General features: G+C 38.3%; 1 protein-coding gene across 1 annotated transcript; it reads right to left on the bottom strand.

Moving 5' to 3' along the window:
* Positions 1-12,046: 12,046 nt before the first annotated feature.
* Positions 12,047-50,114, bottom strand: ZNF33B (zinc finger protein 33B). The gene is given in 7 exon segments (XM_074337337.1): positions 12,047-15,424; positions 15,426-17,497; positions 38,850-38,945; positions 39,220-39,364; positions 48,804-48,861; positions 49,329-49,469; positions 50,022-50,114. Coding segments are annotated over 6 exon segments (2,586 nt in total). The 5' UTR covers positions 49,430-49,469; positions 50,022-50,114; the 3' UTR covers positions 12,047-15,310.
* Positions 50,115-72,089: the final 21,975 nt, after the last annotated feature.

Here is a 72,089-nt window from a genome sequence, read left to right as displayed (position 1 = left end):
CCCCAGCTTCACCCAGACTGCACCGTGACCCTACCCACACCAAGCTGGCCGGGTGACCCAGGAGCACGATAACCCCGCCCCACGCCAGGAGGAGCAGGGGTCCTGCACCCGGTTCTGGCCAGTTGATGTAGCAACCCCACCCCCTGGGTGGCCCGGGGGTCCCAGCTGCAGCTGGCCCGCACTGTGTTTTCGCCCCTCGGGCAGGAGGACTTGGGGTCCAGTCCCTGGCTTCAGCAGACCAGTGTGGCTACGCTGACCGCTGGGCGGTTCCGGTGTTCTCCGGACACCTGCCAGCTGGCGCCATGATCCCGTCCCCTGCTGTGAGGGCCGGTAGTCTCAGCTCCAGAGGGCTGGCTTGTGAACCCCCTTCCCGCCGGGAGCGCACATGATCCCGCGCCGGGTTATGGCCAGCCACGGCGACACCACCCCACACTGGGAAAATGCAATGTCCTGGCTTTGGTCAGACGGCGCAACAATCCCGCCCCCCACTAGGAGGGCCCAGGTTTCTGGTTTTCGCGGTGACTCCGCCCCCCGCCAGAAGGACCCGAGGGTTACACCCTCGCCCGCACAACACCCACCCATCGTCAGGGCCGGGATCCCGACCCCCACTAGTGCCGCTCGGCGACTCCGCCAGCATCTAGGAGGGACCTTGCTGGCATGGCGACCCCTACCCGCACCAAGAAAGCCGGGGATCCCACCCTCGACTCTAGCCGGCAGGTGAGGCAATCCCGCACCTCGCTGGGAGGTCCTGAGTCCTGGTTTTGGTCGGGATTGGCGACTCCGCCCACACCGGAAGGGCCTGGGGATTCACCCCTGGCTCTGGCGGACAGATGTGGTGAATCCCGCCCTGCCGGTAGGGCCCCTAGCTCTGGCCTGCCGGCGCCGCGACCCCGCTCCCCGCTGGGGAGCCGGGGGTCTCGCCTCTGGTTCCCGCCACTTGACGCAGCATCACTGCCACCCATGGGAGGGCCCTGGGCCAGGTCCCCGGCTCCCGCGGCCTGGCGCGGCAACTTTGCCCTTCCGGCAAGGGGTCCCACCTCCGGCTACGAACGGCCAGCGAGGTGTCCCCGCACCCCGCTAGGAGGACCTGGGGTCCTGTCCCCAGCTTAGGCCGGCAGACATGGTAATCCCACCCAACGCCAAGAGGGCCCGGGTCTCACGCACGTCTCTGGCCGGCAGGCGCGGTATCTTGCCCCACTGAGAGGGCTGGGGGTCCCGCCCTTGGCCCCGGTGTACCGGCACGATGACCCCACCCTCCACCGGAAGGGCCTGGGGTTTCACCCGCTGGCTCTGGCAGACCCGCGCGTCAATCGCGGCCCCGCTGGGAGGGCCCAGGCTTCCGGCTCCAGCCAGCCGGTGCAGCTACCCTGCCCCCCACCAGGAGGGCTAGGGGACTGATCCCTGGCTCTACCCGGCTGGCGTGGCATGCCCATTTCATGCTGGTAGAGCCCGGGATCCCACCACCTGTGCCAGCCGACTGGCGCAGCGATCCTGCACCCCGCCGGGAAAGCCCAGGTACCTGCCCCCGGCTCCTGTCAGTTGGCGCGGCGACACCGTCCTGCACCAAAAATTCCATTGCCTGGCCAGGAAGATCCGGGGTCCCGCAGCTGGCTCGGGCCAGCCAGCACGGTGTCCCCACCACCCACCACGATGGCCCACGGTCTCGCCCCAGCCCGGGTGGACCGGAGCAGGAACACCGTCCCCCCATAGAAAGGGTCTGGTGTCCCATCCCCAGTTCAGAGCAGCTGGCGCCGGGGACACACCCCACACTCGGTGGGCCCGTGGTCTAGCCCAGGACACAGGATGGCTGGCGCGGGTTCTCCGGCCCTTGCTGTGAGGACCCCAGGTTCCATCCCCAGTTCCGGCTGGACAGCGTGGCGACATCACGCCCCATTGGGTGGGCCCTGTGTCCTGCCTCCAGGTCTGCCATTGGGCGCAGCGACCCTGCCTCCTCCCAGGAGGGGAGCGCTTGGTGTCCACTCTTTCTGCCAAATGCACCCAGGGCCCGGACCTTCCATGCCAAGGCAGGCGTGGGGGTCCTATCCCTTTGCCAGACGGGCCCGGGGCACTGTCTTTCCTAGATGGGGTGGTCGCGTGGGCCCCTACCATCACCAGGAGGTCCCGGGACAGTTGCGATGTCCCCTCCATTTACTACGAGGGCCTGGGGCCCTGTCCTTCCCTGCTGGGGTGGGCTCCGTGTCCCCTACAGCCCCCAGGAGGGTTCGGAGCCCCATCCCTTCCCCCAGGTGCTGGCGCGGGTTCACCTGTCTCAGCCAGGAGGTCCCTCCCCTCCGAGGTCAGTTTGGAGTCTCCACCCTTCTCCAGTGGGGTCTGGGGCCGTCTCTCCTTGTTTGGGCCAGCGCAGGTCCTCTTCCTCCTCCAGGAGGGCCCAAAGCACTTCCCTAAAGGCAGGGGCTGGCCAGGGTACCTTCCTTCTGCCATGAGATCCCAGAGTCCCCACCCTCCACGCTGGTGTGAGTGCGGGGTTTCCTCTTACTGCCAGGTGGGCCGGGGCCCAGTACCTCCCCACTATGGTGGATACAGGTTCCTTTTCCTTTGATAGGAGGGCACGAGGTGGCACACATGGTATTCCCTCCCTCCACCAAGAGGGCCCCCAGGCCCACTCACTCATCTCCAAATGTGCGCGTGGTCCATTCCTCACCGTGAGGGTTCGGATTCACGTCCCTCCTAGCCGGGGCGGGTACGGGGTACCCTCTTTTTGCCAGAAGGGCACGGGGCTTCGTTGCTCCCCAATGGAGTGGGCAAAGGGTCCCCTCCAGTCAGGAGGGCCCGTGTCCTTCCCTCCATGCCAGGGAGAGTGGGTGCTGGGTTCAGTTCTGCCAGCTGTAGGGACCAGGTCCCGCCCCTCCTCGCCGAGGTTAGTGCTGGGTCACCTCCATCAGCCAGGAGTGCTCAGGAAACCATACCTCCCAGGGCGGAGGGGGGGGAGGGGGCGGGTACAGGCTCCACTTCCTTTGCCAAGAGGGCCCAGGGGGCCCTTACTTCCCTGCTGGGGCAGGCACAGGATCCCCTCCCTGGATCTTGTCCCTCCCGGAAATAGTGGGAATGGGGTGCTCTCCCTCCACCAGGAGCGCCCCAGCTGTGGTGGTGGTTCCCGCCATTGATCTGGGCCACCTCTCACAACTCACTCAGCTCCTGGCCCCACCTATCTGGGCAGATCCCTGCAGGAGTAAACAGAACTGCTGAAACATACCGGCTCTAAATCTGGTGCAAGAAGAGCTTTGGAACTTCAAAAGCTCTCTGCACACCCACAGGGGACACTGTGCCCTGTGACCTAGGCGAACTATTAACAGAGGAGAAGCCCATCTCCCAGGGAATCCCCCCATTGTGTGAGAAGCTGGAATAGTTCAGAGAAAACATAGCACTACCGTGTGAGAGGAAAAAAAAAAAGGCTGCAGTCAGAGAAAAAAAATAAAACATTCTACCAACAAGTACTGGAAAACAAAAAAGACCTCTTCCTATCAACCTGTTGCAGAAGCCATTCCTGTAGATGTCTAGGAAGAGAAATAATAAATCAGTAATTGCCATGAATAACCAAGGCAACAAGAAAGCTCAGAAAGAAAACGTCTCCAGAAAAGGAACTTAAAGATATGGAAACTTGTGACTTAAATGACAGAGAATTCAAGATTGCAGTTCTGAAATAACTCAATGAGATGCAAGAAAACACACAAAGGCAGTTTAATGAACTCAGAAACACAACCAAAGAACACCATGAGCATTTTACGAAAGAGACTGAAATTTTAAAAAAGAACCAAATAGAATTTCTGGAGATTAAGAACTCAATAGAAAAAATGAAAAATGAAATGGCCAGCTTAAGTAGTAGAGTTGGCCAGATGGAGGAAAGAATCAGTGACATCGAAGATAGAAACCTGGATATTACACAGATGGAAGAAGAAAGAGACTTGAAACTTTAAAGAAATGAAAGAACCCTACAAGAACGTTCTGACTCCATCAGAAAGAGCAATATAAGAATAATGGGCATACCAGAAGGAGAAGAAAGAGAGAAGGGAACAGAGGATATATTCAAACAAATTGTTGATGAGAACTTCCCAAACTTGTGGACACAACTGGATCCTCAAATCCAAGAAGCAAATAGAACACCTAATTACCTCAATCCCAACAGACCTTCTCCAAGGCACATTGTATTGAAGCTGTCTAAAATCAACAACAAAGAAAGAATCCTCAAGGCAGCCAGGGAAAAGAAGACAGTAACCTACAAAGGAAAGCCCATTAGATTATCATCAGATTTTTCAGCAGAAACTCTACAAGCCAGGAGGGAGCGGAACCAAATATTCAAACTATTGAAAGAGAGAAATTATGAGCCAAGAATAATATATCCAGCAAAGATATCCTTTAGATATGAAGGAGGAATAAAGACCTTTCCAGACATACAGAAGCTGAGGGAATTTTCTAATACACGACCTGCACTATAAGAAATACTAAAGGAGGCTATTCGACCACCATCAACAGGGACAATTTGTGGCACCAAAACATAAGAAGGGGGAGAGTAAAGGCCTGAACTGGAATATGGGAGCAGAGAAAGTAAGTGTGCTGAAGAAAATGGAATACTCTAAATATCAAACTTTCTTTTACATAAACTTAAGGGTAACCACTCAAAATAAATCCAGAACTGAAATATATACTGAAATAAAAGAAGAAACAGAGGGAAACATCATAGAATACTACCACTCAGAAATAACAGACAACAACAAAAAGGCAAAGAAACAATGGAGACACAGCCTTACCAGAAAACTAAAGATAGAATGACAGGAAATCCTCACATATCAATAATCACCCTAAATGTAAATGGACTGAACTCACCAATAAAAAGGCACAGAGTAGCAGATTGGATCAAAAACTAAACCCAACCATATGCTGTCTCCAAGAGACACATCTCAGCTACAAGGACAAGCATAGACTCAAAGTGAAAGGGTGGAAATTGACAATCGAAGCAAATGGTACCCAGATAAAATAGGTGTAGCCATAATGGTATCAGATGAAACGGACTTCAAGGTGAAAAAGATAACAAGAGACAAAGATGGACATTTCGTAATGGTAAAGGGGACTATACAACAAGAAGACATAACAGTCATCAACATTTATGCCCCCAATCAGGGAGCACTGAAATATGCCAAGCAACTCCTAACAGAACTAAAGGGAGATTTTGACCAAGACACAATTATCCTAGGGGATTTAAATACATCATTGACAGCTATGGATAGATCATCCAAACAGAAAATAAATAACGAAATAGCAGCCCTAAATGACACATTAGATGAAATGGACATAATCGACATATATAAGCACTTCATCCTAAAACATCAGACTATACATTCTTTTCTAGTGTACATGGAACATTCTCAAGGATAGACCATATATTGGGACATAAAATCAGCCACAGCAAATTTAATAAGACTGAAATCATACCAAGCATATTCTCTGATCACAAGGCTTTGAAATTGGACATCAACTGAAAAAAGAAAGCAGGAAAAAACACAAATACATGGAGATTAAACAACATACTTTTAAAGAAGGACTGGGTCAAAGAAGAAATTAGAGGAGAGATCAAAAGATACACAGAAACAAATGACAATGAAAATACATCCTACCAAAATTTTTGGGATGCAGCCAAAGCAGTTTTAAGAGGAAAATTTATATCATTACAGGCCTATCTCAAGAAACAAGAAAAATCCAGAATATACAAGGAACTCATGCAACTCAACAACAAAAAAACAAACAACCCAATTGAAAAATGGGCAGAGGACTTGAAGAGACATTTCTCCAAAGAGGACATACAAATGGTAAATAGACATATGAAAAAATGCTCAACATCACTAATCATCAGAGAAATGCAAATCAAAACCACAATGAGATATCACCTCACCCCAGTTAGAATGGCCATCATCCACAAGACAAATAGTAACAAGTGTTGGAGAGGCTGTGGAGAAAAAGGAACCCTCATACACTGTTGGTGGGAATGCAGACTGGTGCAGCCATTATGGAGGGCAGTGTGGAGGTTCCTCAGAAAATTACGAATAGAATTACCATATGACCCAGCAATCCCTCTCCTGGGTATCTACCCAAAAAATCTGAAAACATTTATACATAAAGACACGTGTGCTCCAATGTTCACTGCAGCTTTGTTTACGGTGGCCAAGACATGGAAACAACCAAAATGTCCTTCGATAGATGAATGGATAAAGAAGTTGTGGTATATATACACCATGGAATACTATTTGGCGGTAAGAAAAGATGATATAGGATCATTTGTGACAACATGGATGGATCTTGAGAGTATAATGCTTAGTGAAATAAGTCAGACAGAAAAAGCAGAGAACCATATGATTTCACTGACATGTGGTATATAAACCATAAACAACACAAGAACAAGACAAACAAATGAGAAACAAAATCTCTTACACACAGACAATAGTTTAGTGGTTACCAGAAGGTGAGGGGGATGGGGAGTGGGAGATGAGGGTAAGGGGGATCAAATATATGGTGATGGAAGGAGAACTGACTCTGGGTGGTGAACACACAATGGGATTTATAGATTCTGTAATACAGAATTGTACACCTGAAATCTATGTAATTTTACTAACAATTGTCACCCCAATAAATTTAAAAAAAAATTGTGAAAAATTAATGACAAAGGAAGAATTCTTAAGGAAGCCAGTGAAATGAAGATGGAAACCTATAAAGGAAATGCCATTAGATTGTGATTGGATTTTCAACATAAACCCCAAAAGCTAGGAGGAAGTGGAATCTAATATTCAAATTATTGAGAGAAACGACCAGCCAAGAATAATATGTAAAGCAAAATTACCCTTTACATGTGAAGGAGAAAAAAAGACTTTTCCAGACAGACATACAAAAGCTGAAGGAATTGACCTCCAAAAGATCTGCATTACAGGAAACACTGAAGGGTGTACTTCTACATGAAACCAAAAGACAAAAGGATTAAAAACTATGAGTAAAATGACTGATAGACACAAACATGAAATTGCAATCCTTGTTCAGAATAGAGTATTATACACTTAAATATGACATAAAAGTTAAAGAAGGTAAAAAACATTTTAAAAAAGAGAAAACAGCTACTGTACTATGAGTTCTCACAGTATAAAAAGGGATGATTTCTGACAATAAAAATGTAAAAGGGAAATGGGCTAAGGTCTGGATTTGCACAGATGAAAGGAGATAAGATGCAATCAGAAGAGAAAAGACGATTATACACATGAAAATTTCTTTTACACAAACCTAATGGTAACCACAGAAAAAACTTTAAAACTGAGACACATAACATAAAAGGAAACAGAGGGAAAAAAATCGTAAAATGCCACCAAATTAAAAGACAGAAACACAAGGAAAAAGAAACAATAGACACACAGAGCTACCAGAAAAAAGATAAAACGGCTATAAAAAACCCTCATGTCAATAATCATCCTAAATGTAAATGAACTAAACTCACCAATAAAAAGCACATAGTATGTTGGATCTACAAATAAAACCCAACTATATTCTGCCTTCAGGAGGTGTATCTCAGCTGTAAGGACAACATACTCATAGACTCAAAATGAAGGGGTAGAAAATAATACTCCAAGCAAATGGCATTCAAAGAAAAGCGGGTGTATTTTGTAAAAAGATACTAACAAAGACTGATATTTTATATTGACAAAGGGAACTATATATCCAGAAGACATAACACTTATCAATATAGGTCTGACAAATAAGTTCGCAAACTTGCCACTGTGCACTTACACTGGAAGCACTACACAAACAGCTTGGTAAGGTGTCATAACCTTGGTAGATCAGTGTCTCACAACTGTGTTTGTGTCAACGTGTCTTGGTGAGTGGAGTTCATTATTGTTGTGTGGTTTTGTGTGCCCTCGTGAGAATGTATGAGCTTGAATTAGAGCAACGAACATACATGCAATTTCTTTTTAAACTTGGCAAGAGTGGAAGTGAAATCAGGGACATGTTAGTCCAAGTTTATGGGGATAATGCCATGAAGAAAATGGCAGTGTACAAATGGATTAAACCTTTTTCTGAGGGGAGAGGACACGTCACTGATGAAGAGAGGTCAGGGCGGCCAGTAACGAGCAGAACTGACGAAACCATTGCAAAACTTCATCGAGTTGTGCGTCAAAATCATCAGCTGGCTATGAGAGGCATCATAGACCAAGTAAACATCGATAGAGAAACAGGAAAATCTTAACTGAAGATCTTGGCATGAGAAAGGTGTGTGCAAAAATGGTCCCGAAGGATCTCACTGATGAACAAAAGCAAAGGAGAGTCGAAGTTTGCCAAGACCTTTTACAGAGGCAAGACGGTATTTTGGGCTGTGTTATCACTGGTGGTGAATATGGGTGAACCAATATGACCCTGAAACAAAGCGTCATAGTGCACAACGGAAGTCAGCCAATTCTCCATGACCAGAAACATTCCGTCAGTCCAAATCAAGAGTCAAAACAATGTTGCTAACCATTCTTGATATCACAGGCATTATTCATTATGAATTTGTACCAACTAGACAAACAGTAAACCAAGTTTACTATTTGGAAGTGCTGAAAAGGCTGTGTGAAAAGGTTAGATGAAAATGACCTGAACTTTTCACCTATTCATGGTTCTTGCATCACGACAATGCACCAGCTCACACAGCACTGTCCGTGAGGGAGGTTTTAGTCAGTAGACAAATAACTGTATTGGAACACCCTCCCTATTCACCTGAGTTGGACCCCAACCGGAAGATAAAGGAAATATTGAAAGGAAGACATTTTGATGATATTCAGGAGCTCAAGAGTAATATGACAGCTCTGATGGCCATTCTAGAAGGAGTTCCAAAATTGCTTTGAAGGGTAGACTAGGCGCTGGCGTTGGTGCATAACTTCCCAAGGGGAGTACTTTGAAGCTGATGGTAGTGAGATATTCAGCCATGAGAAATGTAGTACTTTTTCTAGGATGAGTTCTCGAACTTAATTGTCACACCTCGTATACCAAAATTAACTCAAAATATCAAAGACCTAAATATAGGACCTGAAACAATAAATTACGTAGAAGAAAACATTAAGTACTAAACTTATGGACCTTGGTCTTAGAGAAGATTTTACAAATTTGACCCCAAAGTGAAGGAAAAAGCAAAAATGAATGGGACTATCAAACTAAAAAGCTTCTTCATAGCAAAAGAAGCCATCAACAAAAACAAGGAGGCAACCAACCAAATGGCAGAAGAAATTTGCAAATACCTCCTATAAGGGGTTAATATCCAAAATATATAAAGAACTCATTTTTAAAAATATATAAAGAACTCAACAAGAAAAAAACAATCCAATTTAAAAAACTGGGCGGAGGACCTGGACAGACACTTCTCTCAAGAAGATGTACCAATGGCCAACAGATACATGAAAAAATGCTCAACTTCACTAACTATTAGGGAAAATGCACAGCAAAACCACAGTGAGATACTACCTCACACCACTTAGAATGGCTTTCATTAACAAGACAAATAATAACAAGTGTTAGAGAGGCTGTGGAGAAAAAGGAACCCTCATGCACTGCTGGTGACAATGTAAATTGGTACAGCCGCTGTGGAAAACAGTGTGAAGGTTCCTCAAAAAATTAAGAATAGAAATACCATATGATCCTGCAATTCCTTTTCTCGGTATCTACCTATACATTTTGAAAACATTTATTTGTAAAGATATATGTACCCCTATGTTCACTGTAGCATTATTCACAGTGGCCATCACATGGTAACAACCCAAGTGCAGTTTGGTGGATGACTGGATAAAGAGGATGTGGTACATATATACAATGGAATACTACTCAGCCATAAGATAGATGAAATACTGCCATTTGCAACAACATGGATGGATCTTGAGATTATCATGCTAAGCAAAATAAATCAGATGAAAAAACAAGAACCATGTGATCACTCATATGTGGGATATAAAACAGAAAGCAACAAATGAACAAACCAAACAAACACAAACACTCATAGACACAGATAACACTATAGTGGTTAAGAGGGGGAGGGGCAGGGATGTAGAAGAAGGTAAAGAGGGTTAAATATATGGTGTTGGAAGGAGGACTGACTCTGGGTGGTTAACATACAATGCAATATACGGATGATGTATTACGGAATTGTACGCTTGAAACATTTCGTATTAACCAGTGGCACCCCAATAAATTTAATAAAATTTTTAAAAGGCAGACACCTTGTGGAATTATGGCAGGAAGATAATCAAATAAAGACAAGAAGAGGAATAGTGAATTTAATTTTGCATCACACACTGCCTCGTATGTACCAGGAATGGTGGTGGGCTATATAAAGAAACCTAAGTTATCGTCAATATTAAGGCGATCACAGTCTGCTGGGAATGGGGAAAACTCATAATGTTCTTTACCAAAGAACAGATACATATTTCATTTGATTTGGTCCTCAGACTGATTCTGAGAGACTGGTCTTAGAAGATGCACACTGTGTAGGCAAGTTGGTAAAACTGAGCCACACAAATGTTAAGTGACTTATCTACATCAACAGAGGGTAGTCAGACACAAGCCAGAACTTAGCTGTTGTCTTCTGTTTTCTTTTACCTCCTCCTACAAAATGTTGCCTCTCCTGTGAGACAGCAAATGTTCAAAAAGTATCCACACTATATAACCCTGAAGTAACTTGAGGCAGAAGGCACCCAGGGGGGAATCAGCTATGCTAGCTTTAGTGTTAAACTCTGCCAAAACAATGCACGCAGAAAAGGGAACAGACACTTAGTCAGCTCTCTCCACTGAAACCACTACAATGCGCGCTTCAGTGGGTCTGTTTGCAGCGCTGGAGAGAACAGAGGCCCAGGGTCTCCTTGGGAGGCAGAGTGCATAGCTGTAGTTTGCCAGACCTGACACCATTTCCCCAAATCTCCCAGGCAGCCAGGCTCTGGTATGCGAGTTTCATACTCAGGCTCTGCAGTGAGACAACAAATAACCTATTGACAGAGCTTCGGGGAGGATCAACCAGGCTCATCACAAATACTTTACAGTACTCGACACAACTGTATACTGTACACTTCTGGGAGATCTCAATTTCCTCCGTACTTATCTTACATTTCTGGCAGAAAGGACGGAAATAACCTCCTCAGAGCTAATAAAAACGAATGTCCATGAAACCCCCAGAGCTCTGTCAGCACAACAGAAGCCGTAACTGTCTTCAGATAATCCTTCCTCAGAAGAAGATGAGACCCTCGACTAGCTGGGGCTCCCATTTGACTTTATAAGACCAACCCCAGCAAATTAAAATGAGATGTGCTGCCAGGGGTGCTGCGAGAGACCCCAGAGACCTTCTCATTCACTGCGAGTACCTGAAATTCCACTAGGAGACTTGCATTCCAGCTCTAGATGCTGCCTTTCATGAGGCTATTTCTGGACTCAGCCTGGATTCACACCAGAGAGCACAAGGTAAAATGTAAGTCAGCACATTCTGTAACTGTTTCTCAAAGTGTGGTCTTTAGAATACCTGCATTCAAATCAACTTGATCAAAATAAACTTTTTCTGGGCCCCATTCCAGAATGTATGAATCAATATTTCAGGGCATGGGTCCCAGGCACCTTCATTTTAAACACACACTCCTAATTCTTAAGTACAATAAAGCTGGAGAACCACTGTTCTGCACTGTATGTTCCCCTACTGGGGTGCCAGAATATGCTGCAAACACATCATTGGTTCTACCACCACCACACACACACACACACTCGAATGTTCATTAATGATTATATTAATAATTAAAGTGCAGAAACATATGACTGACAAAAACTTTCATACAGAAACCAGATGTTATAAAAAAGATAAAGAGAGGTAAGGAATTTAAGATAATTCCAAAAAAAGATAATAAGGCTTAGGAAAGCAAAAAGGCATAATACACTTTAGTGGTTTTCAATATGACTTCTGAGAATGCATTTCCCCCTCATCATGGGAAAACTGCTACGGGATGATGTGAGTTTTCAATTTTATAAATATACAAGAAAGCACACTGCTATATGCTATATAAGGTTGTTTATTTACTATTTTATTTTTCAGTGTAGTTTTAGGGTTACAAAAAATTGACAAGATAGTACAGAGTTCCTATATATCCCTTTACCTCTAACCCCCTCCACAGTTTCCATTATTGCATTGGGTGGTACATTTGTTATAACTGATGAGCCAATACTGATACATCATTACTAAAGTCCACAGTTTACATCAGTGTTTACTCCATTTTACATTCTGAGTCCTGACAAATGAATGGCATGTATCCACCTCTGCAGTAACCTACAGAATAGCTTCACTGTCCTAAAAACACTCTGTAATCCACCTCCGCATCCCTCACACCCTCTCTCTAAGCCCTGGCAATCACTGATCTTTTAACTGTCCCATAGTTTTGCCTTTATCAGATGCATTATCGTTGGAATCATACAGTATAAACCTCTTCACATGGGCTTCTTTCATTTAGCAATATGCATCTAAGCTTCCTCCATGTCTTTTACTTCATAGCTCATTTCTTTTTTATCACCCACCCAAGCATCACTTCCTATAACCTTGCTATAATTGCTTACTAGTGTCAGGTTTTGTCATTGATTCTTTGAAATTTTCTATGTAGACAATTATGCTATCTGTGAACACAGACAGTTTTCTCTCTTCCTTCCAAATCTGTGTACCTGTAATTTCCTTTACTTGTCTTCCTGCATTATCTAGGACTTCCAACGGATGTTGAAAAGGAGTGGTGAGAGAGTACCTCCTTGCCTTGCTCATTATCTTATTGGGACAGCATCTAGTTTCTTACCATTAAGCATAATGTTAGCTGTACGTTTTTTGTAGGTGTTCTTTACTATGTTAAGGAAGTCCCCTGTAGTCCTAGTTTTTTATCATGAATGGGTGTTAAGATTTTGTGAAATGCTTTACCCCACATCTATTAATATGATTATATGGCATTTCTTTTTTAGCTTGTTGATGTGTTACATTAATTATCGAATGTTGGACCAGCCTTGCATACCTGGAATAAATCCCACCTGGTCATGGTGTATTGGATTCAATTTACTAATATTTTGTTGATGATTTCTTTTTTTTTTTTTTTTTTTTGTTGTTGATGATTTCTACTACGTCTATGTTCATGAGAGATATTGGTCTGTAGCTTTCTTTTAATGTCTTTGCCTGGTTTTGTTAATAGGGTGATGCTGGCCTCACAGAATGAATTAGGAAGTATTCCCTCTGCTTTTTCTTTCTGGAAGAGATTGTAGCAAATTGTTATCATTTCATCCTTAAACGTTTGGTAGAATTTACCAGTGAGCCCACCTGGGCCTGATAATGTCTGAGTTGGAAGATAAAGTATTGATTCAATTTGTTTAATAGATTGTCTGTCTATTCAGATTTATCCTTCTGTGAGTTTTGGCAGATTGTGTCTTTCAAGGAACTGGTCCATTTCATCTCGGTTATCAAATCTGTGGGCATAGAGCGGTCCACATAATCCTTTACAATCCTTTTGATGTCCAGCGGATTAGTAGTTAAGGAACCTCTTTTATTACTGATATTAGCAATTTGTGTCTTCTTTTTCTTAGTTAATCTGGCTATAAATTTATCAATTTTATTGACTTTTTCAAAGAGCCAGCTTTTGGTTTTATTGATTTTCTTGATTGGTTGTTCTCAATTGCACTGATTTTGACTTTAATCGTTATTTCTTTTGTTTTGCCTAATTTAGATTTAATTTGCTTTTCTTTCTCTAGTGTCCTAAAATGGAAGCTTAGACTGTGTAATCTAAGATCACTAGATTGTGTAATCTTAGATTACTTGTGTAACCTAATTATGTAACTTAATCATGTGATTGACTATACCACCTTTACACTGTCAACAAAAGTCCCGTTCTAGCTCTACTCTGGCCCTGCTCCAACCTCAACCCTCCTTTTCATACAGTCAAAAGACTCTAAGGGCCCAGACATCTCTCTGGGTGCATCAGACCACTCAATTTACAGTCTAACTTACACCTTTCAGTATCATCTAATCTGTCTGTGGCTTCTTTCCTGGGCCCTGTCATGGAGGTCAGCTACTTTTATGGATAAAATTTAGACTGAAGGCTAGAGTATTCACATACGTACACTCAAGGCACATCATGGCTTGGGATGAACCACGGGTAAGAAGAGAAAGGAGGCAATGAGAATAGGGCCTAGACCTCTTATGCACAGAATACTTTTTATTATTCTGTTATTTTTATTCACAAATTTTTAAGGGGTTGACATTAGCTTTGTTGTCCTCCTTTTAAACTGTTCCTCCAGGTTCTACACATGTGGGGGATGTTGCAGAACTACTACTACTATTACTACTAAACTAGAAATATTCCTATTTCCTAGTCACAATTATATTGTCCCATTATGCACATGAAACAGTTTATATAACATACCACATATACACACATAAGGCCTGTGAACTTAAGGGATGCTTCACGTATGTATTTAATGCTACGGCCTGATTATTCAATTTATCTCTGCTTTTAGAAAGCTTCATATTCAAATGGTTGCCAGGATTAGGGCTGCAGGAAGGGTATGATTATTAACACAAGGGAACTTCTCGTGGTAAAATCCTGATTTCTTTGTAAACCTGATGAAATACAAATTACAGATTCCTTTTTGATTGTGTAACCTAACTGTGCTGATGGTTATTCAAATCTACAAGTGATAAAATTTCATGTAATTACACCCACAAACAGAATGCATGTAAAATCTGCTGAAATCTGAATATGATCTGTGTCTAACGCAGTAGAAGGGTACCATCAATTTCTTGTACTTGAGAATATATTACAGTTAAGTTTGATATAATCACTAGAGGAAGCCTGGTGAAGGGCACATGAGAATACTATGCACTATCATTGCAACTTCTTGTGATTCTACTTCCTTGTTTTGCTATTCTTTTGCTGTTGTTTTAAAGCTTTACATTACACAATATACATCCATAAGTTACAATTTGTTACATTTCTTAAAGAAAATTATGGCATCAAAACCAAAACACAACTTTTGATGTTACATTATTTCTAAAGGAAATTTTGGAACTATGTTTCAAATAGATTTCTCTTCCGTATAAATTCTGACATAACCTATTTTGTATTTTTGCTGAAAACTTTTACAAAATCAAAAATATCTGTAAGGTTTTATACCAATATTAGTTACCTGACATTCAATGGAATGTTACTTCTTAACAAAACCGTCCAATATTTGTTGCAGATTATGGGTTTGCCCCATATCATTACTTTGGAGTAAAATAAGGCCAGTTTATGGATGGTTACTGAACATTCAGGATGTCAAGAGAGTTTGCTCCACTGTGTGAATTCTCTGACATGCAGTAGGTGCTGAATTTTGGCTCTACATTTCTAATATTCACTTCAATCACAAGATTTTTCTCCTGTGTGCGTTCTCTGATGTACAATGAGGTTTGACTTCTGAGAGAAGGTTTTTCTACATGTGTTACATTCATAGGGCTTCTCCCCTGTGTGTGATCTCTGATGTTTGGCAAGGTCTGATTTACGGTAAAAAATTTTCCCACATTCATTACACTGACAAGATTTCTCTCCTGTGTGAGCCCTATGATGCACTGTGAGGGAGGATTTGTGACTGAAGGATTTCCCACATTCAGTACATTCATAGGGTTTCTCCCCTGTATGTTTTCTCTGATGTAAAATAAGCCCCAACTTCACACAGAAAGACTTTCCACATTCATTACATTTATAGGGCTTTTCTTCTGTATGAGTTCTCTGGTGTACAATGAGAGCTGACTTATGACAGAAAGCCTTTCCACATTCACTACATTCATATGGTTTCTCCCCTATGTGAATTTTCTGGTGCTGAGTGAGTTGTGACTTCTGGCAGAAGGTTTTCCCGCATTCACTGCATTCATAAGGTTTCTCTCCTGTATGTGTTCTATTATGTTTAGTGAGGTATGATTTGTTGTAGAAAATTTTTCCACATTCCTGACATTCATAGGGTTTCTCCCCTGTATGTGTTCTATAATGTTGAGAAAGCGTGGACTTATGGCTGAAGAATTTTCCACATTCAGGACATGCAAAGGGTTTCTCCCCTGTGTGAGTTCGCTGATGTACTGTGAGGTCAGACTCCAAGCAGAAGGTTTTCCCACATTTGTAACATTCATAAGGTTTCAACCCTGTATGAATTATCTGATGTCTGGTAAGTACAGACTTGTGGTAGAAAGTTTTGCCACATGTATTACATTCATAGGGTTTATCCCCTATATGAGTTCTTCGATGTTGTGTAAGATGTGACTTTTGACAGAAAGATTTCCCACACTCAGAACATTCAAAGGGTTTCTCGCCTGTATGAATTCTCTGATGTACTGTAAGGTGTGAATTTATGCAGAAGCACTTCCCACATTCATTACATTCATAGGGTTTCAGTCCTGTGTGTGTTCTCTGATGTTTAGTGAGGTCTGACTTCTGGTAAAAAGTTTTCCCACATGCATTACATCGATAGGGTTTCTCCCCTGTATGTATTCTCTGGTGTAATGTGAGGGCTGACTTGTGGCTGAAGGCTTTCTCACATTCACTGCATTCATAGGGTTTCTCCCCTGTGTGTGATCTCTGATGTTTAGTGAGGTTTGACATCTCCCAATATGTTTTCCCACATTCACTACACTGGAAGTGTTTCTCTCCTGTATGTATCCTCTGATGTCGAGTGAGGTGTGACTTGTCCCAGAAAGCTTTCCCACATTCATTACATTCAAAGTGTTTCTCTCCTTTATGAGATTTCTGAAGTTGTGAGAAATATAACTTCCTCCTGATATTATTCTCACTTCCATTACATTCACAGTGTTTCATATGTGCCCCATGATGCTTCAAAAGGGTAGAATTCACACATAAGGATTTCCCACAAACACTAAATTCATAGTGATTTTCCTTTGAGGGAGTTATCTGATGGAACGAGAAGGAGGAGTTCTCACAGGATGTTGTCTCATATTCATTATATTCACATTCATTCCCTTCTGTGATCTCTCTCTTGTGTGTATTAAATATTGCCTTTTCAAGGAAGGCTTTTCGATCTATGTTATAATCAAAATTTTGCTCTAAAGTTTGAATCTTCTCATGTTGAATAGGATCCTCATTATGATCGCAAGTTTTCTCATTTTTTAAAAATTCACTTTTCTCTCTAATATGAGTTTTCTTATGTAGAGTACTGAGTAGTAATTTTCCACAGACATTAAATTCATCAGTCTTTTTTTCTAAATAGCTTTTCTTACTGATAATCAATTCTGAAATATACTTGAAACTCATTCCACAGGAGTCACACTGACAGAGTATTTTTCTGGAAGGAAAAAATTTTGTCTCCAAATTAAATGGTTTTCCTATTACATTATCTCGTTCTTTAGTCAGCATTTTGTTATTCATGTATACAACTTCCCACACATGTTGAGACTGGTTTTTTTGGCTCCGCTGTTCCGTGTAATCAGTTTTCCAGACTTCTGGAAATAAGCAAAATTAATGTTACTATATAAGTATTAACACATTTCTTATGGAATATGACCTGTATACAAATGCCCCATGTTATAGCTGACCTGATAACTTTTCCAGTCTCCAGGGATGAAAACAATTGTAAGTATGTATTTTTTGTTCTATTTCTTGGGTTTCAGGTGAAGAAAGAAAAACAAAAACAAAAAGCCTAGCATAGTAGAAAAAGGGAGAGAAAACTGGCTATTAGAACACATACATTTGGTTTCTCATGTCTGAAGAATAATAACAACTGCTTAAATCTGAAATCTCCCCATGTATCCTCCAAAAAACTTATAAAAATCAATATAAGGAGAGCAATAAATTACCTATAGTAACCTATTACTTTAGCATAAGTAAGAGATATACAATACTAACTACAAATCACCATTAAGGAAATAAATATTAAAACATAGAAGCAACTGATATAGAGTCCATATCTATGGAAAAATTCAGCTCAAGACTGCAGGAACTACATGTAAAAGAAGAGACAGAGAACTCAGAAATGATTAAATACAAATAAAATTACTCCCAGAAAGGAAAAGTTCCACTGTGGGCAGGAAAATACTGAGATGATGTTTCAGTTCTCATAGATAAGCTCAGATGACTAGGAAATCCAAAAAAGGGTCTTTGTAGTAGATGGGTACTAAGGAGGTACGGGCTGCTCAAAGTGAAGAATAAAAGTGTAAAACCAACAAAATTATCTTAGAAAATAGTATTAAATTACAAGGAGTTTGTTATGGCCTGAACTGTGTCCCCTCCAAATTCAAATGTTGAAGTTCTAATCCCCAATGTGACAGTATTTGAAGACAGGGCCTTTAAGGAGGTAATTAAGGTCAAAAGAGATCGTAAGTGTGGAGCACTAATCCAAAAGGAATGGGGCCCTTATTAGAAGAGGAAAAGACACCAGAGCTTGCCTGCTCTCCATACGAGTACAGACAAATGGTCATGTGTAGACACAGAAAGAAGGAGCTGTCTGCAGGCCGAGAAGAAAAGCCTCACCAGAAACCAACCATACTGGCACCTTCATTTTGGACTTCTAGTCTCTAGCACTGTGTAAAGTAAACTGTGAGAAAATAAACTTCTGTTGTTTAAGCCAGCCAGTCTGCGGTATTTTGGTATAGCAGCCCAAGCAGACCAACAGTGAACCCAGAGAAAATAGATATGACTGAAATTTTAATGAATAACATAAAAAATGTGGGAAAGCACAAAAAACCAACAATAGACTTGAGAGAAGAAATTGGATCAGAAAGTTCTGGATAAAGAAAGTAGCCTGCAAAAAAAATTAAGTAAAAATCAAAAAATAAAACTGTATGTATGCAACATGTTAGATTCAAAGACTCAAATATATTGGACATAAGAATGGGAAAAGATACACAGTGGTAGAATTATTCAAAAGGCTGCAGTGCTATGTCAGTATCAGATGAAATAGATTTCAAAGCCAAGCATACTGATAGTGAAAGATTTTTTTCATATTGATAAATATAAATTTATGAAGAGGACTTAATCCTAAACTGCATATAATTTGATATTACCTTTCTTATTGATCTCACCTCACAATCTTTGACTTTTAAATGGGGTATTTAGATCATTTACATTTTTTGTGATTATCAATATGATTACATCTTTAATAAGTGTATGTGCAAGTCATATTACATGACTTTACATATAGTATAAGAATCTTACAATATTATACTTGCACTTCTCCTGCCCTTAAGGCTGTAACTGTCATATATTTTACTTAGATGTTACAAACCTCACAATACATTTGTTATTATTTTTGTTAAAGTAAATATTTTTTTACAGACTTAAATGAAATGTCTTATATACACATCCATGTAGTCATCATTTCCTGTTCTTCATTCTTTGGGGTAAATGTAGATATTCATCTGATATCAAAACATTTCTTCTAAAGAACATGTGCTGGTAATAAAATCCTTCATCTTTTATGTATCTGAAAACGTCCTTATTTTTCTACTGTTTCTGACAGCTACTTTTGCTGAGTATAGATTTCTATGTCGATATTTTTGCTTTCCAAACTCTAAAATTAATGCTCCACTACATTCTCTCTTGCCTCATTTAAGGAGAAATCTGCTCTCATCTTTATGTTTCGTCACTGTCTGCTTTTAAGATTTCCTCTTTAACAGTGGTTTAGAGCTTTTTTTGGTGTAGTTTTCTTCATGCTTATTATGCTTGGGGTTTGTTGAGCATCTTGGATTGATGGGTTCTCACTACATTTGGAAGTTTTAATCATGAATTCTCCAAATATTGTTTTCTGTTCCCTGTTTCCTTTTGTTCAGGAATTCCAAAAATACATGTTAGGCTACTGTCGCGTCCAGCGCAACATGGGCAGTGAGGGTGCGAGAAAGGGCAGCTTTGAGATAAGTTTTTAAAAAAGAAACAAACAGAGACTTAATGCAGTTAAATCTCAGAAGGCCTGGGGTTTCCAGTCATGAAAGACTGGAGCCCAGAATCAAGCCGACTGGTGGCTTTTATTGATAAGCATACAAGGGAGTGTTATTGTTTCTGACACAGTCTGTGAGACTCATCCATTATATTATAGAAACAACTCAAACCAATTATGTTGGTCTCCAAACAGCCAAAGCAAAAAGTCCTATGATGACTGAGGTGAGGTATGTGACTCCCTAAAGGACATATAGCACATGTCGAGACTGTTTTATAGAGCTGAGCAGAGAGAGCTTGATCTTATTACTCTAAAGACTTTTCTCATAATTAGGTGAGACAGGAAAAACCAGAGTCAGCAGTGGTTTTTCCCAGGCAGCGGGAAGGGGGAGGTAAGGACCCTTCCCAGATCTTTCTAAGGCAGCTCATCGGGGGTTTCCATGGGGTTACGCTTGGCTTGAATTGTCCCCCCCCACCATGGGGAATCTTACTCGTCATTGGCTGCAAACCCTCTTATGGAGACTAGATAGAGAGACATGAAGTGTAAAACATTGAGATAAGTAACGTCCCAAAAAGGCACAGTCTCACACTTTTCTTTCCACGAGGAAAGACATGGGGGGACAGTCTGCTAGGCTGCTGTGTGACAACAGGCCTACATGAAGTTATCCTGGAGCTCACAGGTGCTCTTTCATTTTTTTCTGAAACCCTGCAACTCTCTGCTTCATTTTGTATGGCTTCCACTATTATGTGTTCCATTTCATTAATCTTTTCTTCTGCAATGTCTAATCTTCCATTAATTCCTAGCCTAAATTATTTTTCATCTCAAACATTGTAGTTTTCATTTCTAGAAATTCAATTTCAATCTTTTTTATACTGAATATTCATTTGGGTTGTTGTTGCATCTTCCACATTTCCATTTAAATTTTAAAACACATGGAATTCCATTATACTAACTTTTAATTAATCTGTTGGCTAATTCTAACATCTAGGTCAATTCTGAGTCCATTCTGATTTATTCATTAGTCTCCTCAACAAGGCACAGGTTTTCTCACTTGTCTGTATATCTGATAATTTTTCAATAGACGGAAGCATTTGTAAATTTTACTTTATTAGATGCTGGGTAGTTTTGGATTCCTATAAGTAATTTTGTGCTCTGTTCTACAATGCATTAAGTCACTTGGAAACAGTTTGATACTCTTGGGTCTTTTATGACTTGTTAGGCAAATTTGGTGCAGTATTCAGTCATAAGGTGCATTATTCCTCACGACTGAGGCAAAACTTTTCTGAGTATACTACTCAATACTCTGTGAATGATGAGTTTTCCACTCTGGCTGGGGGGAACATTCCTTTTGCAGGCCCTGTATGAGTGCTGTCCACTGTTCCCTCTAATTATTTTCCAAAGTTCTTTAATTTCCTCACATACATGAGCTGATCAACACTCTGCTCAGTACTCAAAGAGGACCAATATAGCTCTCCAGACTTTTGTCTCTGTGCAGTTATCTCCTATCTGGTCCTCCTGTCCTGTGAACTATAAGCAGCCTTATTCTCTCTGGACTGCCAAGTCCATATCCTCAATTCAGTTGAGAGTAGACGGCTTTACCAGGGTTCACTGCTTTGGTCAGGCTATTATTACAGGTCTCAAGTGTTGTGTTTTCTGGCTCTAAGAAATTTCTGTCCTTTATTGGCTGATGACTAGTCTTGAAATTCATTGTTTCATATATTTTTTTCTGATGGCTTTAGTTGTTTTAGACACAAGGGTAAATCCAGTCCCTTATTATTCCATCTTGGCCGGGTGTGGAAGGTTATTTTTTAATAGAAACTAAAGTGTAATTTTATGTTTAAATCTAATAATAAAAAAGTGAGGCTTATATTTTGTATGTCTTTGCTCTGTACCTTTTATTTTATAAAGGTATTTGTTGATATTTTTAAAATATTTAAGACAATGACATGTTAAATATTTTTAAACAAAAATACCATGTTCCTCATCACAGTTTGAGATATAAAACTGTATCTCAAAGGAATAAGGCATAAAAGTAGATCAAAGGGAATGTATACTCATATGTTCAACTATATAAGATAATAGTTTTCTAAAGTGGTTTGGCCACAGCATTGTATCAAAATATCCATTTTTTGCATTGTAAACAATATTTGGTTTTGTTATATTCCTTAATTCTCTTCATTTAAATAGGTATATGGTAGTTTTTAACTCTAGTCTTATTATGTATTTCTTTATTACCAATGAAGCTTTGTACCTCTGCCTTTTCACCATTTTTAAAACTTGAGCTGTATTTTTTGTATTAATTTATAAGAGACCAATATTTATCACATTTTTTTAGTATTTACTAAGAGGAAAGCATTGTTCTAGAAAGTAGAGATACAGCAGTAAAGAAACCAGGCAAAATCCCTGCTTTCATGGTGCTTACATTCCAAGGGAGACAGTAACAATAAGTGTAAGAACTATGCTTCATACTTTAAGTTCAACTTAGAAAACTCTCCTATCTTTTGCCAGTGATTTGCCGTACTGGATCTATCCAGAGATCAAGTTCCCATGTATAGAAAGGTCATCTTCTAGGCTTTCCTTGAACCAAACCAAGAGACCTAATTACCACAGGCTTACTATATATCTCAATCATTTTCTGGATTCTAACTATTAAGGGGTAATGTCACTTCTCGAAAACAAAAATGAACACAACAAACAATCCCGTATAAATTCTAATTACATTTACTTAGATCTATATGTGAAATTAGGTAGGCATTTATGATATTAGCCCTTCCAATGAATCAGTAAGATACATCTATTCATAGATATAAAACTTTAAGTTTTTCAGTGAAGTTTTATATTTTCTATAGAAAGGTACTGTTTATATCAACCTATCAGAAACATTCAGAGAGAAATACACACATTTCTTACTAATCATAAAGCACAATTATCACTTTGAGAGAAATAGAACACTGTTCCAGCTCCCAGTTCTAGGGCAATGATGTAGAGCTTTTACCTAGAAAATTATCAAGAAAACTCACTTCGTAAGAGTATGGGTAAGTTCAAGGCCACCCTTGGAACCAATGGCATTTCAGTGACAAGGAATTAAGAAGAGGCTAGTAATTCCATGAAAGCAAAAAGCTAAACCACAGACCCACTAAAAGTACACCAGAAGGAACAATGGAAAGAGACAAATAAAAAGAGTTATCCCAAGCTATTAGATTTGTCCCTATCTACCAGAACATTCATAAAAATATACACACAGACACAGATTTTCTACAGTAATAATTTCTTTACATTATGTGTTCTAGGAAATGATTTCTAAAATAGCAGCATGAAGGGCAACCTTACAGACTATCCTCTGAACATGGCTTAAATTTAACTGAACCAATCTATAGAGCAAATATATGGCCAAGATATTGTTGAAAACAATAAAGCAACCAGTCAACAATTTGTAGAGGTCAAAAGCAGGGTGTGATAGCAATAGAAGCAGACAAGTTAACACAGAATCAGAGAAAGAGATTGTATTAGTCAGGTTCTCCAGAGGAACAGAACCAATTAGTTAGATAGATTGATTTTATATATGTATATGTGTGTGTGTGTGTGTGTGTGTGGAGAGAGACAGACAGACAGACAGACAGAGACAAAGACAAAGAGAGGCAGAGAGAGTGAGACTGTTTTATTAAAGAAATTGGCTTATATAGTTATGGAGGCCAAGAAGCCCCACAGTCTGCCATCTGTAAGTTGGAGAACCAGGAAAGCCAGTTGTATTACATAGTTCAGTCTAAGTCAAAAGGTCTGAGAACTAGGGGGTTGCTGTCCTAAGTCCCAAAGTCCCAAGCCCAAGGACCAAGAGCTCCAATGTTTGAGAGCAGGATAAAATGGATGTCCCAGTTCAAGAAGAAAGAGAGAATTTGCCCTCTTTCACCGTTTTGTTTTATTGTGGCCCTAATGGATTGAATGATGCCCTCCCACACTGATGAGGGTAAATCTCTTTACTCAGTCTACTGAATCAAGTGCTAGTATCTTTCAGAAACATCCTAAGACACATTGAGAAATAATGTTTTACCAGTTATCTAGGCATCACTTAGGCCAGTCAAGGTAACACATAAAATTAACCATTACATAGACATTCAAAGAGCACCCTGTTAATATCATTGTCATTCTAGGGACTGTGTGCATGCCTAAGGCAGAACTCTGACAGTAACATCACAGATAACACACTTGTGGGGGGAAAATGACTTCATTCAAATAGTGCATCCAAGTCACTAAACCAATAAATAAGCAAGCAAAACTAACAATCAGTGCTGGCAAGAAAGAAGAGTCCAGAGTAGGTAGAAAATATTATCTAAAGTATCCATTTTCAACAAAAAATTACAAGACATACAAAGAAACAAGAAATTTTTACATATACAGGAAAAACAGCAGGCAATAGAAACTGCCCTTGGGAGGGTCCAGACATTGGACTTAGCAGGCCTCAAAAAAGCTACTATAAATATGTACAAAAGGAAACCATGCTTAAGGAAGTAAAGGGAGTATGATAGTCTCATCACACAGAGAATATCAATAAAGAGAAAAGAAAAATTAAAATTCTAGATTTGAAAATTAAAATAACTGCAATGGAAATTCATTAGAAGGGCTCAGGAGCAGAATGAAGTTTATAGAATGATTTACCAAACTGAAGATAGATCAATACACATCATGCCACCTAAAGAACAGAGAGAAATAATAATGCAGAAAATTGAACAAAGCCTCAAACAAATGGACATCATTAAATGCACCAACATATTAATAATGGGGGTACCAAAGGAGAGGAGAAAGAGCAAGGAGTACAAAAATAGTCAAAAAATGATGGTGAAAATCTCGTAAATAAGATGAAAGACATAATCTGCAAATTCAAGAAGATAAATAAATTCCAAATGAGATAAACCCAGAGACCTACACCAAGATGCATCACAGTAAAACTATTAAAAAACAAAGAGGAAACTTCTTAAGCATGAAGAGAAATATAAGTCTCATATACAAGAGAACTCCAACTCCAGTAAGATTAACACCTGACTTACCATCAGAAACAATAGAGTCCAGGGGGTAAGATAATATACTCTGTGGGGAAAACAAAAATTGTCAACCAAGATATCAGAACTATTTTTCCAAAACTAAAGGTGAAATAAATCCATACATTAAAAAACTAAAAGAAACCAAAAAACCCAAAACTCCACTACTACGAGACCAACCTTAAAGGAAATAAAAGAAATTCTTCAGACTGAAAGCAAGATTGCACAAAATGTGAAAATCCAAACACATGCTGTCTACAAAAGGCACTTTTGATTCAAAGACACAAATAGGCTGAAAATTTTTAAAATAGAAAAAGATACATCATATACTCAGCATCCATAAGAAATGTGGAATGATTTTACTACTCTAAGCCAAAATACACTTTACACACACACACACACACACACACACACACACACACACTACTTGATATAAAGAGGGATATTTTGTCCAGTACAAATACAAAAATCATAGGGAATGCTATGAACAACTATTAGGTAATTGAGGAAATGGAAAATTTACTAGAACAAAAAAAACTACAGAAATTGACTTGAGAAAGAATAGAAAAATCTGAAAATAAACCTGTTAACAAGCAAAAACAATGAACTAGTTTTAAAACTTCCCATTAAAAAAGCCCAGGTCCAGATGGCTTCATTGATTAATTTTACCAAGTATTTTTAAAAGAATTAATACCAATTATTTAGAAACTCCCCCCACCAAAAGAACACTTCCCAGCTCATTTTATAAGTCCAATATTATCCAGGTACCCAAATCAGACATGAGAAAAGAAAACTGAAGATCAATCTCTAAGAAAACTAAGATAAACATTATATGACTGTACACCGCAAATCCTCAAAAACATACTAGCAAACTTTATTCAATAATGTATAAAAATATTATACTCCATGACCAAGTGGAATTTATCCCAATAATATAAGTTTAGTTTAACATTTGAAAATCAATTAATAGTTCATATGAGTAGAAAAAGGACAATACAATAACCATCTCAATACATGCAGAAAAATTATTTAACAAAATCTAACACCCTTATTTACAAAAAATATCAAAAAACTAGAAATAGAAGTAAACTCCATCAATCTGATAAAAGGCATCTATAAAAAGCCCATCACAAACAACATGGTAAATAGTGAAAGATGGAATATTTTTCCCCTAAGATCACAAACAGGAAAGAATGTCCTCTAATCACTTATACAGGAAATACTAGCCAAAAAAAGAAAAATTCAAATTGAAAAACAGTTAAACTACTTGCAGTTGACATGATCTTACATACAAGGAACTTAAAGAATCCACTCAAACACTATTAAAACTAAAAAAGAGTTCAACAAGATTACAGGGTACAGGAACAATACATAAAAATTAACTATATTTCCAAATACTAACAATGAACAATAAACTAATTTAAGAAATTAATTCCACTTACAATAGCAGCAGAAGAATAAAATAGTTATGAGTAACTTTAACCACGTAATTTCAGATCTTATAGTCTGAAAACTACAGAACAATGCTGAAAGAAATTAAAGATGACCTAAATAAATGGAAACATCCAGCACATGCTCAGGAATCAGAAGACTTTATTGTTAACATGGCAATAATTGCCAAATTGATATAAAAATTCAACACGATCCGTAACTAAATCCCAGCTGCCTTTTTTGCAGAAACGAACAAGCTGGTCCAAATATTCATGTGAAAATTCAAGAAACTGAAAATGCTCAAAACAACCTTGAAAAAGAGGTAGAAGTTGGAAAACTGAGACTTCTCAATTTCAAAATCTGCTACAAAGCTGCAGTAATCAAGACAATGTGGTACTGGTATAAGTACAAATGTATGGATCTACAGAATGGAATTGAGAGTCCAGAAATAAATACTAATAAATATGTTCAGTTCATTTTCAATAAGGATGCCAAGATGATTCAATGGTGAAAAAAATAGCTTTTCAACAAATGGTGCAGAGGCAACTGATATCTACATGGTAACAATAAAAAACCTCTTCCTCACACCATAGACAAAAATGGGTCATAGACCTAAATGTCAGAGCTATTTACTTTAAAAAATACATAGGGGTAAATTTCCATGTCCTTGGGATAGACACCACCCCTTTAGATACAATACCAAAAACAAAATAAACTGTGCTTCGTGAAACAAAAAAAGAACTCTCTTACTGCAGAGTACAAAGCCAAGATAGAGAAATAATAAGCCACAAATGAGAGAAAACATCTGCAAATTATATACCTAATTAGGGATTGGTATATAGAATATTTAAAGAACTCTTACAACTCAACAGTAAAGACATAACTAAAACAGTGACAAAACAATTGTTTTTTTTATGTTAAGCTTGTATCCTGCAACCTTGCTATATTTATTATTAGTTCCAGAAATTTCCACTTCTTTAGGATTTTCTAAACAATCATGCCACTGTGAAAAAGTAGTTTAATTTCTTCCTTTGCTATCTGTGTATCTTTTATTTTCCTATCTTACTGCATTACTTAGGATTTCAGGTAAGATCTTAAAAGAGTAGTGAAACAAGGCATCCTTGCCTTGCTCCTGATATTAAGGAGAAAGCATCCAGTTTCTCGCTATTAAGTATGTTAACCAAATGTAGGGTGTTTTTTTTAAATAAATATTTTTTATCAAGTTGAGAAAGTCCTCCTCTATTCCTAGTTTGCTGAGGTGTTTTTTTTTTTTTTTTTTAAATCATGAAAGGGTATTGGATTTTGTCAAATGCTTCTTCTACATAATTGCTATGATCATATTTTTCTCTCTATACTATAGCCTATTGATGGGGTAGATTATATCAATTAATTTTTGAATTTAAACCAGCCTCATATGCCTGTAATGAATCCTAATTGATCTTGATATATAATTCTTTTTATACAGTATTGGATTCTATTTGGGTTTTTGCATTTATGTTCATGAGAGATATTGGTTTATAGTTTTTATTTCTTATGTCACCTCCGCTTTTGAGATTAGGGAAATAATGGCCTTAAAGAAAGAATATGAAAGATTCTCTCTAAACACAGAACATCCTAAGGAATCTATAAGAAAGCTACTATAACTAATATACAAGTTCAGAAAAATTGCAGGGTACAAAATCAGTACTCCCAAATCAGTTGTGTTTCTATACGCCTGCAATGAACAATCTGAAAGGAAATGAAGAAAGCAATACTATGTATAATAGTATTTTATTTAGTCTATAGCAGATGACACTGACTGAGTTTTCTCTGTTAAGCCATACCTGGAATATATCCCACTTGGTCATGGCGTATAATTCTTTTTATACATGGCTGATTTCTATTTGATAGTATTTTGTTAATGATTTTTGCTAAATCATTTATGGGCGATATAGACCTGTAGTTTTATTATTTTTTGTACTATCTTTCTATGATCTTGGTATCAGAATAATAACCTTGTTAAGAAGCGTTCCCTCCCCTTCTATTTTTTGGAAGACATTTTGTAAAATCATTGTTAATTCTTTAAATGTTGGTAGAAGTCTCCAGTGATGACATTCTAGATTTCTTTCTTTTCTATTTTGTGCTTTTTATTTAAAATTTAATTTCTTTACTTCAAATTATCTATGCCTCTTCTATGACAATCTATGGGCCATTGACATTAGCTATATCATCTTGATTGAGGTTTGGTAGTTTGGGGTTTCTGAAGAATTGACCCATTTTTTCCTAAATTGTCAAATTATGAGCCTAACTGTTCAAAGCATTTTGCTTATCCTATTCATGGATGCAGGAGTTATATCCTGTTTCTTTTCTGATATTAGTGATTTGTCTTACCTTTTATTTTTGTCCATATTGCTAGAGGTTTATGAATTTTATTGATTTTTGTCAAAGAATCAGATTTGTGTTTCACTAATTTTCTCTATTCTTTTCCTATTTTCAACCTCATTGATTTCTCCTTATAATTTTCTTCCTTCTACTTGCTGTGGATTTACTTTGCTCTTTTCTAGCTTCTTGAGGTAGAAAGTTAATTATGGATTTGAGACCTTTTTATCTTATCTAATGTTAACATTAAGTATTATAAATTTCCCTATTAGATTTAGCTGTCTCCCACATATATTAATATGGTGTTCTCATTTTCATTGAGTTCAATGCATTTCTTTAAAATTTTGAGCCTTCTTCGTTGATCCATGCATTATTTATAACTATCCTGTTTATTTTGCCTTTGTTACTGATTTATAGTTTCACTTCATTATGGTCAGAGAACATTCAGTATTATTTCAATTCTCTTAAATTTACTGAGGGCACGTTTTATGTTTCGGAATGTTCCATGAGCACTTAAAAATGTGTATCCTGCTGCTTCTGTGTAATGTTCATAAATGTTGCTTCAATCCTGTTCATTGATGGTGCTGTTCAGTTTTTCTGTATCTACTGCTGATTTAATGTTTAGTAGTTTTACCAATTGTTGAGAATGAAGTGGTGAATTCTCCAAATATAACTGAGGATTTACTTCCCCTTTCAGTTCAATCAGTTTTCTTTTGTCTACTTTGAGTTTCTGTTGTTTGGTGGAGTCACATTTTAGATTACTGTATTTCTGTTGAAATATTCCTCTTTTTGTCTAATTATTTTCTTTGCTCTAGAGATTACTTTATCTGATCTTAATGGGGCTATTCTTGCCTTTGTGTTGACTGATGTTTGCATGGTGTATCTTTTTCTATTCTTTTATCAACCAATGTTACATTTGAAGTGAGACTCTTATAAGTAACATATTTTTGAAACATGTTTTTGGTTTTATCCATTCTGCCAATCTGTATTTTAATTGGTGTACTTAGATCATTTACACTTAGGATAAACATTCTTATGCTAGGCTCAATTAAGTCTGGCTATTAATTGTTTTCTCAGTTTCTCATTCAACTGTTCGTCATTTCTTATTTTCCTATTGGTTACATGAACAGATCCATTTATTTACACTGTTTCTAAGTGTATCATTTTGTAGTTTTTAATGGTTCTTCTAGATAATAAAGTGCCATGTGTGTAACTTATCACAGACTTCTAGTACCAACATTTAACCACTCAAGCAAAATGTAAAACTTTAATTCCACTTAAATCCTCCCTACTTAAAAATATAATTGCGTTCAGTATTTCCTCTACATACATAGGATTAAATCACATATAAACTTTGCTCCAATCATCAAATATGATTTCGGAAACTCATGAGAAGGGAACTCCATTATATGAGGTCTGACAATTAAGTTCAAGAATTCATTGTAGAAAAAGTACCACATACCTCACTGCTGAAAATCACTACAGTCACCTTCGAAGTACTCCCATTGGGAAGGTATACACCGATGCCAGCGCCTAGTTCACCCTTCAAAGCAATTTCAAAACTTTTCCTGGAATGTCCATCAGAGCTGTTGTCATATTAACCTTGATGTCCTGAATGTCATCAAAATGTCTTCCTTTCAATATTTCCTTTATCTTCAGGGGAAGAAAGAAGACACTAAGGGCCAGACCAGGTGAGTAGGGAGGGTGTTCCGATAGTCATTTGTTTACTGGCTAAAACCTCCCTCACAGACAGTGCCATGTGAGCTGGTACATTGTCGTGATGCAGGAGCTCCTTCAGGACCATTTTTGCACACACCTTTCTCATGCCAAGATTTTCAGTTAAGATTTTCCTGTTTCTCTATCGATGTTTACTTGGTCTGCCATGATTCTCACATTCAGCTGACGATTTTGATGCATAATTCCACAAAGTTTTGCAATGTTTTCATCAGTTACTGGCCGCCCTGACCTCTCTTCATCAGTGACTCTTTCTCTCCCCTCAGAAAAAGGTTTAATCCATTTGTACACTGCCGTTTTCTTCATGGCATTAACCCCATAAACTTGGACTAACATGTCCCTGATTTCACTTCAACTTCTGCCAAGTTTAGCAAGAAACTGAATGTTCATTACTCTAATTCAAGCTCAAATATTCTCGCCAGGGCACACAAAAACACTCAACAATAATGAACGCCACTCAGCAAAACAGAGCCACACATCGACACAAACACAGCTGTGAGACACCAATATACCTAGGTTATGAAACCTTACCGAGCTGTTTGTACAGTGCTGCCAACGTGAGTGCATGGTGGCAAGTTCGCGAACTTAACTGTCAGATCTCATATTTAGTCCTGTTTTTGCCACTTTCAATGTTCTTTCTTTTCTGAAGTTCTAAGCTTTCTTGTATTATTTCCTATTAGAAAATTTCCTCTAGCCATTTTTTAAAGATAGGTTTGCTACTAATATTTTCTCTTAGTTTTTCCTTTGTATAACACTATCTTTAGTTTTCCTTCTTTACTGAATATATTTTCACAGGAAAAAGAATTTTTGATAGTTCTTTTCTTTCAGTAGTTGAAAAAATGTGCTATTTCCTCCTAGCCTGTATGGTCTGAGGTAAATCCACTGTCATTCCCAAAGGTAATGTTTCTTTCTAATGGCTACTTTCAAGATTTTTTTAGTGTTCTCAGAAATTTAATTATGATGTGCCTTTAACATGGATATCTTTGGATTTATCTTCTTTGGAGTTCTCTCTGATTCCTGAGTGAGTAGATTTATGTCTTTTGCCAAATTTGAGAAGTTCTCAACCTTTATTTCTTTAAATACTTTAAGCACCACTCTCCCATCTCTTCTGTTACTCTGTGATATAAATGTTAGTTCTTTTGTTACTGCCCCACTTTCTAAATAGTGAGATAATCCAACGTCTTCTCATTACCTCCCTGCCTTCCAATATTGTCTAACTGATCATAATCATTCATAAGGAAAACTACAACAGTCCCCTAATGAGCTCTCTATGCCCTATACTCTTCCTTATATTTTCTCAATAGAGGTAAAAAAGATCTTATACAAATATAAATCAGATGTTACTCATTTGCCAAAAATCCACCAATAAATTAAGAATAAAATCAAATTCTTTAATAAGGCTTATGATACACTCATCTTTTGGATCATAGCTGCCTGACATCATCTCCTGCTTCTCCTCCTGTCAATCTGAAAAACACTAAGTACATTCCTGCCCATGGGCTTAATAGTTGCTATTACCCCTCCTGAAAACAGGCAGAATCCTCATAGTTCTTGCAATTATTTCATTCAAATTTTTGCTCTAATGGTGATCTCTTGAAGGTTTTCCCTGACTACTCTTTTTAAAGTAGCACACACAATCAATTTAACCCTGCTTTAATTTCTTGATAGTTTTTAACTATCACATGACGTTTAATCTACATAAGTATCTGTTTGTTTAGTGCTTTTTTAAAATTATATTTGACATATAACATTGTGTAAATTTATGGTACATATGTTAAATTAAAACATTTATATATTATGATTGCCATTATACAAATAATTAGCACCTCTATCTCATTACACAATTATCATTTCTTTTTAGTGGTTGGAATAATTAAGTTCTAGTCTCTTAGCAAGTTTAATGATTATACTATCCTTGTCTATATTCACTATATATATTGATAGATAGAGACACAGATCTCTAGGGCTTATTTACTACTCATTGCAAGTTCACACCCTTAAACAACTGCCCTGTCCCTACACACACTGTCACCTGCTAACCACCATTTTGCTGTTTTTACAAGTTTGGCTTTTTCAGATTCCACATATAAGTGCTGCCATATAGTACTTGTCTTTCTCATCAGCCTAGGAGTCAATCCCACCTACTGACAAGCCAAAAGCAATTAAAACTGAACTGTAACAGGACAACATACACAACACAAGGATCACCTTTGGAGATACACACAGGGAAATGGTACAAGTCAAGTATAAAGGTCACATACTACATAAGATAACCCAGCAAAAACCGAGAACCCTAGGGGATCCACTTAATACGTCGAAGCAAACACAGAGAGTCAGCCAGAATGGGGAAACAAAGAAACAGGTCCTAAATAGCAGAAGAAACCTCCAGAATTGGGACAAAATGAAATAGGTTCTGAACTTATCAGACAGAGTTCAGAACACTGATGATAAGAATGTTTAATGTTAGTGACGACATAAAAAAGGATAGAAAGCATAATGAACAACCAGTTAGAACTAAAGAACACAATAACTGAAATAAAGAACTCACTTAAAGGAATTACCAACAGGTTAGATGAAGCAGAGGATCGAATCAGCAACTTAGAAGACAAGTTAGCAGAGATCACCCAACAGAACAACAAAAAGAAAAAAGAATAAAAAACAGTGAAGATGGTTTAAGAGACCTCTGGGATAACATCAAGGGCAACAACATGTGCACCAGAGGAATACCACAAGGTGAAGAGAGGAAGCAAGGGATCGAGAACATATTTGAAGTAATAATGTCCAAAAACTTCCCTAACCTGATGAAGGAAACCAACATACAAGCCCAGGAAATGCCGAGACTTCAAACCAGAATAACCTCAAACAGGTCCACACCAAGACACATTATAGTTAAAATGGCAAAGGTTAAAGATAAAGAGAGAATCCTAAAAGCAGCAAGAGAAAGACAGCAGGTTACATACATACAAGGGAACTCCTATAAGGCTATCAAATGACTTTTCTACAGAAACTTTGCAGGCTAGCAGGGAGTGGCAGGAGGTACTCAAATTGATGAAAACCAAAGGCCTATAACCTAGATTGCTTTATCCAGCAAGGCTATCATTTAAAATTGAAGACAGATAAAGAGCTTCCCAGAAAAGAATAAGCTAAAGGAATTTATAACCACCAGCCAGCATTGCAGGAAATATTAAAAGGGCTTCTGTAAGCAGAAGAAAGACGAAAACAATCCAACTACAAATAAAAAAATGGCAATAACTATGTACCTATCAATAATCACTTTAAATGTAAATGGATTAAATGCTCCAATCAAGAGACATAGGGTGGCTGAATGGATAAGAAAGCAAGACCCTTGTATATGCTGTATACAAGAGACTCACCTCAGATCAAAAGACACACACAGGCTGAAAGTCAAGGGTTGGAGTAAGATATTTCACGCAAATGGCAATGAGAAAAACGCTGGAGTTGCAATACTTGTATCTGACAAAATAGACTTTAAAATGAAGAATATTTTAAAAGACAAAGAAGGGCACTATATTATAATAAAGGGATCAATCTGACAAGAGGACATAACCCTAGTAAACATCTATGCACCCAACATAGGAGCACCTAAATATATAAAACAGATATTGACTGACATAAAGACAGAGATCAACAGTAACACTATCATAGTAGGGGACTTCAACACACCTCTGACAACAAGGGACAGGTCTTCCAGACAGAAAATGAATATGGAAACAACAGCCTTAAATGACACATTGGACCACTTGGATTTAATCGATATTTTCAGAGTAATCAATATTCCCCAAAGCTGCAGAATACACGTTCTTCTCAAGCGCACATGGAACAGTCTCCAAGATAGACCATATGTTATGCCACAAAACAAGTCTTGATAAATTTAAGAAAATTGAAATCATACCAATTGTCTTCTCTGACCACAGTGCTATGAAATTAGACATCAACTACAGGAAAGAAACTGGAAGACACACAAACACATGGAGGCTGAATAACATGTTACTAAATAATGAATGGGTCAACCATGAGATCAAGGAAGAAATCAAAAGATATCACAAGACAAGCGAAAGCAGTCCTAAGAGGGAAATTCATAGCAATGCAGGCCTACCTAAAGAAATGACAAAAATCACTAATCAACAGTTCACCTTTACACTTAAGAGATCTGGAAAAATAATAGCAAAATAAGCCCAAAGGGAGTGTAAGGAAGGAGATAATAAAGATCAGAGTGCAAATAAATGAAATAGAGACCAAAAAAACAATACAAAAGATCAATGAATCCAAGAACTTTTTTTTATTTTATTAGTTTCAGGTGCACAAGACAAAGTAAAACTTAGACGTTTATCATTTATATCCCTCACACTGTGTGAACCCCCCTCCCCCCATCCACTATCCCTCTGTACGATCCCCAAATTAATTTTCAAAACCCCCATGACCATCTTGTGGTTACCGACTATTTTTCAAAACCTCTCACCTTCCCCTTATCAAGAACTCTTTTTTACACAAGATAAACAAAATCGCAAACTCATCAAAAAAAAAAAGAGAGACAGGACCCAAATTAATAAAATCAGAAATGAAAGAGGAGAAGTGACAATAGACACCACAGAAATAAAAAATTTTTAAGAAATTACTATGAGCAACTATATGCCAACAAATTAGACAATCTGGAAGAAATGGACAATTTTCTAGAAGCATACAACCTTCAAGGCTAACTAAAGAAGAAATGGAAAACCTGAATAGACTGATTACCACCAGGGAAATTGAATCAGTAATCAACAAGTTTCCAACAAATAAAAGTGTGGACCAGATAGCTTTACAGGTAAATTTTACAAAACATTCAAAAAAGAATTATCACCTATTTTCCTCAAACTATTCCAAAAAAATCCAGAAGGAGGGAAGGCTCCAAACAGTTTTTATGTTGCCACTATCACCCTGATCCCAAATTCAGACAAAGACATTACAAAAAAAAGGAAAACTACAGGCCGATATCCCTAATGAACATAGATGCAAAAATCCTCAACAAAATATTAGCGAACAGAATTCAGCAATACATTAAAAAGATCATACACCATGATCAAGTGGGATTCATTCCTGGTATGCAAGGGTGGTTCAACATCTGCAAATCAATTAATGTGATACACCACATTAACAAAATGAAAAATAAAAATCATATGATCATATCAATAGATGCAGAAAAAGCATTTGACAAAATCCAGCAGCCATTTATGATAAAAACCCTTAAGAAAGTGGGAATAGAGGGATCATATCTCAACATAATAAAGGCCATATATGATAAACCCACAGCTAACATCATACTCAATGGGGAAAAGCTAAAACCATTCCCTTAAGATCAGGAACAAGGCAAGGTTGCCCACTTTCTCCACTTCTATTCAAAATAGTACTGGAAGTTCTAGCCACAGCAATCAGACAAGAAAAAGAAATAAAAGGCATCCAAATCGGTAAGGAGCAAGTAAAATTGTCATTATATGCAGATGACATGATACTATATAGAGAGAACCCTAAAGACTCCACCAAGAAACTATTAGAGCTGATAGATGAATTTAGTAAAGTAGCAGGATACAAAATTAATATTCAGAAATCAGTTGCATTTGTATATACCAATAATAAAACATCAGAAGGAGAAATTTTTAAAAAATCCCATTTACAATTGATTCAAAGACTATAAAATACCTGAGGATAAATTTAACCAAAGAAGTAAAAGATCTGTACTCAGAAAATTATAAGACACTGAAGAAAGAAATGAAAGAAGATACAAATATTGGAAACACATAATGGCATGGCTCATGGATAGGAAGAATTAATATAGTTAAAATGTCCATACTGCCTAAGGCAATATACAGATTCAACACAATTCCTATCAAACTACCAACGACATTTTTCACAGAAATAGAACATATAATCCTAAAATTTATATGGAACCATAAAAGACCCCGGATAGCCTTGGCAATCCTGAGAAATAAGAACACACTGGGATGTATAACAATACCTGACATCAAATTATACTACAAGGCTACAGTAATCAAAACAGCATGGTACTGGCATAAAAACAGACACATAACATCAATGGAACAGAACAGAGAGTCCAGAAATAAATCTATGCCTATATGGCCATTTAATCTATGAGAATGGAAGCAAGAATTTACAGTGGTGTATGTAGACAGTCTATTCCAAAAATGGTGCTGGGAAACCTGGACAGATACATGCAAAAAAATGAAGCTGGACCACCTCCTTACACCATATACAAGAATAAATTCAAAATGGCTTAAAGACTTAAATGTAAGATCTGAAACCATAAAACTCCTAGAAGAAAATATAGGAAGAAAGTACAGACATTACCTGGAGTAAGATTTTTACTGATATATACCCTCGGGCAAGGGAAGTAAGAAAAAAAATAAAACTGTGGGATTACATCAAACTAAAAAGTTTTTTTCACAGTAAAGGAAACCATCAATAAAACAAAAATGGATCCTACTGAATGGGAGATGTTTGCCAATGATATATCCAATAAGGGGTTAATATCCAAAATTTATTAAAAAACTCACTCAACTCAATTCCAAAAAATCAAACAACCCAATTAGAAAATGGCAGAGGACATGAAGAGACATTTTTCTAAAGAGGACATACAGATGTCAAACAGACTTATGAAAAAATGCTCAACCTCACTAATCATTAGAGAAATGCAAATAAAAATCACAGTGAGATACCACCTCACCCCAGTCAAAATGGCTATCATCAGTAAATCAACAAACAAAAAGTGTTGGCGCGGATGTGGAGAAAAGGGAACACTTGTGCACTATTGGTGGGATTGCAGATTGGTGCAGCCACAATGGAAAACAGTATGGAGGTATCTCAAAAAACTGAAAATGGAACGACCTTATGACTCAGCAATTCCACTTCTAGGTATCTATCCAGAGAAATCTAAAACTCTAATTTGAAAAAATTTATGCACTCCTATGTTTATTGCAGCACTATACACAATAGCCAAGACATGAAAACAACCAAAATGCCCATTGGCAGACGACTGGATTAAGAAACTGCAGCCATAAAGAAGAAAGAAATCTCACCATTTGCAACAACATGGATGGACCTAGAGAACATTATGCTAAGTTCAATAAGTCAGACAGAGAAAGACAAATCCCATATGATCTCACTTATATGTGGAATCTAAAGAAAAGAATAAATGAACATAGTAATCAGAAACATCAGAAACAGTCTCAGAGACAGAGGAAAAACTGAGGGTTGCTAGATGGGAGTGGGTATGGGGGTAAGGGGGAAGGTGAGGGGATTAGAAAGCACAGTCAGTAACAACAAGATTGCCATGGGGATACGAAAGTTAATTTAGGGAATGTAATCAATAATGTTGTAAAGATTTTGCAGGGTATCCGATGGACACTTGTCTCGTTAGGGAGACCACCCCAGGGATGGTGTAGATGCCTGATCACTGCACTGTACACCAGAAGCTGAACAATAATGAATGTCAACTACAATTCATTTGTATATGTCTGTGTGTGTGTGTGTGTGTGTGTGTGTATATATATATATATATATATATATATATATATGTACAAGAAGTGGAGTACAGCATTAGGAATAGAGACAGTGGAAATGTAAGGGCTGTATGCGATGTCAGAGGGGTAGTAGATTGCAGGATGGGGGTTATCACTGTGTGAGGGATATAAATAGTAAATGTCTGATTATTACATTGTTTTGTACACCTGAAACTAATAAAAAAAAAGAAAAATAATAATAATTACTACAAGGGGCACAATTGAAAGTGTAAGATTTACACTCAAGCCAAGAAATGCATTTGCATATCAAATAAATGACAGAGTCATACTTGATGTCTCAGAATCTCGCGCTATCATAATCACTAAAGAAAGTGAAACCAGATGTTTTGAATTAAGCTTTGACTTGTGTTACTATTAAAATAAAAATCAAATTTCTTTAAGTATCAAAAAAAAAATTTGAGTCAGAAAATGAGTGTATGAAAGAATGCCTGACAACTGCAGGCATGCAGGGCAGTGGTGGTAAGGCAGGGAACTGAAAGTACTTTGAAAAACATACAGTAACCAAGATACACAGTAGTAGAATGAAATGGGCAAAGACTGGACTATTGGAAGATGTAAGAATAGTAAATATTCAAAAAGTGAATCAAAAAGGAGAACATTTTTTTGTGAGAGTGATATCTGGAGGTTTCATTCAATAATCAGTATTCTCAGTCACATCCAAGTATTAGGACCTCTTAAAGAGATGTTCGTGAAAAAACATTTCAAAGTTGTCAAGCTCTGGATTAACCACAGGACAATAACAAATTCCGTAATGGTCAGTACCTTAACTCACCTGGGAAGCTCTGGCTTATGAATTCTTTCTCCAATATCCAGGGCTCCTCTCCTTGCTCCAGCCTGAAGATCACCTCTGGTTTGGTAACACAATAACCTGTCAAAGTGAAATCACTTAGGATGTGGACTGGGAAACTTATTTCAGAGCCTCTGAAAGAGGAGGAAGCTTCTGGAGCTGTTCAGTGAAGGTGCCACTGAACATTTCACTGGAGACGCAAACACAAATATGTTCCTGGTGCCCAAAAGTGATCAATCAACATTGATTCCTGACTTCTAATCTTAACTGTCATTAAACTCTACAGTGTCCCTATGCTTCATATTTAAAAGAGTATAAAAATGCTATTTAGAATTCCATAGTAAATAGATCTTACCTACTGAAACAAGGTTGCTATAGTTCTCCAGCATCACATCTCTATACAGAGACCTCTGAGTTGGGTCCAGGTGCTGCCACTCCTCCGGGGTGAAGCCCACAATTACATCCTTAAATGATACTGATGCCTGGAATTTCTGTTCAACCTGAAATATTGAGAATTAGATAACATGGGAAAAGATGAATGGGATCTAATCTTTATCATGAATACTATTCAGATTACCAAAATGGTTTACAGACTGCTTTGCTTTATACTTTGCAGGAAGAAGACAAATCATAATAGATATATTCTGCTGTTGCATTAAGGTCTTATTCATATAAAAAAATCATCAAGTCCCCACAATGTACCTGGCACTATTCTAGTTCTTGGAAGTACTAAGATTAATAAACATCTTCTTGTATTCAAAGAGCATATAATCTGGTAATAAAACATATGCAGTTATATATTAGAAGTGCTATACTGAAAGTACATACAAGATAGACGAATGTAAATGAGGAGCAGTATAAGTCCTATTTTACGCTTCACTGAAGAATAGCTGTTGGATAAAGAGTAATATTGTGTTCTTCATGAACACAGGGCCATGGCACAAGCAAAGGCAGCAGGACTCGAACACACTCAGGAAACAAGTAGAAGGGTAAACAGCATAGAAGGACTTGAGAACACAGCCTGAAGCTGTGATGAGGCAAAAGGCCATGGATGTATTTAGGAAATGGATTACAGAGTAACTTTAGACCAACGGTCTCCAAAGAATCACTTTCTACCTTAAAGAATACTGAGAACTACAGAAATTTGTATTTGTAAATTATAGAAATAAACTATCCATACATTTATTATAAATTTTAATTTTCTTCTAATTTAATTTAAACATGCAGAAAAAGGCCTAATATTTTATTTCACTGCAATCTAGGCTCTAACTCTTCATGTAGTCTAGGCTTTAACTCTTCAATTCAGAGACAATAATAAGGAAGTGTAGAAAATGAGGGAAAGATTTTGGAATTATTGTATTTGAAATGTCTGTAGAATATATAAGAGAAGATATCTTCTAGACTGCATGCCTCTACCTTAAGTATCACTGTTGCAGTGAAAGGGGAGCAAAAGAATAGATGTGAGCATATACTAAAATTGTATGACCAGGCTTTTATTTATAGAACCAATTCTTTTGAAAAAGTGAAGAAAAAGCTAAAGGACAAAAACAACATCACTTGCATAAACTACTGCAGTAGAAAATGGGATGCAAATAGGACACTGATAAAGATAGCAACAGAACTGGTCACCAATTCACTGGACAGAAAGGAAATGTTTCCTCGAGGATTATGCATAAACAGCTATACAGATACTAGAATGACAAAGTAAGCCATAAAAATTAGCAGAAAACAGAATTGGGCACTGTATTTCAGCAAAATACGTCTTGAACATAATAAATTTGAAGCATAATACTGAAGGTCTAGAATGAAAACAAGGATTTGGTAGACATTAATAATTTGGTGTTGTCTGAAGTCGACAAGAATGAATCAGATGGCTCTCAGAGAAATAAGAGACTGAAGAGAGAATATAATCAAGAATGGAAGCTGAGGAAAATCACTTAACTGGCTTACAGAGAAAATATAAACCATGAACACCATGAAAGTATTTTCTGAAAGGTGGAAATAAAAACAATGAATAGTTTTTAAAACTAAGAGATTATATGATCATTTCACTAGATGTAGAAAAGCATAAGAAATACTCTTGGCAAACTATAAATAGAAAGGAATTTCCTCAATGTGATAAAAGATTTTTACAAGTACCTACAGAAAGTATCTATTACATTTAACGGTGAATTATGGAAAGTGTTCAACTTAAAACTAGGACCAAGATAAGGATGCCTGCTATATCCAATTTTACTCAACATTTTTCTCAAGTTCTTAGTGTAATATGGCAAAACAATCATATACATAGAAAACTCAAATAAAAGTATCTAAAAGTTTTAGAAATAGGACACTAATTCAATATAACAAATTTCAGAAAATTAAAAAATTTAAAGGTACAACAATAGCATGAAAAATATGAAAATCCCAACAAAGAAAATTACAAAATATAATGAAAGAAAATACAGAAGACCCAAATAAATAGAGGAATAGAACAGATTCCTAGGTAAGAAGGCTCAATATTATAAAAATATCAATTCACTCCATGCTGATATATAAATCCACAGCAATCTCAAACAAAATCCCAACAGATACTTTCTTGGATATTAGACTAATTCTAAAATATGTAAAAGGCTAAGGGCTAATATGCAAAGGGCTAAGAATAGACAAAATGATCTTAAAGAAAAATAAAGCCAGAAGAAATGCTATCAGATATCAAGAATGATTAATGTACCATAACTAAAACAGAGTCATATGAGCATAAGAATTTTTAAATGCATACACAGAATGGAGGAAGGAGAGTCCAAAAACAGACCCACATATATATTATCACTTGTTTATGACAAGGGTAACAAAAAGACAATCATTTCAATAAATGGTGCTAGTTTAATTATAGTGAGTATTTATTGCTTTCTTAAGTGTAAGCAGAAATTTTAGACAGTATATAGCTCTAAATCTAAAAACTAAAACAACGAGTTTTAGAATATGCCATAATACCTTCGTGACCCCAAGATAGGAAAGATTTTTTAAACAGGAAACAAATTATTATTAATTATACATTAAGAACCTACCCTTATCAAAACACATAGAATAAAAATACAACACACAGGGTGAGAGAAGACATTCAGAATATATATGTATCTAGTTAGTTTTATATTTGAAAATCAATTAATATAATTTACTAATTAAGAAAATAAAGGAGACAAATCAAATGAAAATCTCAATAGATGCCGAAAACCATTGATTATATTTAACAGGAACTCATGGGAAAAAAACCTTTATAGAACTAGGACTAGAATGGACTTGATGTGATAAATACAAAAAAATGCAGCAAAAGTTACATATTGAAAGGAAAGCTTTCCATTTGAGAACAGAATCAAGACAAGAAAACCTACTTTTGTTTCTAATCAGTATGATATATTGGAGAAGCTAGCAATGCAATATAGATAAAAAAGGTTTAAGAATTGGAAAAAACAAATGTCTATTCCCAGATTATATGTTTGTATTAGGTTGGTGCAAACGTAACCGTGGTTTTTTTGCATTGTTGAAATTTGCCGTTTGATACTGGAATACATTCTTAAATAAATGTGGCTACGTTATACATCATTTTAATGTGCATTTCTCACTTTATAATTTTTTGCTGATGATATTATTTGCTGTTTATTTTATATGTATTTTAGACTATAGAAATGATGTTAGGCAAAAATCAAATTCAAGTGATTTTCTTGTTCGAGTTGAAAATGGGTCATAAAGCAGCAGAGACAACTCTCAACATCAACAACACATTTGGCCCAGGAACTGCTAACGAACATACAGTGCAGAGGTGGTTCAAGAAGATTTGCAAAGGAGACGAGAGCCTTGAGGATGAGGAGCGTAGTGACCAGCCACGGGAAGTTGACAACGACCAATTGAGAGCAATCATGGAAGCTGGTCCTCTTACAACTACACGAGAAGTTGCTGAAGAATTCAACGTCGACCGTTCTACGGTTGTTCAGCATTTGAAGCAAATTGGAAAGGTGAAAGAGCTCGATAAGTGGGTGCCTCAAGAGCTGACCAAAAATCAAAAGAATCATCGTTTTGAAGTGTCTTATTCTATGTAACAACGAACCATTTCTCGATCGGATTGTGACATGTGACAAAAAGTGGATTTTATATGACAACCGGTGACAACCAGCTCAGTGGATGGACTGAGAAGAGGCTCCAAAGCACTTCCCAAAGCCAAACTTTCCCAAAAAAGGGTCACAGTCACTGTTTGGTGGTCTGATCCACTACAGCTTTCTGAATCAAGCGAAACCACTACATCTGAGAAGGTTGCTCAGCAAATCGATGAGATACACCGAAAACTATAACGCCTGCAGCCGGCATTGGCCAACAGAAAGGGCCCAATTCTTCTCCTTGACAACACCCGACCACATGTTGCACAATCAACGCTTCAAAAGTTGAATGAATTGGGCTTCGAAGTTTTGCCTCATTCGCCATAGTCACCTGACCTCTCGCCAACCAACTACCACTTCTTCAGGCATCTCAACAACTTTTGCAGGGAAAACGCTTCCACCACCAGCAGGATGCAGAAATGTTTTCCAAGAGTTCGTCAAATCCCGAAGCATGAATTTTTACGCTACAGGAATAAACAAACTTATTTCTTGTTGGCAAAAATGCATTGATTGTAATGGTTCCTATTTTGATTAATAAAGATGTGTTTGAGTCTAATTACAATGATTTAAAATTCAAGGTCTGAGACCGCAATTACTTTTGCACCAACCTCATACATATAGAAAAATTCAAATAATGCATAAATGAATTATCTGATATAATAAATTAGTGTAGAAAACTTGTTGGATATGAGATCAATATACAAAAAATAATTTTACATATCAGCAACAAGCCATTAGAAAATGCAGTTAAGATATATGTATATTAATAAAAACACTAAACAGAAATAATAACAAGTGTATAAGAATCCACATAAAAAAACCTTTAAAAATTACTAAAAATTTACATTAATGTTAGGAAATATCCATGCTCATGGCATTAGAAGAGTCAACATCAAAAAATAAGCAATTTTCCCCAAGTTTCTTTATAGATTCAATACAACCCCAAAGAAAGTCCCAGCAGGTTATTTTGTGAATACTAACAATTAAATAACATTGTAAACATTATCATTTATATGGGAATGCAACGGGCCAAGAAGAGCCAGGATCCTGCTGAAGAAGAAAAAAATGTGAAAGGGCATACACTGCTAAAAATAGAAACTTTTTGTCAAATGTGGCATTGGCATAAGAAGAGACAAACCAATGCAATAGTGAGACCCAGACATAGACGCATATACATTATCATGACATATATCATACTGCAAAACAACGGGGAAAAATTGTTTTAAGAATGATACTAGGGGCGGACGGGTGGCTCAGTTGGTTAGAGCACAAGCTCTCAACTACAAGGTTGCCAGTTCGACTCCTCAACTCCTGCAAGGGATGGTGGGCTGCGCCCCCTGCAACTAACAACAGCAACTGGACCTGTGTAGCTGAGCTGCGCCCTCCACAACTAAGATTGCAAGGACAACAGCTTGACTTGGAAAAAGTCCCAGAAGTACACACTGTTCCCCAAGAAAGTCCTGTTCCCCTTCCTCAATAAAATCTTTTAAAAAAAAGAAAAAAAAGAATGCTACTAGACAAATCATATGCTAAAAAAGTAAACTGATGTCAACCTCATACATAAGTGCACACACATCAATTCCAATAAAATACACATAATGTGAAAGTCAAAACAATATTTTAAAAATAACAAAGGGACTGTCTTGACCTTGGAGTAGGAAAATTAATTTTAAAAAGGCAAATAATACCAACACTAACAAATTTAATAAACTAATCTGGGGATTGGCAAATTTCCTTGTAAAGAGCCAGACAGTAAATATTTTTAGGCTTTGAGGGCTAGTGGTCTCTGTCACTTCACTACTCAACTTCTCCATTGAAGCCACAGATTAATTGTAAATTAATTAGCAGGAAGGTATTAAGGATTGTGAAAAGGGCACAGGGGAGGCTTCAGGAGTGCTATTAATGTTTGTTTTGATTTGTGTATGAGTTATATGGGTATTGGATTTGTAATATAGTCACGCGCCACATAACATTTCAGTCAATGACGGACCAACCACATATATGATGATGATCCCACAGGATTATAATGGAGCTGAAATACTATCACCTAATGACATCTTAGCCATCATAACGTTGTAGGGCAAGACATTACTCACATATCTGTGGTGATGCTGGTGTAAACAAACTTACTGTGCTGCCAGGCCTATAAAAATATAGCATGTACAATTATGTGCAGTACATAATACTTGACAATGACACCAAAGACCTATGTTACTGGTTTATATATTTACTATACCATATTTTTTTAATCACTGTATTAGAGTGCGCTCTTCTTACTTATTAAAAAAAAAGTTTACAGTAAAAGAGTATGCCATGTTAGGCCTCATACATCTCGTATTTAGAGTGTCTCCGGATTGCATCATTTCCTCCTGTGCTTGATTTAATTTCATGTTGTTTTGTACAGTAACAACATGCTGGACAGGCTTGTAACCTATGAGTAACAGGTTATACCTTACAGCCCGTCTAGGTTTGTGGTAGTGCACTCTATGATGCTCACGCGATGAAACTGCCTACCAACACATTCCTCAGAATGAATCCCCATCATTAAGCAGTGGTACATGACTGTAATTCCTTAAGCTCTATACTTACGATTTGTGAACTTTTCTATATAACTGCTATACATATAGAAATAAGATTTATTAAAAATAAAAACACATTCTGATTCATTGACTGAAGAAGGCATCAGAAAGGAAATTAAAACCTGTATAGAAAAAAAAGAAAGCACTACATATTGCCACTTGGGTTTTGCAGGTAAAGTGGTACATAAAGAGACATTATAACCACTAAAAAGCTCTAAAACAAACTCATCTTTAACAAAAAAAGTTAAAAAAAAGAATCTATAACCAAAGATAGTTAAAAGCAGCTTTGAATAATGGTAAAAGTAGAAGTTAATGAAACTTAATTATAGTGAGGATCAATGAAACCAAAAGCTGGTTCCTTGAAAGACTAATAAATATGTATCTATGAAAAAAATAGTACAAAAAAGGGCACAAATGAAAAACTGTTAGGGATAAAAAGCAACACATTAAGCTTTTTCAAAACGATAAAAATAGTATGAACAAGTTTACGGAAAATATTGACAAACAGAATTATGCAGATCATTAAAAGAATAACACTTTTTGACAAGTGGAGCTTGCTTCAGAACACAAAGATTAGTTATTGGGAAATATGGAAATATAAATAAATAGATCCAATGATAAAAGTTATATCATCAGCTCCATAAAATGTTAAACATTTGGAAAAACTAAAGTCTCATTTTTAATAAAATAAGACTCAATAGATACTTTGTGAACATGACAAAATTTAGCTACCTCAGCCCAAAGCCAGAAGCATGCATAATGAAGAAATATGGCAGGCATTCCTACTCAGATCTGTTTTGTCGTTCCTAGATCACGAAGTGTTATCCTTTTATTGTGCTGCTTATATTGTACAGATGGACAAATATAAAATTAGATCCTCTCATCACATTCTATTTGAAAAATTCCAGATGGACTAAGGTAGTAAATATTAAAACAAGTTTGGTATTTTTAGACAAAATACAGAAAAATTTCCCTGGGGTCAGGAAAACAAGAATAAAAAAACAAACCAGAAGACACAAAAGGGTTGTATATAAAACTGTCAGGAAGTATACCATTAAGTTAAAATACAAATAAGGAAACTTATTTAGCAGTTTGTATTTTTAAAAGTCTACTTTTTTTTTAAATTTCTGTGGGCAATGTTTTGGTTAGTTCCTGAGTGTTTGCATTTCAAGGATAAGAGTCACAACTTTCAGTGAGAGACAGAAACAGTTAAGTTTTCTAACATTTATATTAATAGATTTACCTAACATATAATCTAAGGTTAAGCATCATTTATTTGACAATGCTTCACATGTAACTTAACATACTAAATAGGCCTAATTATTTTAATTATTTCTTTTATAAAGAGAGAAAACAAACTTTTGAGGTGTGTCAGGGATCCTTCTGAAAAACTCCAAAGGTCTTAAAAATCTCAAAGGTCAAGAAAATGACTCTCCTTAGATTTTGAACACAAAAAGCATACTGAGAGAAGATAATTAGTAACAGTTATCATGAAAGATTACCATTTAAAATACATGGGAGGGTGGAGGGGTGGCCGGTTAGCTCAGTTGGTTAGAGCATGAAGCTAATAACACCAAAGTTGCCGGTTTGATCCATGCATGGGCCACTGTGAGCTGCGCCCTCCAAAAAAAAAAAAAAAGTAAAATACATAGGGAATTCTTCCAAAACTCAGTAAAAAAGAAAACCTGAAAAGTCATAACTTTATGAAAGTTTCACAACTCAATCAGACACATGAAAATTAAACAGTGGTTTTCACACACTAGCATAGAAATAATTTTTATATCTGGAGAGAAAGGAAAAATAGTCCTCTAATGAATAATAACATATCTAGAAAAATTAGAAATCCATATCCTACAATTCAAAAATATTAATCACAGTTCTCCAGAGCAGTAATTCTTATTATACTTAGTGGGTCTCAGCATCACATAGATGTCTTGTTAAAACAAGGACTGCTGGGCCTCACCCCCAGAACTTCTCTTCCGTAGGTTTGGAATGGGGCATGAGACTGCATTTCAAACAAGTTTACAGGTTATGCTGCTTTCTGGTCAAAGAACCTCACTTTAAGAATCACTGCTCTATAGAGTCTGGAGATACATTTGTGATTGTGCAAAAAGAATGACAAGGATAATCACAGCAGCATTATTTATATTACCGGAAAATAGAAATCATCTAAATGTCTACCAATGAAATATAGTATTTAGAATATAGTATTGCCATACAATGGAAAAATATGGCATTAACAGGAATAAACTACATTGGAACAGATCTTAAATTATTGATGAGTTGAGGGAAAACGTGTATCACATATACATTAAGATAATTTACATATTTTAAACAATAAACAGTACTGTTCAACTTGATAAACTTTCAATGTACATACAGAGATAAAATAAAACTAGTAGACAAAGGATGTACACTTGGAACTAAACTACGGGCACAATGAGGAAGACCCCAAAAAAGAGCCATCAGAAGAGTGGTATGAGAAGATGACAAGGGAGATTTTCCAGGGATAGTCAATAGTGATGTAGCTGTTGCTCAGGGAAGGCAACTACAATTAAGTCATTGGTGACTTTTACCTGGATAGATTCTGAAATGTGAAGGGGAATAACCAAGACAGAATATTATGGGATGAAATTTGACTGAGAAGCTCAGAAACATTTACCAAAGAACTTAACTTTTAACCATCTTCTACACACCTCATATACACAGCCTAGCTAAAATAAAATAGTTATGGAGTTTTTGTTAACAAGTGTGAAGGCCATTCATTCCCCTAAACATAATAGGTTTTATACTAGGATCAAACAAGACCATCATAAAATTGACCGCTTTGAACAATTTTGTGGACTTTTTTACTCCCAGTGAGGAACAGTCTGAGGAACTCATTTCAGGGCTGTCACTGGAAGATTATTCACTATGTGTCCCTGTGTTAAAAAGGATATCTCCCAGGATGTCTTTGTCTTGAAAGAATTAGTCTGTCTGTATCCAAGTGACTCCTTCTATACCATGATTATCAGAAACACCAGAGACATATTTGCAGGTCAACTTAGAAACTCTAAGACGTTTAACGATCAGTATATAAGCCTACATGGCCCTGCTTTTGATCTGCTACTTTACATTTTCTGTGAAGTTCAATTTTTATCTGTTACTAATTTCCCATCTTAACATATGGATTCTTAGAAATCCCACAATGTATTGTAACATATAGTGGGGACAAACAAACAACTCACCTGGTATTTGTTCATTTTCTGCCTTTCTTGGAAAAATGTAGACAACTCTGAAGATATGCTGGGTTAGAAGAAGAGGAATGGGGTCATGAAAGATCTGGCCTGCCTGGCAACTCCTGAATTCTCCTGCCCTATAAAGCTACACAAACCCACTAGATAGGAGGAATGTCAATGTCCCTCTAACCTTCAAAAGGTACAGGGGGATGGTGAAAGAGCACCTGTCTAATCATATAGCTTTGGGGCATACAAATTTTTACTGGGTAAATATAAATATCTGCTTGCTGAGGATTTTTTAACAGTTGAAATATCCCTTGGTATTCACAAAAAAATTTAAGATGACAAGAATGTAAAACAAATAACACAACTAATAAAGGAACATTAACTCTTCACCAAAACTGTTGTAAAAAAATACTGAGGACTAAGCTGTTTATCAATTTTACTACTGTTACTACACCTTTAGTAAGGGACTCCAACGTAAGCTTTAAAAAGCAGTACTTGAAGGAAAGGTCTATGTTTTAATTTCCTTACCTTTGTTGCCATTTCTTGCTTTTACCTGAGTGGAAAAGTAGATAGTACTGGCCTAGGAGTCGGGAGATCTGACTGTCAATCATCACTAACAAAACTGTCATCCCGAATAAGTCACTACCCTTCAGATGAAAAACATTGTTTCTAAAGCAAATGGGACAAAAACATATAACTCAAAAATTCTTCCTGAATGCTAGGTCGTCAAGTCAAAATAACTGCATATATCAAGATTCAGTGATGGACATGACTGGGGAGCACCTCAGAATCCAGAAAGGCTAAATGGAGAACCAAGGGAAAGGTTCAGACGTCTGGAGAGGAGTAAATCGGCCTTGCTGGGGAACCCTTCTTCCCAGGCGCCTCACAAATAACATGCCACACCTGCGCACTCGCTCTCTCCGCGGCACCGCCCCGACCCCACTGACTAGTACACAATATATTATGTACTAGATGTACGCGACGCGCATGCGCACAGGCCCTCCCGCACCCGAGAACCCGGCCTCACGGACCGCGCCGCCCGCTCAACAGAAGGTGGTCACGTGGTGGCTCCAGTTCCTAGTCTTAACTGAGACTCCCCGGGTCCCGCCGTCCCGTGGGTCCGCAGAGTTCCTCCCCACCACGGAGCACTGACCGCCTCCCCCACGAGCCGTGCGAGCCCTCCTCCACCCTGTTAACCCTCCGGGTCTCACCCACCGCTACCTCGTCCTGTAAAACTGGCCCCAGAAGAGCTCACTCGGGGGGACACAGAACCGCCTCCACGCAAGGACAGAGGGAAAACAGGCGCAAAAGGCGGAAGTGCACAGAGGCAGAGGGCGGGAGTAAACATGCGCAGAAGAACCTCACCAGGAGCCTATGTAGCACAGGGGAATTTTGGGGGGCGTGGGCATCTGAGTTCCTTAAGCAGCCCAGCGCCCTGGTTCCTTAAGGGGCTCCCCAAGTTATGGATTACAACTAAGTTCTATATGCACCCAGTGTTCAATTTAGACACAGAGCTGTCAAGAAAAGGGAACCTGCCTGTCAAATTAACTTTTTTTGAAATCTGATGAAGTAGATCTCAACAATATAAAAGAATATGTGACCCTTTTGATACAGGTTAGCATGTCCCTAGATAGACAGGGAGGTCCCTGGTGGAATAAACAAAGACAGTCATATCCTAAAACTTCAGGTTTTGAAATCACTCCTTTGCTCCAGGATATAATGTAATAAGACCTTGAGGTTAATCATAAAATTCCTTTTGGTCTGACAGATCTGATAAAGTGTGGGTTACTGTGCTAATTCCTTTACATGGGCAAGCAGAGCACACCTGGTAGACGAATTTCATTAGAAGGCGCCAGTTCCCTTCTTCAAACAAGTTCCCTTCTTCAAACAGATCCCTTCCCCAAACAGGCAAGAGAAGGTATAAAAGTAAGAGCTTTTGCCTCAGTCATGACCCCCTCCCGCTTGGGAGCTGCAACCTCTTCTGCCTCTAATAAACTATCCTCTTTTTAAAACTTTTTGCCTCTCCCTGGTCCGTGTTTCCATTCTTCAGCTTCATGAGACACGATCCTGACCCACACTCAGAAACTGCTAGTAGATCCTACATCACCTATATGACCTTCACCCACTCTGGGGAAAAAAAGAAAGAGGGTGGGAGAGGGGAATGGACAAGAAAGCTACTTCAAAAGCATGAAAGCAGTAGATGAAAACTGTAGATAAATCAGGAAAGAAACACAATCCAAGAGAAAATATTTTTATTAATTTATATAAATATATTCTTTCCTCTGTGACAAAATCACTTGAATAAATGGAGATCTACCCTTTCATAGATAAAAAGATCAATATTCTCTGACAAAATTCCAATAAGAATCTCAACAAATTTTTGTATGTACTTTTTTCTCTTTGGTTTTTAACATATTGTGTACTTTACAAAAGCATTCTTAACTTCAACTGGAATAAATTGAAGTCTAAATCAACAGCCAGGAAACAGTTTTTGAAGGAGAAAAAAATGCATAAGAAATATAAATATGTATAAATTGCTCTCCAAAATAGTTTGGCATCTGTTTAATGGAAACAACAGCTATGATTAAGAGTATATTTTTACATTTATTTAAATATTTATTAATGTTGGTTTTCTTTTATTAAGAGTATTTTTAAAATCTAGTGTAATAAATGTAGCATTTGAAAACAATAAAGGAAATAATTGAATATTCCAAATAGCAGGTCATTCCCAAAAATCTGGAATAAAGATTACAACCATAGATTACACATGATACAATTCATATGGATTTAAGATTTGAAATGTTTAAACCACTAAGTTAAAAATAAATAAATAATTTGAGATGGAAATATTGTGACACCAAAGACAGAAACCATAAATTTAATATCTGATACATTTTATTACAGAAAATAGTAACTCAATTCTAGTTTTAAAAAATGTTAAAAGCAAATCAAACTTTTACTTTTTGTATTTGTACATTTACTATTAGAAAGAAAACATGTATTAACATAATAATGAAATCTTCAAATCAATAGAAAGAAAACTTAAAATTAAAATGGGCTACAGAACTGAGCAGTAATGTGGTGTTTTTCCAAAAATAAGACCTAACCGGAAAATAAGCCCTAGCATGATTTTTCGAGATGACATCCCCTGAACATAAGCCTGAATGCGTCTTTTGGAGCAAAAATTAATGTAAGACCCGGACTTGTTTTCGGGGAAACACGGTATACAAAAAAAGAAAATGAAAAGGAATAATACATGTATGAAAACATCCATTGTGAATGTTGAAAGAAATGAAATGTGTAAGTAAAAACATGTAAAATATTTATTGAGATTTAACATTTTTAATTTACTTTTTAATTTATATACAGCAAAGTTCACAACATTTTGTGCAATTTTAACTGTTTTGACAAATACATAGATTTGTGTAACCACCATCAGAGTCAACTACAGAACTGATATCATCATTGCCCAAAAAATTCCTTCACGCTACCTTTTTGAAGTCCAACTCTCTCACCACTCTTTTTTTACTTTATTTTTATTATATTTATGGGGGTGGCATTTATTAGTAAAATTATACAGGTTTCAAGTGTATAACACATTATCTATATATTGCATTGTGTATTCACCACCCAGAGTCAGTTTTCCTTCCATCACCATATGTTTGACCCCCTTTTCCCTCTTCTACCACCCTCCCACCACTTACACTCTAGTAACCAATAAAATGTTGCTTGTATCTATGACTTTCGTTTCTTTGTTTGCTTCTCTTGTTATGTGCTTTATTATGTGTAGGGGTTGCTGTTTCCTGCCTCATGTTTTTGTGTTTTTCCATTTTTTGTTTCAAGTCAAATAGTCTCCCTCAGTATTCCTGTAATGCAGGTCGTGTGTAAGAACATTCTCTCAGCTTCTGTGTATTTGGAAAGGTTTTTATTCCTCCGACATATCTAAAGGATAACCTTGCTGAATATATTCTTCTGGCTGTTAAATTCTCTCTTTCGATAGTTTGAATATTTGATTCCACCCACTCCTTGCTTGTAGAGTTTCTGCTGAAAAATCTGATGATAATCTAATGGGCTTTCCTTTGTAGGTCACTGTCTTCTTTTCCCTCATTGCCTTGAGAATTCTTTCTTTGTCATTAATTTTTTGACAGCTTCAATATAATGTGCCTTGAAGAAGGCCTGTGGGACTGGGGACATTAGGTGTTCTGTTTGCTTCTTGGATTCGAGAATCCAGTTCTTTCCACAGGTTTGGGGAGTTCTCAGCAACTATTTGTTTGAATATACTCTCTGTTCCCTTCTCTCTTTCTTCTTCTTCTGGTATGCCCATTATTTTTATGTTGCTCTTTCTGATGGAGTCAGAAAGTTCTTGTAGAGTTCTTTCATTTCTTTTAACTCTCAAGTCTCTCTCTTCTTCCATCTGTGTCATTTTCAGATGTCTATCTTCAATATCACTAATTCTTTCCTCCATCTGGTCAACTCTACATCCTAAGCTGGCTATTTCATTCTTCATCTCTTTTATACAGTTCTTCATCTCCAGAAATTCTATTTGTTTTTTTCTTAAAATTTCAATCTCTTTGGTAAAATATTCATTTTGTTCATTGATTTTGTTTCTGAGTTCATTAAACTGCCTGAGTTTTCTTGCATCTCATTGAGTTTTTCAGAACTGCAATCTTGAATTCTCTGTCCTTTAAGTCACATATTTCCATGTCTTTAAGTTCATTTTTTTGGAGATTTTTCATTTTCTCTCTGAGCTGCCTTGTTACCTTGGTTATTCATGGCAATTAATGAATTATTATTTGCTTTCCTGGGCCTCCACAGGAGTGGATTCTGAAGTAGGTTAACATAAAGAGGTCTTTCTATTGCTTTCCAGTAGGTGTTTTATTTTCTCTCCCGCTGTGGTCTTTTATTTGCCCTCCCACTGCAGCATTTTATTTTGTCTTGTGCTGTCCAGGCTTCTCTCGCGATTAGAGGTTATGTGGGGTCGTGGGCTTCTTCTCTGTGAACAGGTTGCCTGGGACTCAGGGCACCACCCCCATGGGAAGATGTGGTGGGCAATGGCGTTCTGAGCTTCTGAAACCCCATTGCTGCCCCTGAAGCCTGATGTAGTTCTTGTGTGTCTCAGCAGCCCTGTTTGCCCCTACAGGGATCTGCCCTGAAAGGTGGGGGTGGGGTGAGCTGGGAGTGGTCACTGGTGTGTTGTGGCTTCCAGCAATGGCGACATCCAGCCCACAGCTCTCTTGCCCCTATAGCTCCTTCTCTGTCACCAGAATTAGCTACACTGTGAGTCTGCCGCTGTGGGACTGTCTGTCCAGTACTCAGGGCTGTAGATATTCTGCTCTTCAATCTGACACTGCTACTGTTTCTTCTAGAGCCCTTCTTCTAAGGAGCCTAACTTCTAACAGTGGGGGGGTAGGGAGAGGCTTTGTGTCATTGTTTTATGTTTTCTGCCTGGCAGTGAGGGCTTAAACCACAGTTCTCACTCTTCTGTATTTAGTCCTTGCCCAGAGGTCTCTGCCCTGATCACTGGTTCAGCCGTATTATATGCCGATCCCACAGGCAGGACTGTGGGCCACAGACAGTGCACCTGCAGCCTGGATCTTTTCCTCTCCAGAGACTGCAGTAAGCCCTGGGCTGTGTCCTGCAGCCCATGTCTCTGCACTTCCTTCTTCCCACCTTCACTGTTAGCCTGATTTGCCTACCTTCAGATGTTTCAATGCATGGATCTCCGAGACATGCTTGTGCGTTGCTTAGGTTATCCTTTGTTGTATTATAGCTATTCAATTTCTTGTAACTTCCAGGCGAGATTTCAAGGAGCACTCCTCACATGGTCATGTTTCTGATGTCACCTCTATGAAACTTTATTTTACATAAACTTAATGGTAACCACTCATAAAAAGCTAATAGATCATGAAGCTAATAGATCACCCTGTTCTCACAAGGCAAAAAGTCCTTCTCCAAGACACTGTATAATGAAACTGTCAAATATCAACTACAAAGAGAGAATGCAAAAACCACCGGGGGGAAATGATTGTAACCTACAAAAGAACCCCCAATATGGTTATAAGCGGATTTCTGAGCAGAATCCCTGCAGACCAGAAGAGAGTGGAATTAAAGGGTTGGAAGAAATAATTTACCAGTGAAGAATACTCTAAAAACATTTATCTGTAAAGATATATGTGCTCCTATGTTCATTGAAGCTTTATTTGCAGTGGCCAAGACATGGAAACAACTAAAGTGCCCTTCGATAGATGATTGGATAAAGAAGATGAGGTATATATACACAATGGAATACTACTCTTCCATAAGAAAAGATGAAATATTACCATTTGCGACAACATGGATGGATCTTGAGACTATTATGCTAAGTGAAATAAGTCACACAGAAAAGTCAAGAATTTTGTTCATATTTGGGATATAAAACTGAAAGTAACAAAGGAACAAGACAAACACATAAACAAAAACTCATAGACACAGACAACAGTATAATAGTTACCAGAGGGTGAGGGGGGAGAGGGGTGGTAGATGAGGATAAACAGGGTCAAATATATGGTGATGAAAGGAGAACAGACTCTGGGTGATGAACACACAATGTGATATATAGATGATGTATTACAGAATTATGCAATTGAAACCTATGTATTTTTACTAATCATTGTCACCCCAGTAAATTTTAATTAAAAGAAAGAATTTTAACATATTTCTAATAGAATTGGACTAAAATACAAGTGTTCTATTATGTATTTGAATTCTCATTTCAGTAGTCTCTCAGGATCAAAGTGCATTTTACCCACCTAGTTTGCTTGGGAGAACAAATGTGGGGAAAAGGAAGAAAAACTATTAACAAGCAGACATCTAATTATTCATCATTTTACAAATGAAACTTTAAAATAGAGATGAAGGTATAAACTCAAGAAACAGTGAATAGAGGATGGAAGATTTTATAGGAATGGTAGATTCAGGTGAGAGGAAAATCACAGAGAGTGGAATGGGTCCGATTGAGCTAATGAAGAGTAATTGGAATTACAAAGAAAAGCAGTAGACAAAGGTGTTTGGGAGGACAATATGAGAACTTGAGGAGGCAATCTAATGAGTAGGTCTAATATGCTCATAACTATATTGTTTTAGTAACATCCTCATAAGTTTTCATGCTTCTGGTTGAACTTCCCTTAATTCAATTCTGCACATTAATGGCAAAGTAAATTTCGGAATGTACCAGTTGCCTTATGTTTAGGGAAGAGTCATTAATTCACATTCTAATTCCCCTTCTAGCTGTGATTCATAGGAATACAAATATTCAAAAGAAAATGTAAAACAATGACAGAATGAATAAGTGATTCCTTGGCAATACAGATGTGATGTATTGCTGTATTTTGGCTTGGATACCTTAATATTGCTCTATTATAGTTGTTCAACAGGTGAGCCTACTGTGATAATCACATTTATGTTCATTTACTTTTCCTTAAAATAGTCTTGCCCATCCCACAACACCAGTATTTCTTTACATTTTACATCTCACATTTCCTAGTTTCAGCTTTCTATTTACTATTAGAATATAAGGATCATATTTTTCAACCTAATCCCAGAAAATGCATAACATTTATGTCTATTTACCATTTAAAAAGACTTGTTCACCTTTGTACCAAGTACCACAAAGTCTATACTAAGATAACAAAACAAAACAAAACAAAACAAAACAAAACACTGACCTGAGCCAAGTACCACATAGAAAACTGTTACAAGTCATCATTCTAGCAAACAAAATTTACACCAACTAAATTCACATCAGATTTTCAAGCTATCATTCTATAACTCCACAGTCAATGTCTTCTGCTCCAGTCTAGTCAGTTCTTTGTCTCATTAAATTGCTCATTCTTAACAGCAAGCTGAAAATGTGTTCTCTCAGTCAGGTTATATTCAGCTTTGGCTCTACTTAGTATCTTTAAAAATGGCATAATGATACCATTATTTCAAATCCTCAAGAATGCCTCTTCAAATCTTCTTACTTTTCAAAATTTACATGTTATATTTACTCTAAATCTAAACATGGTTCCTGTCTAGACCAGCTGTTTTGACACAACCTTAGATAACACTGCTTGGTAACGTACTATATTTCATCAACTGTAAGATACATATGTTTAGCATTCTTAAATCAGGATGTATCTAATAATTTTTCACAGGCCCGTGATCAGCAGATCACAGTATAATAGGCAGAGTACGTTTTCCTTAGCTGTTCATCAAATAATGGTCCAATTACAAAATATGGTTTCTTAGATCTGAGAGAATATGACAATGTTTTCTTAATTAAATACTGAATTTAAAATGCTTCATGTAATTTTATTCTCATTCTTCAATCCAGGGGATGGCAAACTTTTCCTTAAAGGGAAAAATAGTACATATTTTAGTCCTTGCAGGTCGTACCATCTTTCACAGTATTGAACTCTGCTATTAGAGCATGAAATCAGCCAAAACCATATGTAAACAAATGAGCATGGTTGTGTTGCAAAAAAATTTTATTCACAAAAACAGGCAGTAGGTCTGCAGGCCATAGTCTGCCAATCTCTGATCTGTTACCAATGCTCATAGCAGGTATTGTTACCTCTCTGATTTCCTTTGAACTTGAGTGATTTAAAGTCAATAGACCTCAACAAGCTCTGTATATCAGCACTACCAGGAGAGCTTTTTCAAACACAAACGTTTAGACACTGTGTCATTTTATATCTGATAAATCAAATTTATAAGTTCATGACCTGAACATATATTTAGAAGAGTTCCCTCACAACGTTTTCAGAATATAAAGTTTTTCTGTTATCTGGTTCCAAACAACATGTGTTTATCAAATGTCTATTTCAGGTTATATACCAAAGTTAGAAAGAGTAACACAGTGACCATTTTCTTTGTTATATCATAAGCCAGGTGTGGGAATAGCTAGATACTATTAAGTTAACAAATTCTATGACTTTGGTTTAGTTTCTTATGAAAGAACCACTACACGTTGAGTGAGAGAAAGCAGAGATTATCTTAGCTTAAACATTCAAGGGCTGTTTCTTGGCAGAGGAAAAATTTAACCTAGACTTTAAAGATATGCAATATAGCAACTGTAAAAATAATCTTTTATTATGTACTAAGAAATGTTCTGAGCACTTTCAATTTATTAATTCACTTAGTATCTAGTTAGGGAAAGCAAACACTAAAGAAAGATGTGACAAAGAAAAGAACACAATATGCCTAAATAGTCTTTGAGAAGAGTGGATTAAATGATGTTTAGCATGATTATGGGCAACAGAAGGTAAAATTGGGGCAGCCAAATCAGCACATAATGTGGTAGTCAATGAAAGGCAAGCAATTTAAGTTTCATGAAATAAATAATGGGGAGCATAAACTTACCTTGTGAGGCTACTGAAGAAAAGAGATACTCTAGGCAAAAATAAAAAAAAAACAAACAAAAAAAACATAGCTATCACCACCACCACCACAAAAAACAACTATAAAAACGCCAATAGACACATGAAAAGATGCTCAACATCACTAACCATCAGAGAAATGCAAATCAAAACCACAATGAGCTATCACCTCACCCCAGTTAGAATGGCTATCATCAACAAGACAAATAGTAACAAGTGTTGGAGAGGCTGTGGAGAAAAAGGAACCCTCATTCACTGCTGGTGGGAATGCAGACTGGTGCAGCCGTTATGGAAGGCAGTGTGGAGGATCCTCAAAAAATTACGAATAGAATTGCCATATGAACCAGCAATCCCTCTCCTGGGTATCTACCCAAAAAATCTGAAAACATTTAGAGATAAAGACACGTGTGCTCCAATGTTCATTGCAGCTTTGTTTACGGTGGCCAAGACATGGAAACAACCAAAATGTCTTTCGATAGATGAATGGATAAAGAAGTTGTGGTATATATACACAATGGAATACTATTCGGCAGTAAGAAAAGATGATATAGGAACATTTGTGACAACATGGATGGATCTTGAGAGAGTAATGCTGAGCGAAATAAGTCAGACAGAAAAAGCAGAGAACCATGTGATTTCACTGATATGTGATATATAAACCAAAAACAACAAAAGAACAAGACAAACAAATGAGAAACAGAAACTCATAGACACAGACAATAGTTTAGTGGTTGCCAGAGGGTAAGGGGGGTTGGGGGGTGGGGGGTGGGAGATGAGGGTAAGGGGGATTGAATATATGGTGATGGAAGAAGAACTGACTCTGGGTGGTGAACACACAGTGGGATTTATAGATGATGTAATACAGAATTGTACACCTGAAATCTATGTAATTTTACTAACAATTGTCACCCCAATAAATTTAATAAAATAAAATTAAAAAAAGAAAAACCCAAAACATTATTTATGAAGAGTTACAGTAAATTATTTTGTACTGCCCATTCACCACTTCTCAAGATGTTAGGTTTCATTTCAGATATAAGCTGGACCATGGAACAGCTCTCTATTAGACTCTGGTATTATGATGCCTTGATAATCTATACAAGTTATGCTTTGGCAATATGTTATCTGTATCTAAAATATACTCTTCCATTAGGGGCAACAGCCTTAATTTAATTCAAGGTTCATATCAACATTTTTTTTTTAAATTGGGGAATAGTGTGTTTTTCCAGGACCCATCAGCTCCATGCCAAGTCATTGTGTTTTTTTCAATCTGGTTGTGCGGGGTGCAGCTCAGCTCCAAGTCAAGTTGTTTTCAATCTAGTTGTGGAGAGTGCAGCTCAGCTCCAGGTCAAATCATTGTGTTGTGTTGTTGTTTTCAATTTAGTTGTAGAGGGTGCAGCTCACTGGCCCATGTAAGGAATCGAACCAGTGACCTTCGTGTTATGAGCACTGCGCTCTGACTACTGAGCCAACTGCCTGCTCCCACATCAATATTTTGACGGCCAATAAACAAAAGAAGGTTGTTCTCAAATGTCCCAAAAAGAATCAGTTTGGTTTATTCTTATTTTCAATGCACTTCTTGTAACAATGTCTGATATTGCTATCAGAGGTACAGCTCAACATCAATAATATTAAGGAGTTGTATATCTGGTCAAGATGGCAGAGTAGCTAAATGGTTTGTTTGCCTGCTCTCATGACCACATCAAAATACAACTGAACTATAGGATAACCATCATTGAGAATCGCCTGAAGTCTAGCTGAACAAAAGTCCTACAACTAAGGACATACAGAAGAAGCCACCTCAAGACTAGTAAAAGGGTATGAGATGTGGAACAAGCTGGTCCCACACCCACGTGTGACCATTACAAATCAGGAGGGATGTCTCAGGTGCAGAGGTGTCCACTGAGGAGCCAGGGTTCCCAGCCCCACACCACGCTCTCCAGCCCAGGGTTCCACTACTGGCAAGAGAAGTCACCATAACTTCTGTCTGTGAAAACCAACAGTGATTGTGGCTGAGTGACACAAGGGAGGCTGAGACCCAAGTGATTCTCTTAAAGGGCCCATACACAGACTTATTTGCTGGCAGGCTTACTCACTCTGAGTTCCAGCGCTGGGGCAGCAGCTGTAAAGTCACCAGGCCATATCGAACAGAACTGAGTTGTCTGGCCTTAGGGCTGAAGGGGCGTTTTTCTCTCCTACGGAGGAGCTGGCAGAAGCCATTGTTTCTTTGTTGAATCCTACCCTCCAGGTGTGCAGATCAGGCAGCCACCATGTCTGAATGTTCATGAACCTCTCTAACACTGTTTGTTTGCCTTGCCCTGGTGATACGCTGAGACCCAGCTCCACCTAATTTCAAGAACAGCCAAGTTGCTTCAAGTGGTTTTTCTGTACAAACAGCCTGCCTTGGCTCATACTTCAGACTTTCCTAAAATCTCTCAAAGGTTCACAAAACCCAAACAAGTAACATCTGGCTTCAGTATGTACCATTGCTCTTGCTGAGCGATCCTAAGCCCAGCATGAGCAGCAGCCAACCTTTGTTCACAACTTGGCCTCTCAAGGACCTTCTATGCCCAGTGCAGGTGGTGGCCATCTGAGGATTGCTTTGTGGCTAATGCCAGATGGCCAGGCAGGCAAGTCACAGGCTGCAGCTCAATTTGGCATGGAGCAGGGCCCCTCCCAACTGGCCCAAGCCTGGCATGCCCAGTAGCCAACTGTGGACCAAGCCAGAGCATCACCTGTCCACCTCCAAGGATGACACACCCAAAAGGCAGACTGGGCAGGCACAAGAACTCTATTAACGCAAATCCTGCTAACTGTAGGGTCAACCCCTGAACAGCATCTCCTCCACTATAGTCAAGGCCAGTCCTCACAACCAATCAGCCTGAGGGTCAAGACTTCCCACTGATGTGCAAACAGCAACCAATGCTCTACTACAACAGGAAGACACAGAATACACATAAGGGACACACCTGGAGCACCAGCTTAGGTGACCAGGGAAACTGCACCACTGGGCCCCACAGACACCTACTACATAAGGCCACTCTACTAAGTCTGCAGCCCTACCTAATACATAGAGATAAATGCAAAGAGACAGCCAAAATAGGAAGATAAAGTAATATATTCCAAATAAAAGAACAGAATAAAGCTCCAGAAAAAAAAGAAGAAAAGAAACTAAACAAAATGAAGACAAGCAATCTACCAGATGCAGAGTTCAAAACACTGGATATATGGATGCTCAATGATCTCAGGGAGAAGTTCAACAAAGAGATAGGAAACAAAAATGGAGGTAGGAAACATAAAAAAGAACAAGTCAGAAATATGTCTTTTCGAATTAGTGTTTCTTTTTTATGGCAGAGTAATATTCCATTGTATATATGTATCACAATTTCTTTATCCAATCTTCTGTTGATGGGCATTTCGGTTGTTTCCATATCTTGGCTATTGTAAAAAGCACTGTGGTGAACATACGGGTGCATATATCTTTTCCAATTAGTGTTTTGGATTTCTTTGGATAAATTCCCAGGAGTGGAATTGCTGGGTCATAAAGTAAGCTCTATTTTGATTTTTTGAGGAACCTCCATACTATTTTCCGCAGTGGCTGCGCTATTTGCCATCCCACAACAGTGCATGAGAGTTGCATTTTCTCCACATACTCGCCAACATTTGTTTGTTGATTAATTGTTGATGGCCATTTTAACAGGTGTGAGGTCATATCTCATTGTGGTTTTAATTTCCATTTCTCTGATGATTAGTGACATTGAGCACTTTTTTCATGTCTATTAGCCATCTATATATCCTCTGTGGAGAAATGTCCCTTCAGGCCCTGCCCATTTTTTATTTTTATTTTTTATTTCTTCTTAAAGATTTTTATTTAAAATACAGCTAACATACAATATTATATTAGTTCCAGGGGTACACCATAGTTATTCAACATTTATATACCGAAAGAAGGGATCCCCATGATAAGTTCAGCAACCATCTGACACAGTACCACGCTATCACAATATTATTGACTGTATTCTCTATGATTTATTTGTTTTATACCTGGAAATCTGGACCTCTTATTACCCTTCACATCCCCCCCCCCTTTTTAAGTTTTCAATTAGAGTCTCTGTTTGTTTTTAACCTTTGCCATTCTAATTATAAAGTGTCTTGGTGTGGTCCTGTTTGGGTTCATCTTGTTTGGGATTCTGTGTGTCCTGGGCTTGTATGTCTATTTTCTTCACAAGATTTGGAAAGTTTTCAGTCATTATTTCTTCACATAGGTTCTCAATCCCTTGCTTTCTTTCTTCTCCTTCTGATATCCCTATAATGTGAATGTTGTTATGCTTGATGTGGTCCCGAAGTCTCTTAAATTATCCTCATTTGGGGGATTCTTTTTTATTTTTGCTGTTCCAATTGGGTGTTTTTCATTACCTTGTCTTCCAAATCACGGATTCAGTCCTCTGCTTCATTTGGTCTGCTCGTGGTTCCTTCTAGTGCATTCTTCATTTCTGTTGTTATTGTATTGTATTCTCCATATCTGACTGATTCTTTTATGCTTGCTACCTCTTTGTTCTCACTAAGTTCCTTGAGCATCTTTATAACCATTGATTTGAACTCTGTATCTGGTAAGTTGCTTCCCTCCATTTCATTTAGTTTTTTTCTGAAGTTTTCTCCTGTTCTTTCATTTGGGATGTAATTCTTTTTTTCATGATTTTGGCTGCCTTTCTGTGTTTATTTATATGTATTAAGTACATCTGCTACATCTCCCAAGTCTTGGCTGAGTAGCCTTATGTAGCATGTGCCCTGTGGGGCCCTGGCATAGTCTACCTAGTCACCTGCTCTGGGTGCTCCAGGAGTGTCCCTTATGGGGGTTGTGTGCCCTCCTGTTATAGTTGAGCCTTGATTGCTATTGGCATGTCAGAGGGTGGGATTGACCCTCAGGTTTATTGGCTGTGGGTTTTGGCCACATCCACAGCTTCTGAGTTTCTGTGCAGGAGGCTTACCCCACTGAGTGGGATTTACCCCAGTGGGCTCTGGTGACTGTTGAGACTACCCTTTGGGTGTGAAGCTTGTGGGGCTAATTGGGTGGTACTCTGCTATGGTCTGAAGCCAACCTCCAAGTATGTTTGTTCTGGGGCCTCTTGGGAGGGGCTTTGGTGCAGGACCAGGTCACCCACTGCCGGTGACCAGCCAGGGACTACCTGGTAGGGTCTACGAAGTGATTCGCAATTGTTCATTGCCTGCGCTAAACCTGGATGCAGGTGGGAGAGGCCACCCTGCGAACTGAGGATATGTACCACCAGTACTGGGCCTGGGGTATCCCCGCAAAAAGCCAATACAGATTGAGGCCTGCTGCCACCTGCCAGCTCCCTTAAGGATCAGCCACTGATAAAACCTCAGTTATACACAGGTTGGGTGAGGCAGGGTTTCAGGGAATCACTAGAGTGGGAAGAGTTGTAGTTACCAGGTTAATGTAGATTCTGGTTTGGTGCCAGTGCTGAGCCTGGAGCTACTCAGCAAAAGTCTCAGAGCACACTGAGGCAAGTCACAGCCCCCCGGGGCCTGCAGACTCTGATAGTTTTCCAAGAAAGAGTGCAATAAGGGCGGAGCTCGCTGCTCACAGAAAAAGTGTATCCTCATTGGGGGAATTAGTAGGGTGGGGTTTCAGTGGACCTCACCAGACTAATTCAGATTCATATTTGGCCATGGGCATTGGGGAAAGGCTTAACACAGGAAAGATGGCATATGCATGCCAATTGCATGGGAGGAGGACCACTCACAGGGAAACTGGAGACTATCCTCCAGCTCTTGCTCCGAAACCACACACTTCAGTCTGCCCATCTTTATGGCACCTCTTGAGTCACTGTCCCTATGCTGGAGCCCAGGGTGAGTGCCTGCAAGTGAGTGAGTGAGTCTGTCCATGGACCCTTAAGAGAATGTCTGGGGGCCAGCCTGGTGGCTCAGGTGGTTGGAGGGCCGTGCTCCTAACGCCGAGGTTGCTGGTTCAAATCACTCATGGACCAGTGAGCTGCACCTTTTATAGCAAAAATTGTGAACAACGGCTCTCCTTGGAGCTGGACTGCCATGAGCAGCCAGAGGTCAGTGTGAGCTGCTGTGGGATGCCACGGGCTGCTGTGTGCTGCAGCGAGCTGCTGTGCTGCCGTGGGCCACCATGTGCTGCCATGAGCTGCAGGTGGCCAGTGTGAGTCACAGCAGCCATTGTGATTGGCCAGCAGCTGGTGAGAGCTGCCGTGAGCTGCTGTGAGTGACCAACAGACAACTAGCGACCGACAGCCTCAGCAAGGGGGAGCGCAAAGCTCATAACACCAGCATGGAGCTGTGCCCTACACAACTAGACTGAGAAAACAGTGGCTTGAACCGGAGTTGGGGGGAGGAGATGAAAGAAGGGGGCAGAAAAGAGAGAATGTCTGGGTTTTCCACAGAGCTCCATCACACCCAGATGGTCAGAATCCCCACTGTTTTTCACAGCCAAATGTTGTGGGGCTGCTCTTCCAGGTACTAGTATTCCAGGCTGGGATCCCTCCTCCTCTGGGAGAAATCTCCATGGCTGAGATATCCCTCCTGATTCTCAACCACCACACGAAGTTTTGGAGCCAGACTGTTTCACATTTCCACCCCTCCTACCATTCTTGATGTGGCTTTTTCTTTATATCCTCAGCTAGACTTCAGATGTTTCTCAGGTTGGTTATTCTATAATTTAGTTGTAATTTTAATGTGTTCACAGAAGGAAGCAGGCACAGTGTTTATCTGCTTTGCCATCCTGGATTTCTCCCTCTGCCCATTTTTAAATTGGATTGCTTGTTTGTTTGTTGGTGTTGAATTGTATAAATTCTTTATAAATTTTTGTTGTTAACCCATCATCAGATGTATCATTGGCAAATATCTTCTCTGATCCAGTAGGATGACTTTTTGTTTTGTTAATGGTTTTCTTTGCTGCAGAAATTTTTTTAATTTTGATATAAGCCCATGTGTTTATTTTTTCTTTTGTTTCCCTTTCCTGAGAAAATATATCAAAAAATATATATATCGCTAAGGATAATGTCTGAGAGTTTACTGCCTATGTTTTCTTCTAGGAGTTTCAGGTCTTGCATTTATGTCTTTAATCCACTTTGTGTTTATTCTTGTATATGGAACAAGAAGGTGGTCCAGTTTAATTTTTCTTTTTTTGCATGTATCTGTCCAGTTTTCCCAGCACCACTTATTGAATAGTCTTTACTCCATTGTATGTTTTTGCCTACTTTGTCATAGATTAAATGACCATATAAGCATGAGTTTACTTTTGGGCTCTCTATTTTGTTTCATTGAACTGTGTCTCATTTTTTTTTAATTTATTTTTTACATTTATTGGGGTGACAATTGTTAGTAAAATTACATAGATTTCAGGTGTACAATTCTGTATTACATCATCTATAAATCCCATTGTGTGTTCACCACCCACAGTCAGTTCTCCTTCCATCACCATATATTTGATCCCCCTTACCCTCATCTCCCAACCCCACCCCCCTTCCCCTCTGGTAACCACTAAACTATTGTCTGTGTCTATGAGTTTCTGTTTCTCATTTGTTTGTCTTGTTCTTTTGTTGTTTAGGTTTATATACAACATATCAGTGAAATCACATGGTTCTCTACTTTTTCTGTCTGACGTATTTCGCTCAGCATTACACTCTCAAGATCCATCCATGTTCTCACAAATGTTCCCATATCATCTTTTCTTACTGCCGAATAGTATTCCATTGTGTATATATACCACAACTTCTTTATCCATTCATCTATCGAAGGACATTTTGGTTGTTTCCATGTCTTGGCCACCGTAAACAAAGCTGCAATGAACATTGGAGCACACGTGTCTTTATCTCTAAATGTTTTCAGATTTTTTGGGTAGATACCCAGTAGAGGGATTGCTGGGTCATATGGTAATTCTATTCGTAATTTTTTGAGGAACCTCCACACTGCCTTCTATAGTGGCTGCACCAGTCTGCATTCCCACCAACAGTGTATGAGGGTTCCTTTTCTTCACAGCCTCTCCAACACTTGTTACTATTTGTCTTGTTGATGATAGCCATTCTGACTGGGGTGAGGTGATATCTCATTGTGGTTTTGATTTGCATTTCTCTGATGATTAGTGATGTTGAGCATTTTTTCATATGTCTATTTGCCATTTGTATGTCCTCTTTGGAGAAATGTCTCTTCAAGTCCTCTGCCCATTTTTCAATTGGGTTGTTTGTTTTTTTGTTGTTGAGTTGCATCAGTTCCTTGTATATTCTGGATATTAGCCCCTTATCGGAGGCACTGTTTGCAAAAATCTTCTCCCATTCAGTTGGTTGTCAATGGTTTCTTTTGCTGTGCAGAAGCTTTTAAGTTTCATATAGTCCCATTCGTTTATTTTAGCTTTTACTTCCCTTGCCTTTGGAGTCAAATTCATGAAATGCTCTTTGAACCCAAGGTCCATAAGTTTAATACCTATGTTTTCTTCTATGCAGTTTATTGTGTCAGGTCTTATGCTTAAGTCTTTGATCCATTTTGGATTAACTTTGGTACATGTTGACAAATAGCAGTCCAGTTTCATTCTTTTGCATGTGGCTATCCAATTCTCCCAGCACCATTTATTGAAGAAGCTGTCTTTCCTCCATTGTCTGTTTTACTTCTTTGTCAAAAATTATCTGTCCATATTTATGTGGTTTTATTTCTGGGTTCTCAATTCTATTCCATTGGTCTATGTGTCTGTTTTTCTGCCAATACCATGCTGTTTTGATTATTGTAGCCCTGTAGTACAAGCCAAAGTCAGGAAGTGTGATACCTCCATTATTGTTCTTTTTTCTTAAGATTGCTTTGGCTATTCGGGGTCTTTTGTGGTTCCAAACAAATCTGATGATTTTTTGTTCTGTTTCTTTAAAATATGCCATTGGGATTTTGATGGGGATTGCATTGAATCTGTATATTGCTTTGGGTAATATGGCCATTTTAACTATGTTGATTCTTCCAATCCATGAGCATGGAATGTCTTTCCATTTCTTTGTGTCTTCTTCAATTTCTTTCAAAAATGTCTTATACTTTTCAGCATATAGGTCTTTCACATCCTTGGTTAAGTTTATTCCTAGGTATTTTATTCTTTTTGCTGCAATTGCAAAAGGAATTGTTCTTTGTATTTCTTTTTCTGAGATTTCATTGTTAGTATATAGGAAGGCAATGGACTTTTGTGCGTTGATTTTGTAGCCGCAACTTTACTGTATTCGTTGATTGTTTCTAATAGCTTTTTGGTGGAGTCTTTAGGGTTTTCTATATATAGCATCATGTCATCTGCAAAGAGTGATAATTTAACTTCTTCATTCCCAATTTGGATGCCTTTTATTTCTTTCTCTTGCCTGATTGCTCTGGCAAGGACTTCCAACACTATGTTGAAAAGCAGAGGTGATAGGGGACATCCCTGTCGTGTTCCTGAACGTAGAGCAAAGGGCTTCAGTTTTTCTCCATTAATTATGAGATTAGCAGAGGGCTTGTCATATATGGCCTTTATTATGTTAAGGTATTTTCCTTCTATACCCATTTTATTAAGTGTTTTAATCATAAATGGATGTTGTATCTTGTCAAATGCTTTTTCTGCATCAATTGATATAATCATATGATTTTTGTCCTTTATTTTGTTTATGTGATGTATCACATTGATGGATTTATGATGTTGAACCATCCTTGTGCCCCGGGATGAACCCCACTTGGTCGTGATGAATAATCTTTTTAATGCATTGTTGTATTCGATTTGCTAGAATTTTATTTAGGATTTTTGCATCGGTATTCATTAGAGATATTGGTCTGTAGTTTTGTTTTTTTGTGCTGTCCTTACCAGGTTTTGGTATCAGGGTAATGTTGGCCTCATAAAATGAGTTAGGGAGTACTGTCTCTTCTTCAATTTTTTGGAAGAGTTTGTGCAGAATTGGTATTAGATCCTCTTTGAAGGTTTGGTAGAATTCACTAGTGAAGCCATCTGGTCCCGGACTTTTGCTTTTGGGAAGGTTTTGGATGACTGATTCAATTTCGTTACTGGTGATCGGTCTGTTTAGATTTTCCAGTTCTTCATGGTTCAGCCTTGGAAGGCTATATGTTTCTAAGAACTTGTCCATTTCTTCTAGGTTGTTGAATTTGGTGGCATATAGTCCTTCATAGTATTCTTGGATGATCCTTTGTATTTCTGTGGTGTCCGTGATAACTTCCCCTTTTTCGTTTCTGATTTTGTTAATCAGTGTCTTCTCTCTTTTTATCTTAGTAAGTCTAGCCAAGGGTTTGTCAATTTTGTTAATCTTTTCAAAGAACCAGCTCTTTGTCACATTAATTTTTTCTATTGTCTTTTTGTTCTCTATTTCATTTAGTTCTGCTCTAATTTTTGTTATTTCCTTTCTTCTGCTGACCTTGGGTTTTACTTGTTCTTCTTTTTCTAGTTTTTTAAGGTGTAACATGAGGTAATTTATTTGGGAGTTTTCTTGTTTCTTGAGATAGGCCTGTAATGAGATAAATTTCCCTCTTAAAACTGCTTTCACTCCATCCCAAGAATTTTGGTAGGATGTATTTTCATTGTCATTTGTTTCTATGTATCTTTTGATCTCTCCTCTAACTTCTTCTTTGACCCAGTCATTCTTTAAAAGTGTGTTGTTTAATCTCCATGTATTTGTGTTTTTCCCCCGCTTTCTTTTTGCAGTTGATATCCAATTTCAAAGCCTTGTGATCAGAGAATATGCTTGGTATCATTCCAATCTTCTTAAATTTGCTGAGACTGATTTTATGTCCCAATATATGGTCTACCCTTGAGAATGTTCCATGTACACTAGAAAAGAATGTATAGTCTGATGTTTTAGGATGAAGTGCTCTATAAATGTCAATTATGTCCATTTCATCTAATGTGTCATTTAGGGCTACTATTTCGTTATTTATTTTCTGTTTGGATGATCTATCCATAGCTGTCAATGATGTATTTAAGTCCCCTAGTATAATTGTGTTTTGGTCAATTTCTCCCTTTAGTTCTGTTAGTAGTTGCTTGGTGTATTTCGGTGCTCCCTGATTGGGGGCATAAATATTGATGACTGTTATGTCTTCTTGTTGTACAGTCCCCTTCACCATTATGAAATGTCCATCTTTGTCTCTTGTTATCTTTTTCACCTTGAAGTCTGTTTCATCTGATATCATTATGGCTACACCTGATTTTCTCTGGGTACCATTTGCTTGGAGTGTCAATTTCCACCCTTTCACTTTGAGTCTATGCTTGTCCTTGTAGCTGAGATGTGTCTCTTGGAGACAGCATATGGTTGGGTTTAGTTTTTTATCCAATCTGCTACTCTGTGCCTTTTTATTGGTGAGTTCAGTCCATTTACATTTAGGGTGATTATTGATATGTGAGGATTTCCTGTCATTCTATCTTTAGTTTTCTGGTAAGGCTGTGTCTCCATTGTTTCTTTGCCTTTTTGTTGTTGTCTATTATTTCTGTGTGGTGGTATTCTATGATGTTTCCCTCTGTTTCTTCTTTTATTACAGTATGTATTTCAGTTCTGGATTTTTTTTTGAGTGGTTACCCTTAAGTTTATGTAAAAGAAAGTTTGATATTTAGAGTATTCCATTTTCTTCAGCACGCTTACTTTCTCCATTCCCGTATCCTGGTTCAGGACTTTACTCTCCCCCTTTTTGAGTTTTGGTTGCCACAAATTGTCCCTGTTGATGGTGGTCGAATAGCCTCCTTTAGTATTTCTTGTAGTGTAGGTCGTGTATTAGAAAATTCCCTCAGCTTCTGTATGTCTGGAAAGGTCTTTATTCCTCCTCCATATCTAAAAGATATCTTTGCTGGATATATTATTCTTGGCTCATGATTTCTCTCTTTCAATAGTTTGAATATTTGGATCCACTCCCTCCTGGCTTATAGAGTTTCTGCTGAAAAATCTGATGATAATCTAATGGGCTTTCCTTCATAAGTTACCGTCTTCTTTTCCCTGGCTGCCTTGAGGATTCTTTCTTTGTCGTTGATTTTAGACAGCTTCAATACAATGTGCCTTGGAGAAGGCCTGTAGGGATTGAGGTAATTAGGTGTTCTATTTTCTTCTTGGATTCAAGGGTCCAGTTCTGTCCACAAGTTTGGGAAGTTCTCATCGACAATTTGTTTGAATATATTCTCTGTTCCCTTCTCTCTTTCTTCTCCTTCTGGTATGCCCATTATTCTATTATTGCTCTTTCTGATGGAGTCAGAAAGTTCTTATAGAGTTCTTTCATTTCTTTTAAGTCTCAAGTCTCTTTCTTCTTCCATCTGTGTAATTTCCCGGTTTCTATCTTCGATATCTCTGATTCTTTCCTCCATCCGGTCCACTCTACTACCTAAGCTAGTTATTTAATTCTTAATTTCTTCTATTGAGTTCTTAATCTCCAGAAATTATATTTGGTTCTTTTTAAAAATTTCAATCTCTTTCGTAAAATGCTCATGCTCTTCTTTGATTGTGTTTCTGAGTTCATGTAACTGCCTATCTGTGTTTTCTTGCATCTCGTTGAGTTTTTTCAGAACTGCAATCTTGAATTGTCTGTCATTTAAGTCACATATTTCTGTATCTTTAAGTGCCTTTTCTGGAGATTTTTCACTTTCTTTCTGAGCTATCTTGTTGCCTTGGTTATTCATGGTGATTACTGGTTTACTGTTTCTCTTCCTAGACATCTACAGGAGTGGCTTCTGCAACAGGTTGATAGGAAGCAGTATTTCTTTTGTTTTCCAGTACTTGTTGGTAGAATGTTTTATTTTTTTCTCCAACTGCAGCTTATTTTTCTTCTCGCACACGGTAGTGCTATGTTTTCTCTGCACTATTCCAGCTTCCCACACAATGGGGGGATTCCCTGGGAGATGGGCTTCTCCTCTGTTAATAGCTCATCTAGGTCACAGGGCGCAGTGTCCCGGTGGGTATGCGGAGAGCTTTTGATGTTCCAAAGCTCTTCCAGCTCCAGATTCAGAGCCCATATGTTTCAGCAGTTCTGTTTACTCCTGCAGGGATCCACCCAGTTAGGTGGGGTCAGGGGTGGGGTGAGTTGTGAGAGGTGACCCAGAGCAATGGCGGCGACCACCACCATAGCCGGTCCTGCTTCCACAGCTCCCTCCCCTTTGCCGGAAGTAGTTGGGCTGTGAATCTCTAAGGGGACGGAGTCCCAGAGAGCAATTTACAGGCTCTCAGCCTCACGTGGAAGGGTGCTGGCTTGGGTGGTGGATGGCCGTCAGCTGGGGCTGGTTGGCCGTGGCTGTGGCCAGTTAGCCAATTGGCCGCTAAAATAACTCCTGCGGCTATGGAGGAGAGCCAAGGAGAGCCAAGGAGAGTCATAGGTCAGTTGGCAGAAAAACGGACAGCAGGTCGCCCGTCCAGTGAACCCAGCCTTCAGTGAGACCATAGTGGTATGACTCCCCTACCTATGGCTCCGTGGGTGTTCCTTTTTGGCCTCACCATATCCTGCGTTCTTGTGTGGGGAGCAGGAGCAGAGACCCCGCAGGCCACTCCGCACGACAAATGTCGCAGTGAGCAGTGTCTCCAGCATAAATGGCGCAGCGAGCAGGGTATGGTGCCAGCCAAAACCTACCACAGCGTGGTGGGGAGGTTTGTGCGTGTGAGAGCCCAGCTTCGGGAGGCCCATTAGGAGCGACACCAGCAACGGGAGGCAGGGTCTGCCTGGGAGACTCAAGCCTCCAGCTGGCACACCACCTTCTTGTCCATAGAAGGCGTTGTACTCCTTTTGTTGATCTGCTGAGGCCTTAGGATCCGAGGGTGGTGGACATCTTACAAGGAGGCCTCCACCCACTCAGACACCTGGCATGGTGAACAAGATTCCGACCAGGTAGGAATGGAGTCTGACTCTGGGCAGGAGGACGTATGGACCCCACACA

The sequence above is a fragment of the Rhinolophus sinicus genome, linkage group LG07 (genome assembly GCF_036562045.2).
Source record: "Rhinolophus sinicus isolate RSC01 linkage group LG07, ASM3656204v1, whole genome shotgun sequence".
NCBI lineage: Eukaryota > Metazoa > Chordata > Mammalia > Chiroptera > Rhinolophidae > Rhinolophus > Rhinolophus sinicus.
This window is presented reverse-complemented; position numbering and strand designations above follow the sequence as displayed.